Below are 72,089 nucleotides of genomic sequence, written 5' to 3'. Positions count from 1 at the left end.
GATGGCTTTCGTTTCCTCCTCGAGCTTCAGCATGAGCGGCTGGTTGTGGCAGAGGGAGCTGCAGTTGTCACAGGTGGGCATGTTGTCCCTGCAGAATCCTTCCAAGCATGAGTCGCTGCAAAACTTGTGGACAGCTTCTTGCAGGGTCAACTCACATGTGGTCTGTGGTAGATAATGATAAAGGAGCAGTGAGTACAACAAAGACTTTAACTTTTTTTTTGTTTTGAGGCTGAAGAAATTGAGATTTGTTTTTACTTACAGTGCAGGATTTGTTGCACATGCTGCAGAGTGACTGTGGTGTTTGGGTGGGCACACTGTTTGTCTTGAAGGAGGACACGCAGGTCAGACTGCAGAAGTCCTTCATAGTTCCTTTAATGTCCACCACAGCCATGATGAGGTCCAGAGGCTGCGTTATCGCCCTAACCCAGAGGAGGGGAGACGATAAAGAGTTTGATACATCAACCTTTAATACGTTGACTAAACGTTTTACACAGAACAATATGATGAGATAATCAGGGCGTTTTTTCAACAGTATATTCATCTTTGTTATCTATTTGAACCTGCACTAATGACTATGGTTCAAATGGCTGTGTAATGTGATAGGAGGTCACATGTAGCAATGAACTCACAGAGAATTATCAGCTGACTCAGAGCTTTATAGCTTATTTCAGCTCACTGTCTTTCCATTGCTTTTCATGCAGCCACTGGTTTCAACTCATTCAGAATGTTATGAAAATCAACTTTTAGAAACTTGAAATGTAAGTAACGATAAGTTATTTGTGCAAGTGAATATAATGCTTGCATTTACTGTTGATGTGGGAACCACTGGGAGTTCTAATCAGCAACTTAAAGCTCCATATAGTCTAAAGGTAGATGTCCATGTGTTGTTTGATTATAAAGCAGGTCTAGGTTCTATATTAATACTGTGAAAGTATCAAAGCGCTCAGTCCAGAGAAATGGACGGATTCAGTAACAATGAAGTTTTAAGTCTCCACCAGTTAATTTTCCTACCATAATGAAATAACTGGGAACCAGCAGCTGACTGAAAGCTAGGAAAAACACACTAAAACCTTTTATACTACAAAGGCTACAAGGTCTACTTCATGCAAGAATACTGGTCTGGCTGTTTGAGAGGTGATGTTTTTCTCAGACTGACTTGTGACAGTAATGGCAGGTCTTGGTGTTTGGTTTGTTGATGGGGAACATTTCAAACAGGCAGTTTTTGGAGCAGAAGACATCAGTGAATCCCTTCTTCTGGTACGCAGTCTGTCCCATCATCATGCTCTTGTTGCAGTGGGAGCATGTCATGTGAACGGCCTGACAGGGAGGAGAATAGATACAGATTTCAATATTGTATATGCATACAAACAATGTTTAGTATATGACATTTGAAATACAACTGCATTAAGTTACTACAAAATACTAAAAGGGAGAACCTTTTTTTAAAGATTTGACCCTTACTGTAAAGATTCTATGCTTTTTATTTTTGTTTTTATTCCTCACACTTTATTAATAAAGGTGCACACTTTCCCTTAAATTACTTTACAGTGACAAATGACATTTTTCTTTTCAATTTATATAAATTTTATGAAGCCAAATACTTTATCCACTTGTCAGGAGAAGTACATTTCCCCACCTTGTTTTTGGCATCTGTGGATCTAGAAGATGTTTCGCTCTGGTTGCTGCCGTCTTGGTTGGGTTGATCTCTCACCGGCCACTTATTACACACAGGTGATAACTGGGAAATATGAACTGGAGTATGCAAATTCTAGTAGGAGAAAAGAAAAAAAAAAAAAACACAAGAAAAAAATAAACAAAATAAAAAAAGTCACCTGAGAAAACTGTAATGCTGTGATTTGATTTCACTGACTACATTTTAGGTTAAACTAGTAAGTCTGTTTTGTGTCCATCGTCATTTCTATCTATAACTAGAAATAAACACGGTAATAATTGTGTCAACTGTTGGACAGTAGAAAATAGATTTACAGTCATTGGAAGAACCATGAATATAATGAAAACTTTAATTCATACTTTGACCCAGTTTTTTAATTATTATATGAGATAAAACATCAAGTAACTGGATACTTACCATGTTGAGTTTTGGGATTACTATCTTCACTTCTTTCATTCCAGTCACTGCAGCTAATAATCTGTTCTTCTTTTCTATAAATCACGTGAAAACATGTTTTTGTTATAATTTGTTAAAATACTAGCACTGACATTGGATGGGCTGCACTGAAATTTTGCACAGACATTTGTGGTCCACAGAGGATGAACCATACCAACTCTTCCTCTAGTGCCTCCGTGAAAATGATGTTTTTGGTTTTGTCATGAATTCTACTTCAGATTTTCAAGGTCCCATGAGAATAAATTATGGTGACTCTGCTGAACTTTTTCTCCAGCGTTATAAACAGGTTAAGTTTAGACTTGTTTATTGAATAGCCTGACATCTACTAGACGGATTGGCACAAAATTAGACATTCATTTTTCATTATAATATGTCCTAATGACTTTTGTGATGCCCTGACTTTTCCTCTAGCGCCACCGGATTTAAGGTGGCAGAGAAGCTTCTGCTATCCACATCCATCCAGTCAGTTTGTTACTCACCTTTCTCTTTATCTTTTTTCTCCACATGCTTCTCTGCATCAATGTCCATGGTGTCTTCACGGTCAGTGTCAGTGGTGTGCTTCTTATGATCCTGCTTCGTGGTTTTATTGACGTCTGTCCTAACAGACATCACCGCTGATGCATTTGAGTCACCATCTCCATCATTTTCCACATTTCTGACATCCTCATCAGAGTCTATGTCCATATCAAAGTCCACATTCATGTCCTGATCATCATCATTATCACTAAAACCACGAGATGGTGTTTCCTCAGGTGTTTTGATATCGTTCTCTGTGTTGTCCTCATAATTTTTCTCTTTATTCAGCTCAGACTCCTCACTTTCACTCTTCTTCCTCCTGCCTCTGCCTCGTTTTCTCGACGAAGAAACTCGTTTTTTAGTTGATGAAAAGGAGCCTTCTGAGGACAAAAGACCAAAAAGAGACAGAGACAAGTATGTGAGAAGAGTATCAACACTTTTCTTGGTCAATATTCCCAGATAAACGCAGCTAGAAACCTAAACAATGAGCTGAAACTCTCTACAAAGCTCAGTAAAGCAGATGATTCAGGTGATAACTCTCTGTAGGTTCGTCACTATGAATGATGCCTGTCACACTGTCTCATTGTTTTCACTTTGCTATTTGATCCATTATTATGATAAAAATATAAATTATAGCCGCTTTTAAGTTTAACTGATCTCGACTCATTTAAAGATACATCAATGGGCATTTGTTATATTCGTCAATAGCAGCAAAACAAAACACAAGACAAGTTGCCAGACACCCACGTCACAGCCACCGATAATTAGGGAAGGTAAGTAACTTAATGTGGCTCCACATAATTTGCATATAATTATGATTATCTATGTCGTTCCTTGTTCAAACACGCGTTATCAATTTCTCTTTTGCAAAATAATCAACTAAACATCTGAAGCATTTCTGTCACCTTTCAATTTCTTGACAAATGCAATTCTTTGTGTTAATTTTGTAGAGCAGGCCTGGATTGGGCATAGATGAGCAAATCTATTCCTTGTTTGTCCATTAACATACCTCTAAATACAATCTATGTAAATATATAATTATTTTGTTTTTGATTCCGATTTATTGGTGGTTAATCTTGTTTCAGTTAAAGAAAATGCAGTGACGTGTATTACAAGCCTCAATGCCTAAAAACGAATATAACACAGATCAAAGGCTAGTAAGAGTTTATATGTTTATTACATACTGCTCGGCTGAAGAGAACCGCCTGCATCTTCATCGTCCTCTTCAGGATCATCAGCGTCATCACAATTGTTCGGCTCCACGTATGGCTGCACTTCATCTTCAAAGGAAAGTAAGACAAGTACATGTGTGTTGTAACAAGAGGAATGGGTCATATGAATCAATATAAAGACATTAATGCAGTAATCTTGATATCACAAAAGCATCCATTTCATCAGAACAAAAACTTTATTAATGCTGGTCTTTTTTTTTTTAAGAATCCAGTAAAAACTATGAATCAACTTTCTCTAGCTCTAAGTACAGGCCTTTATCTACAAAACACACACTTATATCAAAAGGTTTGACATCCTTTAAAAAGATATCCCGTAGAGTTTTTGACTCATGCATGCACATATGAACGTGAATAAACATTCTTACCAATGGTCTAAAGCTCCATATTTTACCCTTTCAGAGTGTTTCAGTTGAAATGTCAATCCATAAGAAGATATATTTGTGGTTTTAAGAACCAAAAACTGTCTCATTATATTTTCACATCTCCTCTCTTATGCCTCTCTCTGGAGCTCTAGTAGCAACAGGGCATTTTGTGTTTGTCTCTGAACCTTTATTCTGATTGGCTGATTTTTCTGAGATTGTAGCCTACTATTGTAGCTTGGTAAATGCAAATGGCGATGGTCAGTGAATGTGGAAATGGACCGGACAGACGGTGAAATGCATTTCAGAAAGAAATTATTTTAGCCACTGGTCACTAATGTTACTGTCCTTAGGAAGGCTGTGCAATGATGTAATGGCTTCCTGACATCCGAAGATTTTTAACATTAATCCACTGACTGACAGGTGGCAGTAATGTACCAAGAAACTCACTGGTCTGCCTGCAAGTGGAACAGAAGAAGAAGACTACTCGCACGTATACAAGGATGTAATCAACACTGGTTTCAAAAGTTGGGCCCAATCCTAATGTCCCCCCTCACTGACTTGGAGGTGCGTTCCCAGTAAGTTTGTGAGGACTTAGGGCTGTCCCACTGTCAAACCATGGAGGGCATTAGGGCTCTCCGGCAGACACTTTGAGCCCTTTATGGACACTTTGTGTTAGTCCGCATTTCTGTAGGCTTTGCCTGAGGGAATTACCCAAAGTTCAGAGCTTTGTGATGTAAAACACGGGGTTGCCATGGTTATCAGGGGGATGCCCAGAAGCGTAAAAAAAGGGCAAACAATGGCCATAAAACTCAAGAAATAATAAGATAGAAGAAGAACGGTTAACAAACAAGCATGAAAGGAATGAATCCCAATGTTAGCATTACAGGAAAAAAGACAGTACAGGACCGTATAAACACAGAGCTCACTGTGATTCAGAGCCACTTATTTGTCCTATGATGACGTGATGATGAATTCCATACATCCAAATTGGAACAGATCTGATCCAACATTTTTTTTTTTTTTTTTACAAACAGGGAGAGAATAAAAATGTACAATCAAAAGTCCCAAACCCACAATTGAATGCAAATGTTTTGGCATCATCAAGGTAACGTGATATAAGTGTTGTCCCATTCCTCTTTATACCATTTTGAGCCCTTGCAGCCTCTTGCACTCAATCACTCACCAGGTGACGTTGTCTGTGAGGGTTCAGGGCCTAGGGTTTAGGGGCGACATTGGTACTGGACCTTTATGTTTTGAGTGACGCAAATGTTTCGAGGGAGGAAATGCAGTGAACATGTTTGCTAGGCCTTAAGGATACACAGTGAACTTTGTGAGTAAAGCTGACTGTAAACATAACTTTTGTTTGTTTACAAGAAAACTCCCACAGGGCACCTTTAAGTTTTGAACTAGTCACATACCTGAAATCTCAATTTCCTCAAACGATTTTCCTTCAAATCTTTCAAGAGTTCCACTCTCCATTGCCAAGAGCAGCTCTGAGATTTTTGCGATGTCGAGCGCTGCCTCTGGCATCTGGTAATGCTCCCTGTCGGTGCAAATGTCCCAGCCCAGCACTCTGGCTAACTGATCCAGCTCGTCATTTGTGAAGCTGAGAATCTGGAAAATTCTTGCGATGTGCTTTCGAAAAAAAATAGACCTGAGGTTCTCTGGTTTCTTTGCTCCACACCGAGCTGCAAAGGTGCTGATGCACGTTTGTCCCTGGTAGAAGCTTGTACATATGGCCACAGGTCTTGCAAATAAAAAGGGATTACGTTCATGCACGCCACATGCCTCTCTCTTGGTCACAAGCAGCGTTATTGCGCTGAGCAGCTCGGGTGTCAACATAACAGCAACTTTTTTCTCAACATTTTTTCTGCCACTCTTAGTCATAACATTGATCTTCACATTGCGCTTGGACAGAATTTGCTCAAACTGTGACTGACAAACAGCAGCGTCTCCATGAAGCTCAGTCTCCTCCCTGTCCTGGAATGACTGGAGGGTGACTTTTGAAACTTCAAACACATTTCTGTTTAAGATTAATACCTGTGCAACTGTCACTCTGAGAAGTGCATTATAGACTGGAGCGCTCTCATACATGGTCAGGCTTTTGACTGCAGATGTTGCTGTCTTCTCCATGCACTGGTAGAAGAGCTGCACGTCCTGTGTGAACGGTACGGTCGGCGGGCTGTTTATTTTTGATAATGTTGAGGGGGTGTGGCTCCATTCTTCTGCACACAACTTCATAAAAGTCTCTGCATCTTGTATCGTCTCTTTATCGGCTTCCTCCTTCAAAGCCCTGGCGTATCTAATGTCACTCATTTTCTTGAGCGAATTTCCCAATCTCACCACAACACTCGGCCTGTCACATGACTTCGTCTCCTCATTGAAACCAGCGAGCTCTCGGACAGCTTCAACAACTTTGCTGAAGTTTTCAGTTTTGATAGCATCTTCAAAGCTCCTTATCGACTTTTTTCTTAATGTTATTAGGAGTCTTCCCATTAGCCTCAGCCTCTGTTTGATGTCTTCGGCTCTTTCTTTCTTTTCATTCATGAGGCACAAACACTGTGCCAGCTGCAGAATATAAGAATCACTCCAAACTACAGATGAAACCTCATCTTTCTTCAGGGTTTTTAACAGCTTCCTCACCTCTGATGGGATTTCTTGAGGGTCTGCAGACACTGAAGCAGCAACCATAGTTAAGATTTTAGTCTTGCGGCCTGTTGGAGGAGAGAACTTCTTTGAAGGACACCTCCGCATATGTCGCCACATTTCCTTACGACCATACATGCCTTTACAATATATACAGGGTGCAAATGTTTTAGCAGTGGGGGGCATGTTTGACTTTCTTCTGTTCACTTTCAGTTCCCCACATTGAGTCTTCAAAACCTCCTGATTATGTTTGTAGTTTCCTCTGTTTCGTAACTTCTGCAGGAGCTTTTTTCGCGCCTTGGATTTTCGACGTAGCGCCAACGCCTCAGCGATCTCGGCCTCTTCCTTCCTGTGGGTGAAAAGGTGACGAGAAATTTTAGACTGAGCTTTCCCGCAGACGTAGCAATAATTCTTCGTGGTACAGGAAGGGTCTTTGGGCTCCACATCAGAGGCAGAGTCATCTGAGCTGGAGTCAGCCTCGTCCTCCTGCTGGTTGGATGAATCATCATCATCTTCATCACCATCGTTGATGGGTTCAGGCACAGATCTCTGCCGTTTTTTAGAGGAACCTGACTCTTGATTGGTTTTCACATTCTGACACTGCCGGTTGTTGATCCCGGTAAAACTGTTACTTGGTCCATCATCGGGGACAACCTGGAATTAAGAAAAACAACAAATCAATCAACAAAACAATGCTTATCTAGTACTTCCCCCTGTTTGCCATTCAAATTCTAACTGTATCTTTTAAATTTCTTGACACCAATATACAATATCAAGATTCATTCAGTGTGTGGGCACCCCAGTGGCTCACTCAGTAAGCGCGTACCATGAAAGCTTAGTCCCTACTGCAGCAGGGTTTGAATCCAACCCGTGGCTCTTTGCTGCATGTCATCCCCTCTCTCTCTCCCTGACTTTGCTGTCTCGCTCTCACTGCAACGTTTAACAGCAATAAATGCCCCAAAAAAATAGCTTAAAAAAAAAAAAAAAAAAAAAGGTTCATTCAGTGCTCACTTTTTTCAGACTTGTTTTTTCTCCAACTCTCTCTAACTTTAAGCTTGTTTTCTCACTGGGTTCTGAGGTAGTCTGGAGCAGTGTTCATATCACTGTATGATAGAGAGCAACAGTGGGGCACAACATATTTACAGAAGTAGAGTTACATCCAGGTAACTTTTCCTTTGCCGTGTCTCATTAGTGAATAGGAGACTACTGCTTTGCAGTCACTGTGTTTACATTCATTCACAGAGAGCGGCAGTGGTTGTGAGAAAGAGCTTTGCAGAAGAGATGGCTTTGCTCGATGTGAATCTGAAAAGGAGAGTCTTTTTTCAAACCGCTTAATGTTGTCTTCACTGACATCAATCTCCATCGACATCACAAATTTGCAGGAGAAAACACAAGGGCCTAATCACAGTTCTTGCCGTCCACAAATGCAGATCGAGGAGGTAAACATCAGCTACAGCGTAGTCTTAACTCACATCCATATATAAATCTCCAGTGCTGGTTTATTTTAACACATCATCATCATTAACACTTTAGTGAATGCATTAAACCTGCACTAAGCAATTTCTGACCGCCAAGGGGGCTGACAGACAAAGCATACAGAAGTCTCTTTGTTTTGCTAAATCTTCAACCAGCTTCACCAATCAGTTGTTTAATTAGGCTTTTTGTGACTTCTTTGTTTGTCTGCTGTTGTGCAAAAATGAACATTTGTTTAATTGAGAAAATAATCAACAGATTAATCAAAAATGATCGTTACTTTGTTGACACTATGTTAAAGATAGTAAATAAAGATAGAGTATTTCCTAATATATTTGTCATAAACAGAAAGAGGAAGAGTAGTAAAATATTAGTAGGCATGTCTGAAATAGATGTCATCGGATGTACTTGAATTATTTGCGACATGATGGGACAAAAACTATAAAAAATATTTACACACAAAATCAAAACCAAGACATACTGCAGAAAAAAAACCTACTGTTGAGCGCCAGGGGTATGAGGAGTCCCCGTAGTTGTATGTTATCTCCTCGCCTCGAGATATTTTCTTCACTGCAAACAGGCACAGGTGTGGCTTCCCCTCACAAACAACAGTCCTCATTTCACAGTTGGGACTTTTGTAATCATCATTCACAAGTCTTCCAAGGCTCCCGTCCTCTGACGAAGCATCAATGCTGCAAGAAAGATACTCTTCATGAAACTTAAACAACTATTCTCATGGTGTTGTCCTGGAAAAACAGACCTGTTGTAGTCAAACTACTTAATTTTGTTGGTAAATAAACATTTTGAGATTTTTTTACATCCTTTTACATTCTGTTTAATTTTTCCAAGTTTACAAAAGTTAACTAATACTAAAGTTGAATTTTGGGTAATTTTGAACATTTTGAGAAATAAAATGTAAAAATCATGAAGGTGGTGAAAAACAATCTGACATGATCTGGGATTCTGAAGGTTTTTCTCTTCAACATGAGCCAATACAGATGATTTAAAATAAGAACCATCCTTTAATGACCAAACTGAAAAACTAGCAGTAAACTCACCGCCAGTTTGTTCCATTCCACGAGAAGTCAAACAAATAATTGTTCAAAGTATCACCACTTTTCTTTGTCCAGGTCTCTTTGTGAGTAAAAATGTTCCCCCGATATTCAACAACGAAGGTGGATGGTTCAATGGATTCATGGGTGAACACACCTCTCCCTAGAAAAACAAGAATAAAAGAGAAAACAAAAAGTTACATCCAGTTGTTCTAAAACAAAAATATATAAAACCTAAACATCCTAAAACAAAAATAAACAACATGCTCTGTAGGAAACAGATTATTTGTTATAAATAGAAACTAAACAATAACAATAAAAATGGCTGATTATCCTCAGCCAAGTGCTGATCAAAGTTTTGACTCACTCTTAATTTCAAAATAACAGTCTGTTGTTATCCAAGATTTATTCATTAAAAATTAACAAATCAATTTTTCTTCTCCTGAGAAAACAACAACAAAAATTTTGCTGTTTGGAAAAAACAATTGTAACTCAAGGTCCAGGTTCTAGATTTCTCCAGAGCTTTCGACAGAATTTCATGGTTTTTGTCAATTGAGCAAACACACACTTACAGTTTATCTATTTACAGTCTTCCTTCACTGCTGAAGGCTGTTCGATGTGGTTGAAAGCTCTGGAAAAAGCTGGTAGGAGTTAGAATCAAAATATTGTTGAAAGGCCTCAATACTTATAACTTACTTGCTTACTTACTTACTCCTTTTTTAAACATATTTTTTGGGCATTTTGTCTTTATTTGACAATAGATAGTGTTGTGAGACAAGAATTAAGAGGAGTGTAAAAGGGGTATGGCACATCATCAAAAGTCCAGAACCAAACCTTTGACTTGTTGCGTTTATTTGGCATGTTCATTAGAAGATCATGGCGCCCCCTCATGACCAGCACAAACTGACAGACTGTTTGGAAAAACACTGAAGTGATCGTGATCTATTATTGCACTAACTTAATAGTGGGTAAAATATTTGCCAAATGAACATTTCCATTATTGACCTTTTGCCAATACACAAGTTTTGTTTTCTGATGTGAAGAAGCAGAAAATAAGGCAAAGGTGTCTTGCAACTGCAAGCTAGACCTGGAGTAACATCTTCAAAAGAAAACAGCATTATTAAATCATTCACTGCTCAAACATCAGTGTCTCTAATCGCTTCATGTATTAGAAAAATGGTTTAACTGGGGCTGACTCTCCCTGCTAGTTATCAAAAACCTCCAGAAACGCTGGAACTTGAATGGAAAGACAGTCGTGTCAGCACCAACCTTTTAAGGAGTCAATAAACATTTCCTGCAGGAAGGGTTTGTCTCTGCAAGACTTTATGTGCTCCAGGGCCTCTTGCTCAGGACTCAGCTGTCTTCCTCGTTGCTTCACATCATCTGGAAGGTTATAAAAAATATTTAATATTAAAGCTTCAAAAAGGTCTCACACACCTGTGTTTGTCTTGTCATGTTCATCTTGTTCCATTTTCATCATACAGTTTGATTAATACTGTCTTTACACTGTACTTCTAACATTGCGGTTGAACTGGTGTCTTTTTATGTGAATGTACTTCCCGTCAGCTCAACTTATGAATCATTAATTCACTAACTCAGGCTTTAAAATTACACTTAAGTAGAATGACCACAAAAATAAGAACACGTGTACAATTTAATGCAATGTTATAGGTCCAAAAGCCATGACTAGAACTTGAACCGTGAAGTGTTTTCAACTGAAGCTGTGCTGTGATGGTGTTAATTTAACTCTCTGGTGTTGTGTTGGATTCATTATATTTTAAGTGACGTATATGCCGGGAAAAAATATTTGTGACAAAACTGCATTAAACATTGTTCTGAATAGCACTAACTAGAAGATTACGTTTCATGAGCCACTAAAACAACCTGCGGTCAAACTAAAAATTTGTATAATATGAAATATATTACATTTTACTTATTTTTATTCACCTGAGTCACTTGACAATAAATTATTTTTACTTACTACTTGAATGTATAGAATTTATTTAGGAATTTTTTTTGACAGGTAAGACAATGTAGTAATGTGCATTACCAACTTAAATGTCACTAGCCAACTCTGGCAAGAAAAGTATTCTAAAAACAATAATATTGAATATGAATATTACAGATAAATGGGTATGGGACGGGTTCTCTTCACAACGTACCATTCTGCTGAAGTAAAACAGCTGATTCTTTATTGTCCTCTTCAGCATCACTGTTTTTAGGGTTTCCCTGCTCCACATCTGGCTCCAATTCATCTTGAATAAAAACCAAAACAGAGTATGTATTCATTTGTAGATTATTAAATGATTTATTCGGTCAGATATGTCTATTACAGTGGACACATACCTTCAATCTCAATTTCATCCAAAGAGTTCCCTTTGAATCTTTCGAGAGAACCCTTTTCCATTGCCAGAAGTAGTTTCGCAATCTTTGCCAGTTCCACAGCTGCCTCTGGCAAACGGTAGTAATCCCTGTCAGCCCGAATGTTGTGCCCCAGCAGTTTGGCCAGGTGATCGAGCTCATCATTCTCCAGGTTGAGAATCTGGAAAACTCTTGCTATGTGCTTCTGAAGATGCACCGACCTGAGGTGCTCTGGGTTTTTTGCACGACACAGACTTGAAAAGGCCCTGATGCAGTTCCCTCCATGGTAAAGGCTCGAAGCCGAAAAGTCCGGCTTTGCAAACAAGAAAGGATTGTCTTCATGTACGCCACACGTCATCCTCTTGCTTATGAGCAGCGTTAATGCACTGACAAGATCAGATGTCAACAGAACAGCAACATACTGGCTTGTCTTGCTCAGGATGTTTATTCTGATGAAGTGTTTGGACAGCACTTGGGCGGCATCATCCCTCTCCTGGAATGACTTCAGTGTCATTTTTGAAACCTCAGGTGCACCTTTGTTTAAAACTGACACCTGTGCAAGCGTCACTCTGCAGAGTGCGCTGTACACCTGTGGGCTTTCATGCATCTTCAGGCTGTCAGTGGCAGAAGCCGATGCTGCTTCTAAGTACCTGTAGAAAGTCTGCATGTCACGTGTGAACGGTATGGTGGACGGGCTGTTTACTCTTCGTCCACTCAGTGAAGCGACGGCTGTTTGGGAGACTAGTTCACTCCATTCTTTTGTGCACAGTGTCATGAATGTCTTTGTGTCTCTCATCTGCTCGTTGTCATCAGTCACACTGAGAGCAATCCTGCACAGTTTTTTGAGTGAATGTCCTATTTTCAAAGCCAGACTTGGTTTGTCATAACCCTGGTTTTTTTCATCAAAACCTGCAATGCCTTTGACCGTCTCCACAACTTTGTAGAAGTTTTGGGGTTTGATGACATCTTCAAAGTTGAAAATTGACTTTTCATGCAGTGCTAACAAGAGTCTCCCCATTTCTCTCAGCTTCTGTCTGATGTATTCATGTTTATTTAGATTATTTCCATACTTCTCTGTCAAGTACTGAGCCAGCTGTATCAGAAGGTAGTCGTTTTGAACTACGAAAGAAATCTGGTCGTGTTTCATAGTTGAAAACATATTCCACACACCAGAAGGAAGTTGTTGGGAGAATCGTGACTCAGCAAGAGCAATCTCACTTAAGACCCTTGTCTTGCCAGGTGTTTCAGGGTTTAACATTTTCCTCGAAGTGCATCTGGACACATGCTTCCACATGTTCTTACGATTAAACATGCCTTTACAATATAGACAGTGTACACATGTTTTAGCACTCGTTGCCACGGTTGTCTGTCGTCTTCTCACTTTTAACTCTCCGCTGTTATTCCTCAACACCTCCTGATTATGATTGTAGTTTCCTTTGTTTCGTAACCTGTCCAGTAATCTTTTTCGTTCCTTGGAGAATTTGGGTAACGCAAAGGCTTCAGCGATATCAGGCTCTTCGTCAGCATGCTTTAAAAGATGACGAGCAAATTTAGAAATACCTTTCCCACAAACATAACAATAATTTTTACTGGTGAAAGATGTTTTTTTGGGCTCACTGGGTGTATACTCTTCATCTGCGCCATGTTCATCAGAGTCCAACGCAGCTTCATCCTCCTGCTGACTGCATGAAGCATCGTCTGGCTGCAGCATGAAGGAACCTGAAGGCTCTTGAGAGGAATCAAACTCAGTAAAAGATGGACTGTCTCTGAAATCCAGCTGACTGTTGATGTTGGTGAAGCTGTCACTGTCATGGCTTGGTCCACTGTTCGTTACTTCTTCGTCTTCATCATCATCATCATCATCGTCGTCAGAGCAGGACTGCTCACTGCTGGAAACTGCTAAGTCCTCAAGCTGGAAATACAAGCAAGGAATTTTACAAAAACAGTACATAACTTTACATGTACAAACAGAAAAAAAAGTCTGCTACTTTGCTAGTGTACCATAAAAAGAATTATTAAAAGGTTTTGGTAAATCTGCTTATTTACTCTCTTGCCAAGAATTAATCAAGAGGATGGATACCACTCTCATGTCTGTATGAAAGAGTTATCTCAGCTCTGTCCAAGAGAAAGAAAGAAAAGAAGAATCATTAGAATTTAAACATCTAAAGTGTCTAAAACTTTTGAACAAGACTGTATATAACCTTTATTTATTGGGCTAATCCCATTGAGATCAAGATCTCTTTTATAATCACATACAGCATCAGAGTCACAACTAAATAAATTCTAAGTTTAAAATCAGCCAGTGAAATAAAATACTCAAGTTTTGCAATCTTCTGTAATTTAGTTAATTGATCTTCCGCTGAAATTCAGTATTTACCCAAGGGGTAACTAGAGTTAAACAGTCCCGAGATCTTGTTTGGTGAGCAGTGGTGATAGATATGAGATAACTTTTGCAGGACATATTGAAGACATATATATATCAGTATATACACAATATAATAAAATATAGTTCTCTTCTTGCTGCTTGTGAGGACCAGCTGTCTATTTCATGTACAGAATTATGAGCATGATACTTTTCTCCTGTGATTAAGCACAAAGCAAAATGAGAAACTGCATCATCCAATCATCACCTCTAAAGCTCACTAATCAACACGTTGCACAGACACAGTCCAGCACAAAACCCAGAGTAAAACCACAACCTGTCATTTTTATTTATTAGTCAGCTTTGTGTCTGTGAGAGCAGTGTGCATGCGTTGTTAATATGACAGTACTGTCCAATTTTTTTACTTAGTTGAAGTGGCTAAAAAAAACCTCTGTATGTAGACAGTTAGTGAAAGCAACAAATGTAGTTGTTTATATACCATTTCATTCCATGGTGTTGATGAAGTGGCATAAAAGTCTGTGTTTGAAGAACTTGATCCACCAAAGGACTCCTGAACATGTCAAACACAATAAGAAACAGTAACTGCATAGCAAAGCACCAATCTGAATCACATTGTGGTCTGGTTAGAATAAAATATACCGTGTTGGTAAAATGTATGGAGACCCTACACGTTCAATATGAAATAAGTCTATATCAAATAATAATAATAATCTTTATTTTTAGAGCACTTTTCTAAACCCACGTTACAAAGGCCTTTACACAAAGATGTTGGGTTTGTATTATACTGGCAGGCGTTTCTATTATTTTGTATATCCCATTTATATCAGTGAGGGTAAGCATTATACAGAGAGATAGGTTTCTGTATAATGCAATACAATTCAACAGCACCACAAACTCCATCCACCACAGTAGAATCAACACCTCTCTAAAACAATTTCAACCAAAACATTTTAACCTTCATGAAGGAGGATTTATTGCAAGACTGTTATATTAGAGTTTGCTTTAGCCAGGTGTACCTAATAAATTGCCACCTGAGTGTAACTCTAATGAAAAACTATAAGGATACAAAAAGGCTTGTGTTACAGTATAAACTTACCCTTGAGCGCCACAAGTAAGAGGAATCACCATAGTTGTACGTTATCTCCTCGCCTGGAGATATTTCTTTCACCGCAAAAATGCACAAGTGTGGCTTCCCCTCACAAACAACTTTCCTCATTTCACAGTTGGGACTTATGTGGTCATCATTTACGAGTCTTCCAAGGCTCCTGTCCTCTTCAGAAGCATCGATACTGCAAGCAAATTAAAAATGATAGCACTTCACCATATGTTTTTCTTATAAAACATAACCTAACAAAAAGGTCAGTTAATGTCAAAGCTGTAAAACACACAGATAACTTACCACCAGTTTGCTCCTTTCCATGAAAACTCATACAAATAATTGTTCAGAGTATCACCACATTCCTCCCTGGGCCTTGTGTCTTTGTGACAAAAGATGTTCCCACGATATTCAACGACAAATGTGGAGGGTTCAATGGTTTTGTGGGTGAACAGTCCTCTCCCTAGAAAAGCAAAGATTAACATGAAAACTTCCACTATCAACCATTATACAGCAGCGGCAATCAACATGACCTGGTAAATCTATAGATCATTTTAGTAACTTGATAATAAGTTACTTGTTTAGTTTCATATATCACATCTGGAGGGCATTTTATTTACTCCATATTCCTCTCTGACAAAATGACATAACAGAAAATAGGTTGCAAAGGACAGATTACCCCAGCCTCTTGTCAAGTAATACCAGAAATCCTTTCAATATAAACATAGCGATTGATATCAGAAATGTAGCACATACCTTTAAATGAGTCTATAAACCTTTCTTCCAGGAAAGGTTTGTCTCTACGGGCAACAATGTGCTCAAGAGCATCTTCCTCAGGAGTCAGAGGTCTTTTCTGCATTTCCATGACAACTGGAAAGTTTTACAAAGATACTAAATTAGGTATATTAGGTACATAATATGACACATTGTTCTTTGGAAATATGATGATCCCCACAGACAACAGCAGGTAAATTAGCCAACAAAGACATCTTAGGGCTACAAGATGTGTTGTCAGTGTGAAAAACTTAATTTCCCTGTGTAAAAGGGGAGAAAAGTCTGTCAAATAATAAAGAACATATATCAAAACATTATGCTTATAATGTATGTCAGGTCTGAACAATCCATCTTGTTTTTGTAGGATTCACCAAGTTAAACTTAAGACATTTTAAGATCTCTTCAATACCATATCACATTTTTGTCTTCTTCACAACTGTATATACCAATAATCCCTAATGATATAATTAATTAAACACTAAAACTATGAGCTGAACCTGGATAAACAGCAGAGAATGGATGGATTAACAGATGGATGGATTAACCTATTTATATAAAGTTCTGATATGAATTTAACATCAGAAATCTGAAACAATGGTAGAGATTTTCCAGGCAGTTTTTGCTAAAATCACAAACAAAAACATTTTATAAATGACATTACTACCTAGTTCAGCCTAGAAAAAATGTTTAACTCATTGTAAATTAAATTTAAGACTCTGAAGACCTTTTTGGAGACGCCCAGATTCATTTAACTACAAAATAAATTTAAAAGCCATCAATCAAGCCTGTGCAAGAGTTCACAACACATTTCTGTAATTTCCTTCCCCGACCCCAACATGCCCAACACATGTGCTGCCACCCCAAGCCTGTATGCAATACTCATGTTTCGAGAATCAGATGCCAGCTTTGTCTGTAGAGGTACAGATGTTTGGTTAAGGACTGGTAAAAATTTAAATTTAATATTCTGCAGCATGACAATAAGCCCAAACCTACACCCAGAGTCATAGGAAACTAAGTCCTGCAACAGAGCCCTTATCTCAACATCATAGAGTCAGTTTGGGATTACATGAAGACACAGAGACAGCCCAAATTAACAGAAAAACTATGGCAAGTTCTCCAAGATGCTTGGAACAACCTAGAAAATACCTAGATAACTGTACACAGGTGTACCAAGGAGAACTGATACTGTGTATAAGTCAATTGTGGTAACAGCAAAAAGTACTTTGATTTAGTGTTTCCATTTACTGCACTTGATATGAAGCTAACTGATAAATAAGACATTAGTTTTAAAGTATGTTCACTTTACTTTTAGAGCTTTAAACTTTTTCACACATGAATAGAAATAAGTTTTGAAACTAAAACCAAACCATAAAGACAACAGTAATGCTAGTTACCTGGCATTTATCACTTCTATAAGGCATGTTCATAATGTGTTTATATGAAACCAGTTTGTTTTTATCTGACTGTTGTTTACTTTGCATTGCACCCATGCTTTGCTATCATGCTACCATTAACTAGCCAGTGGTGAGAAAGCTAGTAGTATTTTACAAAGAGGTTATCCACTGCTTCTGACTTAAATAAATGTGTTTCAACATATATATCGTTTTCTCACAGAGCAACGTTTACCTTCACATTAATATTCCACAGTAGAAGCAAGAAGGGTAGCAATAGTAGCTAGCACTCTGGCAGCCATCTTCCTTTCCTTTCGCCTTTCCCAGAGACCCCGTGACGATGACGTTACATTATCATAGCGAGCAGCGGCAACTCCAGCCAATCACCGACCTGCAACGTCACTGACTGACTTTAGACGCAGCGAATCTGCTTTCGAGATAGTCTCGGCCGCGGGGAGCAGCGGTGGACAGTGAAACACGAAATTACTGGCATGGGTGGTTTATGAGGACATACAGAGATATTTTCAATACACCGTCCCCATATACAAGTAAAAAGCAGTGGTGGAATGTGACTTAGTACATTTACTATGGTTCTGTACTGTCGTTTCCTTTCATGCCAGCAGATACCTCTGGTCTACAACAATTCAGTGAAATATTATAGTTTTTGCTGCACTACATTCATTTGACAATTGTTTCACTAGTTAGTTCACTAACTTGCATACAAAACATATGGAGCATAAAAAAGAACTCAACAGTAAACACAAATACAGCTAAACTATTGTTGATTAATGGATTATTCAACTGATTGATTATCAGACAAACATTCTGATAATCAATCAAGTTCTTTTTCATGAAAAATGCCAAAGATTGCATGGAATTTGAGAAGGCTTATGATAATTTTGTGGTTTGGAATATTGAGCAAAATGAGCATTATAGTCCACAATTTTCCTGATTATATTTATACTTGAGAAATATTTCAATGCAGCTTTTACTTGTAATGGAGTACTTTTCCTTCAGTAAAGAATCTGAATACTTCCTCCACCACTTCCTCTGCTAAAACATGCATACTGTGAACACTAAGAAATACGCGCCGTCATTCAAATACCTTAAACCTCTTCAACTGTAGAGTCTCAGTGGGCAACGTTTTGAAATGTTTTTTTATTTATTTATTTATTTAAAAAGAACATACAATAGAAAATACCCAGAGAACCTTGGTTGCCATACTCTTCAGACTAGGGGTTAATGTAACCAAGATATACATGAAGGGACAGTATTTCTTTATTTCTATATAACACCGGGGTCATGATTATGCAAGAAGTCAATGTCTCAAGAGGACACCTTGGTTGAAACAGCATGCCCAAAATGAACTCAAAACTCTCTTCTGTTCATTTTTAGTGTTCAGTCAAGAAAAAGGGTAAAATTGTGCATTGTTTCCAAATGGCATGAGTCTTCAGCCTTCTAGATGTGCGCTACATTCATAGACAAGATGTTCTTAAATGTATTCAAATGAATTTCAAACATATTTTTAATCCCATCACTTGGACACTGGTGATCAAAATGTGTCCACTGCTATAAATGAGGTAAAAGGAAATATAGAAAACAGTTTCATTCTTTCATTTCTTCGTTCATTCTTTAACATAAAAAAAAAAAATCACAGGTCACTCTGTAATCTCACAATCAAGTGAGACTTGATTAGACTAGACTTTTCAAAGTAAGATTACCTGAAGAACACAGACATGAATTAGCAGTTTCAGTATTTGTATTTGTATTTGACTGAGAGACTGACAACAAATCACTGCTTTGATGAATTGCTGAAAATAAAACTATGCTGCAGGTTTGTCACACTAAATGACGCTTGGTGATCCACATCTACATCAGGGAGATGTTTTCAGTTTATCTTCTGGCATGGATGTTTACAACTCACACCGACAAAAATGAAAATTGTTTTCATTGTAGCTTGAGTTCTTCACTGAAGTTCAATTTGCACAAGAATTTAAGCAATCGTGATACATGGAAGGAAACAAAAGCAGCATCATCCATGAGAAACAACCAATTAGCAGACACACAGAAGTTAAGCTGTGTTCTGCTGAGCAGTAGTAAACAGTCTGAATGCTGAGCTGAGTCTTGCATCTCAGTTTCCAAGTCCCGGATACACAAACAGTGTGTTTGAAGATCTAAAAATCCCAACCAACATGGTGTTTAGGAAGTATGACAGTTCAGCACATTGTACTTATGTATGTGAGAGATGTATGCTGTCCATTTATATTTATGGGAGCGTGTTTAAATGAACATTTCAGGTAAACTACAACCATTTACAGCACAAGTTGTTACACCAATAAAAGGTCACTTCTGTTCTCCTGTTCTCATTGCTCTTCATCACTCTGACTCCTCATCGTCCTCCTCATCAGGTATAAATGGCGGGTCACTGCCTGTCTTCTGCTCAGTCCCTCCCTCTTTCCTCGTCCTGAGATGCAGCTCTCTGACAGTGAGAATGCGGATGAGCATGGCCTCCATGGTGCTGTCATCCAGAGCAGTGGAGGAGAACCACAGGGGGCTGTTGGGGACGCAGCAGCGCTCAGGGTGAAGGTAGAACAGGTTGGTGCGCTGCTTTACTGACTCCGAGCTGGATGGAAGACAGATGTTAATGTCAACATGATGACCGGGAGATTAAAGGAGACAAATGTGCAGCACTTAGTTTCGTTTTAGTCTCTGGTCTATCATGGGAACATAAATTGAATAGGCAAGACTGATTTCAATTATTAACAAAGAAACAGCCAGTGAGTGTCATATTAGGCTCGGGCAAACACATTAAAGGATGGGTTCACATTTTGGTCGCTTTAATCATTTACAATCACTTGGACGCATGTTATGAAGGGATCTGTTCATGGCCAGTATGAACAGGAGGACAACAAAAAGCAAGGAAAAACTATTTCAATGTACATATTTACAGATCATGATAGATGTATGATATGCAGATTAAGTTTTATGTGGGTGAGGGGTAGGAGAAGGAGTGAGAGCATTTCAGACAGTTCAAGAGATGAGATGATTTAGACAGCCAGAGATACAGTAGCTGATGAGAGTGTTGGTGGGGTACTTTACTCACCACTTGGAGAGGTAGAACTCATAGAGTCTGACTGGACAGCGGAGAGGGTTCTCTGTGTTCTCCACCATCTCCAGGATGTCCTCTTTACTCTCCTCCTCCTTACGCTTCTTGGCTGGAACCTCTGGATCTGAAGACGACACAGTAAACCAACACATTAACATCTGATATGAATCCATTTAGAAAAAATAAACAGAACTGCTGGTAAAACATACTATAATTTAATTCTGCATTTGGAATAACACTATGGTGTTTTCCTGTTATGTGAATGTGCAGAGAAATAACATAGAAGCTAATACTTTTGTGACTTCTATCCTGTTGCCTGGTGTTCAATAAACTTTCCCTTGATCACAGATGTTAACACACCAAGTAACAGAAACAGATAAAGTGATAAAATAATTATGCATGGTGAGACTTTACTATAGAAGGTAATACTGTCTGATGTAGGAGCATTTGCTGCTTTTTTATCTTTTATTATAGTAAATAAAATATTTTTTGACTTTGGGCTGTAAGTCAAATAAAACAAGACATTTGATAGACCTTGTGCTCTAGTATATTGAAATGGGCATTTTTAATGCTTTCTAATGCTCTATGACCAAACAAGTAGTCAAGAAAATAACTTGCAGATTAATGGATCATGAAAATAACTTGGGCTCTAAAATCATATATATACATTTATGACACATATATACAAATAAAATTCAGGTTGTAGCTGCTACATATTTATTCTATAGTTTGTCATTGTTTTTGAAGCCAATTTGTTTTAGGGAAAATATAATGGTTCAAATAATGTACATTTGACACAGATCTGACTCATATATTCTGTTCTGCAATGTCTCCAACAAAATGTTTCATGATCATTTGTGTAGCATTTCAACACAGTCAGATGCTTTTAATGATCTTTAGCAAATTATTTCTGCATGTCAATTACATGACTTCCTAAAAAACATTTCTATAAAAACACAAAACTTGTGATTGTTAACATGAAGAATGAAGATGTGTTTTAATATCATAAAAATCAATGCTGTTTATTACAGGTTTAATTACTGGTGTTGGTATGGAATTAATAGGTATTTAATTTTGACCTCAGCCACACTGGTACCTGGCTCTGCTTCATGTATGGATATGGGCGGGTAGAAGCGCAGGAAGGTGGTCTTGGTGTTATTCGGGTTGGTTTTGGTGCAGCGCATGACGTGGGCGAAGGACAGCTGGCGGTGCTGCTCCACCGTGGTGAAGCCGAAGTACTTGCAGCAGAAGAAGAGCAGAGTGTTGAGGAGGACGATGGGGGAGTACGCCCCCAGCTGTTTACAGTCCCAGAGAAACTCCTCCTCCACACGGGAGTGGATGTAACCTGGCGAAGAGAACAGAGAGCGGAGATACCGCTGGTCAAATGAGGGTACAGTTTGTTTTCATGAGACAGAGACCGAGAAACAAACTGATATACTGAGAGAATGACAATGTCAGCGATAGCTCACCACCGGCTGTGACGGAGGGTTTGAAACCTCTCAGCATACTTGTGAACTCAGTGGAGAACTTGTTGTAGAAGCGATCCATGAATATGTTCTCCACGCGACCGTTCTCAAACAGGTACTACACATGGACAAAATGGTACAGATTTGGAATGAGAACAATGAGCATGGCGTTTTTTTATTTCACTGCAGTGGGTCTGCTGTTTCTTTTAGTTGTAATCTGGTAGTGTTTCAAAGTACTGTTGAAATCACTGTTTACATTTTATCAAATGCTGGGGACTGAAGATAAAGCTAAGAGTTACAGGTGGTGTCTTTAGTAAGGGTTTGTTAAGGGATGGGATTGTAAGGGGATGAATGTCTTTATTGTGTTAGTGTGTGTATGTTTATTCCGTGTGTGCAAAACGTTGCTTATCTTGCCTGTTGGATGCCGAGGCAGAGGTAGAACAAGCTGTCGGGGGAGTACGGCTCTCCATTTGGTCGTTTCACCTCTGTGATGAAGCAGCAGAGGCCGTAGCTCAGCTCAGCTGTAGTGCATCGAAGAATGTCCTCCTTTAACTCCATGGGACGTGCTAATATCAAGATATATGGAATTGAAAGTGATGACAAGTTGAAAAATCTTAAAAAGAAAAAGGGTTTTTTTTTAAGTATATTTTTTTGGGCTTTTGTGCCTTTATTGGACAGGATAGTATAGAGAGACAGGAAATGGGGAGGCAGAGAGAGGGGGAATGACATGCAGCAAAGGGCCGTCCGATGCGGGATTCAAACTGAGGCCAACTGCAGCCTCTACATATGGGGCACCTACTTAGACCACTGCGCCACTCAACACCCCAACAAGTTTGTTCTTGATGCACAAAGTCAAACTTTTAAATAATGTCTACACTGATAAAGTTTATCATAAACTGATAAACCTCAGTCTGAAAACCTATTTGGAAAGGATTAACATTACAGGGGGAGGTGGGGGATAAAATTGCCTCTGGTCCCTGGTAATTTCATTTGTTCTCCTTCTCACAGTCATAACTCAGTCAAATCTGAATGTACAGACATGTATTCCCTTTGTTTCCAGACTTACAGAAGCGTGGTTTCTCCAGGTTGGGCTGAGTTTGCCTCCACTGTATCCACCGCTTCCAGGCATCGACTCCGTACTGACTCTTCAGTTTAGGGACTTCTATAGCCATGGCCTTGTGGGCGGACCCTCTTTGAGATGTCGTTTCAGCTGCCTTTGACGACCGCTGCGATTTACGACCCTTGAATAAAGCAGAGAAGGAGAGAGGGGGCTGCAAAACCAGTATCATAACTATAAACTACAAATAAAACCAAATCTAGTTTAGCTACCTTCTTTTCTCTGGCTTTCCTGTGTGCTTGGCGTCGTCGTGTAGAGGTGGGTGGGGGGCTCGGAGGTTGCCGGGACTGCTCTCTGAGCCGGGCCATCTTCTCCAGAGTTTCTAACAATTATAGCACATGAAACTTTAGACCAAGAACTACATAGCCAAACCGGTGTCTTCAAATAATTAGTGTAATTTAGGATAACAGCTTGATACCTTTTCTTTTGGCTGACCACGCACGAAACAAAATAGCAAACTCTTTCAATACTACTCAAGGTGGAGATAAAACTCAAATGACCCTCTGAGTTTATATATTTATACATCTCATCTCCTCACCAACAGTAAAGTCAGCTTCAATGTCCATGGGAGGCGGAGCGGGAGGCGGGGGCTCGGAGTAAGGCTCACTGGGCATGCCCACAGGAACGTCTATGATCGGGTTGAGCTTCTCGTGGGCGTACGATCGACTCGGCGACCTGAGACCTGCGTCAGATGAGGCATCCTCCCAATTGTTGAGGAAACTGGCCAACTCGTCTGTATCCAAGTCGTCGCTGTAGTTACTGGTGTGGTCTGTAAAAGAAACATGAGTGTAATACATTTCTCATATTAAAAACATACGACATAAAAATATCTGAGGGGGATAATTTGAGGTAATATTGATTGTATGAAAGGCCATGGTTAAGTTTTTGTTAATTAAATTCTCCAAAAGATGCCAGTTGAGATTTTCTGTTTATAAAAGATATTTGAGAAAATAATGACTAAAGCACAGACTGTAATTCTTAAAACAATTGATTAAGACATTTTAAAAATGGTCTTTGCTTTTGTCAAATTGACCAAAAATAATCAGAAACATGTGATAAGCATTAGAGTCCTGGCTCTTCAGTCTTCAGCAGCTTATATGACCATCAATCAGCACCATCATACTCTACATACATACATGTTTTTTGGCTTCAGGTCAGTTTTACTCTCTTTTTCAACATAGGAATAAATGTTGACGAATTACGTAATGTCATCATTTTTAGTCTGCAATATTTTGGGTTGCTGTACTGCCATCCAACTGCAGTATTCCATTTTCCTTAAAACCATTCAATCATTCTCCTTTCCATTGCTTCCGTTTATAAAAAAAAACAAAAAACTTTAAACCATTTCTCTCACCATCTGGGGCAGCTGCTTCATGTCTCTCTGTCTGTTTCTCCACCACTTTCTCCTTTGGCCTCTCCGGTTTGTCGTTCTTCTCGTCTTGTTCTGCCACCATCTCAGCCATGAGGATGAGCTCGGCCTCAAAAGGATCAGACGGGATCTTTTCCTTGATCTCCTGGATGGTCTCCACGATGCGCTCAGCGCTGTCCATCGTCACAGGAAGGAACATGGGCACAGGCAGCTGTGGAAGACAGGTCGAGAAAATAACTGCCTGTGACCAGGGTCTGTGATATGGCCTTTCTTTCTGTTGGTGTTTTCAGATTAAAGAAAACAGAGGAAAAAAGAACAAGGGAACCAGGTATGCCTTGGGCCACACATTGGTACAGAACAGGATTTTTCAATTACAAAGACAGTAAATTACATCCCACACAGTATAAAGTAAATTTTTTCAGTACAATACTGGATTTTTGAGGCCGATACTGACAGTAAAACAGCAGTTTTCACAAACATAAACAACATTAACTGCACCAGAGAACACTTGTTACTTGTCTCGTTATTTTTTAAGATTTGCTCTCTGCTATTTATTTATTTATTGAATCATCTGCTACCTACCTATTTGCAATACTGTATGTTGTACATGTTGCATGTTTTTTCATGTGTTGTTATGTGCATTGTATGTATTTTTATTGTACAACTTTCCATTGAGGTGGACAATAAAGTCAATCAATCGATGAATCAATCCATCAATAAACCAACAGTCTTGATACAAATCCATTAGTTTTGTTCGTTAAAAGATTGTGACCAGATAATTACTGAACTGAACTGAACTGAAAAATAAACTTGTCATTTCTCTCTGGTGGACAAATGATCTAATGGAGACACTGTTTCTAAATGATTTCTTTCCTGAAATCTATTGTTAATGGCTGAATCTGACATATCTGCAAACGGCTGATGTATAAGCTGGACCTTTCATTTCATTGGTTAGCATTAGCATTAACATTAGCAATGCTGAATATGAATCGTCCCAGGGCTCTGTCTAAAAAAACAGGATCTTTTGTGTTGAAATCCTGATCATGAGATGATCTGTAATTTATGTGATTTCACTTGAAGAACGTACTACACTTCAGAGACTTTGACAACAGCAGGATAGTTAGTAAGTGTCTCTTGGAGAGAAGCATTTTCTGCTGCAAATTAAAGGTATGTAAAGCTCTAAAAGCTAATACATTTTTAACATAAAGGTCATAATGAAGAAAAAAGTCAAAATTAAAAAGAATGATCAAAATTATTCAGACTCAGATGTGGTTGTATTGCTGACGTACCGGTAGTGGCAGGCCCACAGGTCTGGGGGTACACTGGCTGTACATGTTCATGGGGACAGGCACAAACACCGGCACTGGGACAGGCAGGACCATGATTTTAGGGAAGATGTCGTCTATAGAGAGAAAAGAAAAGAGAAACAACGTCACTGCCACTGTTGCTACAAGAAAAAAAAAAACTCACTTCAGAGCTGTGTCATGGAAATGATTAAAGTTAAAAGGAGAAAAACACAGTTTCTTGTTTGTCCTGGAGCAGAGATGTTGTTAATATACAGGCCTGGTGTCTGGGTGTTGCTCTTACCTGTCTGTGATTCGACATCAGCTGTCTGTGTTTTACAGGAGACCCCTTTGTTCTGCACCAATGGTCGACACAGCAGAGCCTTGTTCTTCAGGATCTTTGGGCCAGGAGGAGGAGGATGAGGTTTCACTGTTTCCGTCTGAATACTGATCTGAACAAGGAAGAGGCAAAAATCAATAACAACTCCAGAATTAATGATTTTCAAAACAAAAGGAATAATCATGAGGTAAAAGCAGCAGAGGTAACAGAGGTTTGCGAAAGGTGTGACCTGACTGTCTCAACAGTTAAATCTTCATGTTTTTATATCTGTGCAAATTTGACTGGGGAGAATGTTAGTGAAGGCCATGATTCACTTCATTCTTATACTCATCAAACCATTCAGTCACATTTCCTGTAGATGTCCTATTAACACTCTCTCAAAGTCATTTCTATGTCTTCCTCTTGTCATCTTGAGCCTAAGATTGAGGTTAACTGGGTCTGCTCAGGTTTTTATACATGTATATGCCCTCCAGCAGCAGCATCAGCAGCACTGTTGAGTTTCTATGTACAAAATATCTGGATCTAACTCCCAGAAGACTTGAGTCTGCTCAAACTCTTAGTTCTTTTAAATCTTTTCAGGCTTTTCTGCCCTTAATTAAATTACATTTTGGACATAATATCTTGCACTGCACTGTTATTTTAGCTCTCCTGTTTATTTCAGATCTATTACATTTAGCCATTTTTCTTTCAAATCACTTCTTAAAACTCATTTTTATTAACTTGATTTTATGTTGTCTTTTTATCGTCTGCAGAGCGCCCTTTTATTGCTTTTCTTGTGTTTGCGAGCATGCATGTGTTAGTGTGGGTGTATTTCTATATGACCGCTCCCTCTTATTGTCCTTATTTGGTTTGTCCTCCCTCTGTAACTTATTGTAGATCATCATTGCTTTTGATTTGTTTGTCAAAGCAACTTGTAAACAGTTTTTAAAAGGTGCTATATAAATAAAGTTATTATTATTATAATATTATTTTATTTTTTATCTTTTTATTTTTATTTTTTTTTAATTGCCTTTTGTATCTTTTATATCTTGTCTTAACGCTTTTTTCTCTTATGTAAAACACTTTGAATTACCTTGTTGTGGAAAGGTACTATACAAATAAACTTGCCTTGATTGCTGTATGAAAGCGAACACCTACTTTATATGAAAACATCTAAATTTTTTTCTTTCACCTCTTATTCATTCTTAGTCATTTTCCTTTCATTTGTCACGTGTCTGTGTATTTAGTATTGATTTCACTGCATATAATATACATATAACAATCACCAACTTACATGTCCAGAGTTCTTTGACTGAAAGTTGGAGACTGTGCCTGTGAAGATAAAGGGAGAGAATGAAATCTTCACAATCAAAACTGGCAACTGACTGAAATTGAATATAGCCTCAGAATGTCTTTCTCTCTTACATTTTTACATACAGTACATAAATAACTGTGGGTGTGTTTTTGTTTCGTACTTTGCTGGGCAGTTCTGTCGGGTGCATTGGATTTTCCCGTCGGAGTGCCTGCAAGTGAGATGACGTTGGCGATGACAGGTGTGGCCTCAACTGTATCTGCTGATCCAAGAAAACACAACAACAGGAAACACAGAGGGGTCAGCTGAGGCTCAGCTGAGGGTCTGCCAGAGTCTGAATTTATCGAGTGTCATAGAAGAAAATCTCTAAACTGGAATAAAATTCTAACACTGAAATATTTCTGTTTTTTTTTAGAGACTTTGTGCAGATTCAGGAGGAGAACAACTGATCTGTCCTCAGAAACCACCGTGCAACAGTCAATGCATTTAAATACACTTATAAAAGCAGATTACTCAGAGAAACCAGGTTATGTGGGTAATTGGAGAACACGTTGACACTGCAGTCATCTGGTTATTGTAAATCTGCGTATACATGCAGCAGGTCACCATGTGACCAATGTTCTGTGCTGAGACCAACGTTCACAGACTTCTAGAGGCCACTTTGACTCGAGTGTCAGTTTCAGTCAGACTGTGGGTGGAATTATTTTAACCTTTTAAAAAACACACTTTGGCCTTGGGAGAACTACTTAAGGCGTGTTTTGATTTGTACCGGACTCAATTCTTACCAAATCTTCACAAGATATGTTCCCCTACTTTTACACCTTCACTTTGCATGATGGATTATAAAGTCGCTCAACCTTGTTGCTGTTGCTAGTCATGTCAAACTACAAACTACAAACTTATTAAGCATAATGAAAAAGTTTCAACCATAAAATTCGATGGGTTTTTCTACCTTCTCCCCTTTTTATCTCGGTCATGGCAGCAGAGTGTTTTTCCACCTTTTGCCATCACTAGATGGCACAAAAAAGTGTCTACTAATGAGGACAACAGGTCTTTAAACAGAATGAAGTATAAGGAACATCAAAGACTAAATGTAATGTCCCCCTCTGCGTACACAGGGTCTCATTCACTAGACACGAACTCCTTATATTTCAATAAAAACTGGAAAATTGGTGGTGTTTTTGACCGGACCTGTACATGGCAGAGAACTTAAGTGTTCTCTAGGAGAAACCTACCTGTAATCAGGTTTCTCTAATCCCCTAAGCGAATCATGGAAACCAGGTTTCTCATTTACATGACAATTAAGAAATCTGGAATCAGCTCTCTGGAAAAAGCCGAAAGTAACCTGGTTATAGATTCTGTCGAAACCAAAAATTTCACAAGTCATAGAAACTTTGATTACATGACGAAGGCGTTGGTAAATCTCAAGTCCTTCTCTGAGGTAGGCGGTTTCTCCCCTAGAAAAACACTGGCTCTGTCTGATTTCATATCATTTTAAAGAAAAAGTCAGACATGAATTCAAACAGGGATAAAACCACAACAAAAGGTAACAACACGCACCTTTGAAGACCTCGCCCTGCGTGGCCACCTTATCACTGCAGAACTGTAGCAGACAACTCAGATCACAGAAGTGTTTGACCTCCCCCAGCATGGGAAGACTCTGCTTCAGTTTCCCTTTGCGCCCGCAGGTGTCGCACTTGGCGACCTAAGAGAAAACAGTGTGTAAATGTTAATTCTGGGGCAAAACAAGATCATCATCACTTTTTTAAGTGTAACTATGACTTTAATAACAGCATTCAGCCTTACGTGGCAGAAGAGCATGGTGTATCTGGACCTGCACTCCTCAGAGCAGAACTCCTCTGTCGAGCCTCCATACTGAGCCGTCACCAGCTTCTTCGACACACAGTGGCAGTAGACACAGGAGTGACAGTGTTTGCCCCAGTTTTTAGTCAGGTCGTGCCTGAAGAGGAGCTTACAGCCTGGGAGGAGGGAGAGGAGAGGCACAAGGTCACGATCATGTGTGAATTACAGACTCCCCTGTGGTTCCTGGTGTTTTTAAGACATCAATACTTTGACCTCTCAAAGGTAAAAATAACAGTTTGCGTGCGGTCGAAAACATTTACACATTCTTCAGATCTTCAATCATAAATATTAATATATATATATATATTTTCACATTCATGGCCTGAAGACACGTCTAATATGATTTTAACACACACCTGAAGTGGATCACACCATTTCCACAACCTAACCGGCGATCAAATTACAGGGGAGCAAGAGGAGCTCACCCAGAAGCAACAAAAGCAACTGCTTTCATGTGTTGTTTCCTGCACCTATGTGTCATTATTGTGAGTGGATCTGGCCTCAGATCAACAATTCTCAACGACTGACTAATGAAGCTCATTTAGTTCTGCACCCTCCCATAGAAATGTTTCCATGCAATGACGAGTAAAAAAAAACAAACAGTTATGAAACTAAACTTTCAGTATAGTGACTTTTTTATTTCAAGGTTTAATAATAGAGGCAACAATAGCTTGATAAAGTCTCACTCCTCTCCTGAAGCTGTCTGTGGCTCTGACACGTTTTTATTATTAAAATAAAACTGCTTGGAAATGCAGAACTTATAAAAGATTAAATGCATTTTATTCAGGTTGTTCCGGGTGTTTTTGTAGGAAGCTCAGGTCAGAGTATGTCAAAAACACTCGAGACAAGACGAGACGACAATCCCTTTATTACTCCTGACATCACACATTTGTATCAGTCTCTTACCATCGCTGCAGAAGTAGCAGTCTTTGTTGTTAATCCTCTTGGCGTCTCTGGTGATCTTTTCGATCTTACAGTATTCACACAGGCTCGTCACATAGTTGGCTTTCTTGAACTCGTGAGAACAGTCCACGCTACACACAAAAACCATCTTGTCCTGCACACACAGAGTTGATATAAAAAACATTAGAACTTTCAGTGTATATGTCACATTTTAAAAACTCTTAAAGCTAAAACTGCTCATCTTTAAGATACAGGATAAAGAACGGCTGCTAGTTTGTATTCCTTGGTAGAAGGTGGATATCTTGATATGTTTTTATTTTTGTGTGTTGCACTTTAATTCACTTATATTTGCATCTTGAAGTGATATCTTCCTTTTCTGATGGGATTTATTTTCTACTTTCTGAATACAATAAATGATCATTATTAAATAATTTTTCATGGAACTCAATTCTCCAGTTTTTTTAGTTCTTAATTTCTAATATTCTGAATGTCTGTCTCTGACTACTAGTCTACTAGTTTAGTAGATTGTGAAAACACTAGGCGGAAATGTCCTCAGCTGGCAGTTTATTAGGTACACTCAGCAATGTAATCTAATACATCAGCCCTGCAATAAAAGTAATATAGTTTGTGCTGAAACTGTTTTAGAGGTGTCAACTCTGATTTATTTTCCATGTAATTTATATCAATGAGGCTAAATGACGCTAAGTAACAGACACACCTTTCTGTGTAACACAATATAGTTAAACAGTATCACAAACTACATCCTCAAAAATCATCACAAAGTTGAACCAATTCCTCTTTGAAACAGTTTCAACACAAACTGAACATTAAAACCTTCATGAAAGAGGATTTATTGCAGGACTGTTGTATTAGTTTTAGCTGGGTGTTCCTGATAAACTGACAACTGAGTGTAGGTCCATGACTTTATCATTGTACTCCTTATAAGGTCTTGTAAGGTTCGGGTCGGTATTTTAAAATGTTGGAAATTAATAAAAGATCAATCAGTGTGATCCAGAAAAGGAAAGGAGGCTGACGACTAACTCTTTTCTCACACTTGAAAACAGCTGCTGCGCGCTGTCGTTCAAGTTTCAAGTTAAACTCCTCGTCTAAGTCCCCTCTCTGCCTCTGGAGCCACACAGGTGTTTCTACTGAGCAGCAGGTGCATGAAAAAGTCCATGTCAGATATTATTTGGGACGCCAACAACACATTTATATTGTTAACAGACTTTTCCACAGTTACTTTCCCAAGTGAAATGAAAAGAAAAAACAAAACATAAAGAGACTGATTAGTTTCACAGCAGGTTTTATTCTTCTACTACAATGGATGATGAACATATTCAGGTCGATCCATAATGCTGGTCAACTTGTTTCACTTTCACTGCCACTGCTCTCAGTTTGTGTCCCATGGTGTTTTTAATTAAGACTGGCTCCGTCCCCGTGAAGTGGCTTTGGACAAAGGCTACAAAACATCAAAGAATTAACAGTCATTTTTTTCAGCAACAATAAATTGTTTTTCAACCGCATTATTTAAGTTAGTTAGTAAGTTTAAGTGAAGTTAGTGTCTATACACAAAGACTTCTCACCAATAATGGCAGAGACTTTGCTTTTGGACAAGACTGGCTTTGGAAGTGAACTTGGGAACGATAACTTTTTCCCAACTACCGATGACACAGCCATCTCTTCGTTCGTGAACAAAATATCCATCAGGTCCCTGGTCATCTGCCGAAAGTTTTCCTTGTTGACAAAACGCAGCTTTTCCTTTTGAATTTGGACACCAAAGCCCAAATCAACCTGAAAAAAGGAAAAGTTTAATTTCATTTCATAATTCTTACTAATTCATTCTGACCATCCTATTTGTGTTCTTTACATAAATAAATGAAAATAAATGACTCTGTTGACACAGGTCAAGTTCGGTTAAGTAGTTGTACTGGTAGTCAAATGATGGCCTGCAAACTAAATCTGGCTCTTTCCTCCTTGTTTACTTTAAAACTTAAAACATGATTCTTCAAAAATCTACTGTAGATAACAATGTAAATACAAGGTTCAGGCAATCAGGTATCAGGTATCAGGCAAGATAAAGAAGTAGCTTGCTTTTTTTGTCATTACAGTTAACATTTTTTTTTTTTTTTAGCAAAGATTAGAACTTGGGACATTAATTAAACTACATTGGGTCACTCCACTAATCAAACAAGAGGCACTTTGATTGTTTCCCACAATGATCTCTGAGACAAAAGTTAAAAAAAAAAAAAAAAAAAGCAAGGCACACGGAAATCTAACTGGATCATCTGGACCATGATGGCAGGACATAAAAATGTATAGTAGAGGTCACTCACCACATTATTATCAGATGGGCTGTGGGGTGGCAAATGTGCAGTAGTAGCTGCAACACCAATCCATGTTGGCTTTGCCTGGTCTGAAATTAACATAAAAAGATATGCAAACCAAATGACATCAAAACCACTACAATAATAAAACCATGCCTTAAATAGTTTTCTGAAGTCTAATTTTTTTGTCAGCTGTGTCACAGTTGTGTTGGTGTAGAATATTTCTGAGTTCAGTGTGTGTGGAGCTGTTGTAAAACATTATATAATGAGCTTTATAGAGACAGAGAAGAGAAGAACATAAAGAGAAGAGCAGAAACACACCTTTCTTCATCAGAGCCACTTTCAGCCTGATGTTTTCCGCCTGCAGCTTCTCATTCATATTCTCCATACTGTTTACTTTGTCCTCCAGATGATGCACTCGTCTCAGGAGGTCACCAACGACCTGAATCATCTGTAGAAAAAAAAAGAAATCTTTAATTTTTCCTACAACATTATTGAACTTGATAATTATGCTCAACAAAACAAATCCTAATCATGATAAAGCTAAAATACTGACTTTAAAACATGAACTTTCACAGTAAAGACAATAAGAAACCTATCTGTGATGTTTTAAGATGTTTTATAGTAACAGGAATACTACTAAAAGTTTTTTAAATACTGTGACAAGCTGTAGGAACAACTTCACCTCACTGATTTAAGTCTTGATTTCTTTTTTTTTTTTGTACATGTATGATTAAAAGCTTTTAGGTCATCTGTGTTGTGTCAATAATAAACAAAAATCACTTAAGCTTACTCTGGTACTATATATCAAATGGTAACATTTGTGTTTAATATTGTACATGGACCCTTGGAGATAAGATAAACAAGTAAATTAATTACATTTACACTTATATATATATATATACATATACATATATATATGTATGGGTATATTATGTCAGTAATTTGGATGTCATTGTGCCTCACACTGATGCTGTTATTCTGTGCAACTGTTTTTGACATTAAAATGCATATCTCCTAAAATCTAAATATCACAAAAAATAAAAAAAACTCTTACATTTTCATTTGTGATGCATGGACTGTGGGTCATCTGAAAAAATAAGGATATATTCTAAGTTTGAGATTCATAACACAGATAATTTATAAAAAAAAAATAAAAAAAAATTATAATAATGTTACTAAGAAATACAAATTAATACCCAAGCAGTTATATTAGTTAAAACAAAAATCTGTCAACCCTACATCTAATATTTAACAGTCCAGTTTGAAAATGTAACAAAACCTAGAAACTTTACTGTTTACAGAAGCTTTTTAAGATGATCAATTCAAAGGGTAACTATAAGATCAATCTGCTTTAAAATATATCGTCTACCTTAAATACAAAGTCATTCACCTGTCTCTTTGGTGCCACGGGCTCCTCCACATTTGAAGCAGAGGTCTCCGGACGCTTCCGTTTGCCCTGCTCTGTATGTTTGGGAATCTCATCCGACTTCCAGAGACAGAAATAAGGTATAATAAAATAAGAAAACAGCTGAAGAGGACCGCGAGATGCGGTTGAAAGCTCAGAAATCTAGCGATGGACCTTTGAGTTTTTATCAAACACGAACACTTTCTATTTTGGGCAACGTGGATGAAAGTATATGATCATGTACAGTAGTTATAGAGAAAGATCCAGGTTAAATAAAAACTGTTCCATTATCAAATGACCTGATGTGCATTTATCTACATGAATCTTCTGTATTTATAAGCTTCTACTTCTACTCTACAGTTTTATACTTTAAGAAATACTTGTTTATTTGTTCTCTGGCTGATAATTACATGAAAACATGAATATCACTGTCACGTTTATCTACCAAATAAGAAACTACAGCCAGCATCCATTAGCTTAGCTTAGCATGATGACTGGACACAGGGGAAACAGCTAGCCTGGCTCTGTCCAAAGCCAAAATAATCAAATGTACAACAATAAACAACACCTCTAAAGTTCACTAATTATCTTGTTTTTACTTGTTTTTAAAAAAATCTTGTTTGAATAGTGGTTATGTGCTGGACTGCAGTTTCATATTTAACAGACAGATACTGTATGTGAGTGGTATCAGTCTTCTATCTAGAGTAACTCAAAGCCAAGAAGTGAATAAGCTAATTCCCAAAATTATCTTTAATATTTCAAAATAAAGACCATGTTGTTTTACATTGTTTAACAACACGTTAAGGTTCACACCAGTCATCTGGAACTATTTGTTATTCCTGATATCAAAATTTTAAAGAAAACTAAGAGCAACTTATTTTGACATTTGGGTGGAGGCAAATAATCGTGGCAATTTATTGGACTCACATGTTTTTGTTTCATATCTTTTATACTTTGGGTTTTAGTACGTCTAACACATGAATATTCTGTATGATTTAAGTAAGTCAGGAGACCTTCTGTATCTTGTGTTCAAGTCTGTGTGTTTTGTACATTTCAAGACAAATTTCATGCTCCTGTTAATCACACAGCAGGGATGGGCCCAGTATTTCAAAACTTTTAATCCAGATCAGAATCCTCCGGATAGGATTAAATCTCAAAATTGGCTATTGTAAAACGTTACATTTGATCCTGATCCTAGAAAATTTGGATCCAGATTTGGTGGTCCAATTCTACACAGAATCCAGATCAAATGTCAATGTTGGGTATTTCAAAGCTCCAAGGTTGAGATTAGGATAGGTTTGATACTAAATAACAGGATTTCCCTGATGCCACTGTAAGGGTGGATTCAGCACGGATTCAAAGTGGATGTAGAGACATGCAGGACACATTGCAAATATTCAATTCAATTCAAATACTTATTACTTGATGTTTGCATATGAAATTGACACAGACTACGACAAAACAATATCCAGCCTTTAATAAACAATCAATCAAGTCAAAATAACATTATCAATCAAGAACACACACACACACACACACACACACACACACACACACACACACACACACACACACACACACACACACACACACACACACAAAACTCAAAGCTTTCAGAAAAATGACTGTGGATTGTTTTTTTTTTTTTTCAATAAACTCCTAAATAATCGATGTATGTGTGTATGTTCTTTGATGTCAACATAAAATAAAATAAAAACGATCACAAAAAGAAAAATCTCTGAAAAACAAAAATTCACATTCCCTCAAGTGGAAGTGGCAGTGGAATATCAGCCATCTTGATCCTTTGGGCCCTTTGCAAGACGTTTCCTCTTATGGGGCGGTTCCACCACTGAAGAGTGGGGGTCCTCTTGCTGATGTTGGGGGCCACCTGAAGAGTGCGGGTACTCCTGTGGACGTTGGGGGCCACTTGAAGAGTGGGGGTCCTCTTGCTGGTGTTGGGGGCCACCTGAAGAGTGCGGGTCCTCCTGTGGATGTTGGGGGCCACCTGAAGAGTGGGGGTCCTCCTGTGGATGTTGGGGGCCACCTGAAGAGTGGGGGTCCTCTTGCTGATGTTGGGGGCCACCTGAAGAGTGGGGGTCCTCTTGCTGGTGTTGGGGGCCATCTGAAGAGTGGGGGTCCTCCTGTGGATGTTGGGGGCCACCTGAAGAGTGGGGGTCCTCCTATGGATGTTGGGGGCCACCTGAAGAGTGGGGGTCCTCCTGTGGATGTTGGGGGCCACCTGAAGAGTGGGGGTTCTCCTGTGGATTTTGGGGGTCTCCTGAAGAGTGGGGGTCCTCTTGCTGGTGTTGGGGGCCCTCTTGCGTGTGGGGGTCCTCTTGCTGGTCTTGGGTGTCATCTGAACTGTGAGGGTCCCCTTGCTGTGCCTCAAGATTCAGGATAAAAAGCTGCCCCCCCCCCGACTCATCAACCTTCTCTGAGTTTGCTGTCTCAGCCTCAGTCCCACACAGTCCAGATTCACCACCTTGTGAGACTGACTGAAGAGCCTCAGACCTTTTTCCACCAATGACGTCTAGAACAACATCAGTAAAGTCATCCCGCTTATATGGCTTGTTACCTGTTTTAGGGTTGTGAGACTCACTATTGTCCTTTGTGGCCTTCTGTTTTAGTTTCACCTGTTCCAGAGTTCTTAATTCACCACTCCCTGTGGCATTGACACTGTTGGTGATGTTCTTCCCAGTGTTGGTTTTCATCTTGGATGTCACTGTTTTGTCAAGTTTAGCAATCAGAGTGACATAATGTGCCCTCACACCATCCAGCATCTCCCAGCAACGATGCAGAGGACAGATTTAACAGTGCTCATAGAGGATCGAGGAGCATAACTGAACGGCTAAATGGAGTGCTGAAGAGGCGTTTTGCGTGCCTGAACTACCCACGTGTAGCCACACGGCGATCACGCAACATCATTCTCGCCTGCATCCTGCTTCATAACGTCGCTGAAAAACGCAAGGTTCCTCACTGTGATGGATGGCCCCAGGCAGATGGCCCTGACCTACTGGCACCACTGCAACCAGATGGGACAGCTGGACGCGCACTGAGAGAAGCTTTTGTGAACCATTATTTCTAGTAGGGACCCGTGATCTATAGGTCACTTTATCAATACAAACATTAGTATGCTGATGGAAAAGTTTTATGTTTGACTTTTTTTGATCCAGTGGGACATTTGATTTACATATTGTGTTGTCTAATTCTTTTCCTTTTGTACCTGCTTTACTTTTTGTTATGCATCAAAACAACAACAAAGCAGATTCCTTGTATGTGTGAACTTACAATGGTAATAAAATGATTCAGTTTCTCATTCTGATTAAGTGTATTACATACATTTGACCAACAGATGGCGGCTTATCCTTGTCCTTCTTATCTTGTGGTATAAGGATTATGATTATCCTATCTTGGAAGTCTTTGAAAAACCAGGACAAAATCTACAGGATCAATTTTATCTGGGATAAAGAGGGATTATAAAATCTGAATAATTCTGATCTGGATTAGAAATTTTGAAATACTGGGCCGAGGTGCCATGGAAATCTTAATGTGACTTTATTTACTTTTGTGAACTTTAATAAAATCCCATAGGTCTTGTTTTATTATTGGAACTCTCTTTCCTGTATTTATTTCAGTTTGGGAATACAAGAAGTCGAGTGAACCCAACTCTCATTTTACACACACACCCACACACACCCACCCACACACACGTTACCTTAATCTGGATGACCTCAGGTTTGAAAGTTATGTTGCAAGTACACTGGGAGCAGTTCAGTTTCGGCTCTTTGGAGACATCTTGCGGAGGTTGGACAGGAGTAACTGCCTGGATTTGTGTGGATCCGATCGGCAACTTGGTGAAAACATTGACCTGTTTCTGTGACTTCTTGAACTTTTCCTGCAAACCAGAAAAACAACAACAGAGTCATGTTTGAGAACAACAACTGTTGTTGATGTTTTATTGTGCAAAATAACTCAAATACACTGCCTTTTACGTCTTTGTTTGCAAAAACCCTATTACCTGAAAAGCCATGACGCACGGTAGTGTGCAGAAGTTCCTGATGGAGGTATCTGACATGGCGAGGTGGTAGGCCGGTACAGTGTTTTTCCCACAAGTATCACAACTTAACCGAGCACCTGGCGAAAAGAAACTAATTTTACTAGAGAAACTTGGCCAAGAGTGAAGTATTAAACGCCAACATAGAAGGTAAGTCATGAGACTTTGCTGTCCAATACCTGATGCACTGACAGTTTGAACCTTGAAGGCCATCACACAGCTGCTGCTACAGAAGAGGTTCACAGAGTCATCACTGTTTTTGTTGTCAACCATCTCTGCGAGCAAACGGTTGGTTCGACACATCGTACAAGACAGGGTTATCTTGGTTTTCTGTACAGAGAGAAAATGAGAATTTAAGTTACATATAAGAGCAAGTCTCCATTTTTCCTTTTATAGTCTTAGCTGAGAATCTCTGAAGGAGTACTGGGGGGAATTATTCTACTTTAGTTGACACCCTCTTATCTTATCCCTTCATCTTCCTGTCTTTTTAACTATGGATCTTCATACCTCTTTGTATTTGTTCAGACACTCTGCGTTGCACAGAGTTTTGTTGCTGTCGTCCATCTTCAACATGAGCGGTTTGTTGTGGCAGTAGGAGCCGCAGTTTGCACATCCGGCCATGGACAGGTTGTTCACTGTACGGAAGCGGTTGAAGCAGGCGTCACTGCACATCTTGTGGACAGCGCCGCTCAGGATCACCTCATGCTTGCTCTGAAGGAGCGATGACAAAACAAGTTTAAATTATTTCAGAGATTAAACTCTTTGGGCAATAAAAGTGACCCAATAAACTGGAAAAAAAGAAATTCTGACTGATATAAATTAAAGAATAAAAATCTGACATAAATTTACGTTTTATAATATACACACGCGCATAAGATTGTTTTTAATAGTTCTCCAAATAAACTTTATTATTGGGTTGATTATTGTTGTGTGGATACACTAAGGGAAGAAGGAAAATATATAATAACTTAAGATGGATTGTAGATTGTAGTTGATTCATGAATTAGTTAAACAGAAAATGATTTGGCAACCATTTTGATAATTAAAATAATTAATTTTCAAACAAAAAAGCAAAACATTCTCTGGTTCCAGGTTTTCTAAGCAGCAGTTTCCTGTTTTTCTCTTTTTTTATATCAGCTTCAGATTTCATTTTTGCTCTGAAGACATTCCCTTGAATTCTGGGACATTATAACATGTATTTTCTGACCTTTTATAAACAAAGCAACTGAACGATTAATCAAGAAAATAATGAATAATAAATTTACTTAGTTGGAGCTCTGTTCTGTTTGACTTACAATGCAGTATCTGGTGCACATGCTGCAAAGTGACTGTGGTGCTGTTGGTTGTTGTGGGTTTTTGGAGACAGCAGCTTTCCTGTAGCTGGAGTTTTTCTTGTAATTGAATGAGGTCAAACAGTTCTGGCTGCAGAATTCCTTCATGACTCCTTTAGCATCAGGAGCCAGGATGACATCCTGAGGCCGAAATATCAACCTGAGAGAATACAAAGAGATGCGATTAACTCGAGATCCAAAATTTAGTAATATTTGTAAAAGATCTACAGGTTGTATCCAGTCTTTCTGGATGGATGTAGTAACAATAATCTCAAAACCCCTGGGTTTTAATATCAATATAACATTCACATCCCTCTATCTCAGACATATTCCTGATGGACTAAGCAAAGATGATACATATCTCCTAAAGATTATGTTGGCAGGAAGTATAAAAGCCATTACAAAATACTGGCTTCAGAAAAACTCCTCCTGCTGAACTCTTGATCAATATTGTCAAACATTTGCATCTTCTAGAATAGATGACTGACTCCATATGACTCCAAAAAGAACTGGGTGAACGATAGGAATAATGCTGTGTTTCTAGCCAATGAGACAGACTGTTTATTAGTATTGTATGTAACGTAAAATTTCTTTATAACTGTGTCTTATCTTAACTAGCTAAATAAATATGGAAAGAGGAAAGACAGAAGGCTTTATTGGAGCTGAAACACTGCTTCCTGCTGAACTAACTTCTGGCAGTTGTGGCAGATCTTGGTGACTCCTTTGACAGTGGGGAGAGATGTGGTGAGGCAGGCGGTGGAGCAGAAGAGGGCCGGGGAGCCCTTCCTCTGGAAAGCAGTCTGTCCCTTCATCAGGCTCTTCTTGCAGTGGGAACAGGACATGTGTGAGGACGACGGGTTGACTTCGGGCAGCGTCTGTGTTTCGGAAGCTGGAGTGACAGAGAAGACCGATCCAATCCTCAAGTCCTCCTGTCACCAAGAGAGCAGTGAGACAGAGGTCAGAGATGGTCCAATGATTCTGGATCCACTCTGTGAGAAAACCTGCTGAACTCTAATCCTGACTGAAGATCTGCATATTATTTTGGGGGTCATATAATATTCAAGAACCAGACATTCACATATTCACAACAGCAGATGTTCCCTTTGAATGAAGGGACTAACTTGATGCCTAAGTTACATTATGAGCTGTTTCTAGTGTTCAAGTATTTGGGTTAGAAAAGTCATGTTGCTCTTGTAGGAAACGGAGGATGTTTTTGGATACTGTGGAGCACGGACTGACAAACATATTAAGAAATTATTGATTAATAATGACTAATTACTGTTATCCATACCTAACGTGTATCATCATCTTCAGTCAAACCATTGCTGTGATTTTTGCTGTTCACGCCTCACAATTTTTTAGCATCACCCAGCTTTATATTCATGAATGAATTTTCAGAATAAAAGATCACGACAATTGATTGTAGAGCTGAAAAAATTAGTTGATTAATCAATTAGTGGAATCACAGAAAATTAATCAGCAACTATTTTGATAATTGATGTATAATTTGAGTAATTTCTCATACAAAAATGTGCAACTTCCCTTTCCTCCAATGTGAGGATTTTCTCTCCTTTTTCTCAGTTTTATATCACTGTAAACTGAAACTGAAAACTGAACTGGCTCCATTTAACCTTTTAAAACGCATCAGCGTTTAGGTGTATGTGACAGATCATACACTGTTCGAAAGCACTACGTTTCCTGATTGTCTGTCATACTGTTGCAAGAATGTTGACACAAAATTGATTCAGACTTATCACTATGGCTCCACAAAATGTACTACTGCAGAGCTTATATTCCCTTTTATTTGCCAAAAATAGGTGTGGGATTTAATTCAAATTCATGGTTGTGTCTCTGGTTCAGTATCTCTTATATTCATTATGACTTTTTGGTTATAAAATTCAAAGTGTTACCTTTCAAAACAGAAGATTTCTGATTTCTATAATCAAAAGGGTTAAGAACAGGGACCTTTTTATTTTGGGTAAATAATTTTTCAGGCTTGTGCAGAAACATAGGAGACTCCTAGTGGTCCACTAGGATTATTTTTCATACAGCCAATTTTTATCAAAATGTGTACAGTCAGTTATTTATATGTACATTTATTTATTTGCACTAGTAATGTATTAGAATATTACAGGTTTTGTTTAACACCGTTGTTGACTGTTTTTCTTTGCACTGATGTTTCTTCGTGTCATTTTTTTTCTTAATGTTTATAGTTTGTCTTGCACTGGTTGTGTGTTCTTTGTTGTGTATTTGTGTGCATTTAACGTCTACTCTATGTACCCCTGGGAACAAATAAAGTTTATTGAATTGTGGCTTGTGTAACATGTTTGTTTGACAAGTGACGTTTCTTTTTTGCTCTACTCTCTCACCTTGATAACAACCCTCAAAATAATCTTTGTACAACAGTAAAACGTTCATAAATCCATGTGAACAGAGGTGTGACTCACCTTCGCAGTATTGGGCTCATCCTTCACGCTTGCTGTAGTGGTGGAAGATACTAGAGCCTGTTCGTACTCCTCATCTATAGGCTCATCCTTCACCTTGACCAAAGGCGGTGAAGGAGACGACTTGATTGACCGAGTTACTGCCTGTAATCTCTCCTACGACAAGGGACAAAGACAAAAACTGCCTGTTTGAACATTCTTCTATGTATGATATAGATTTTTATAACTGATTTGTGTCAACTTCAATGGTGGAAGCTGAAATCAGACATTTGATCTTATACTTATACTTACAGTGTCCAATCTTGGTATTGATAGCTTAACTACTTTCATCCCATTCATCATGGCCGCCGGTGATGAGCTGTCTCTTCCTACATGAACATTAGCAACATGTAAATAGGTTAATTGTGAATAAGGGTGAAGAGTAGGTAAACACATGCAAAAGAACTGGCACACACGTCCACCAAACATGTTCTTCCACCAGATCCAGATTATTATCTGGATCTGCACCAAACTGTATAAACTCATAGATCTCAACAGCATAGATATGTCTTATTTTTTACATCAAGTTCCAAACATTTTTTCTTGATAAATAAATTAATAAATTGGTTTTGCAATGTTAAGAAAAAAATTCCAGGAATCTGTACCAAAATGTAATGGGTTCTTTGTTTGGTGAAAATAGGTTCAAAACTTTTTCGTTCAAAACAGACATGGTGAAAACACAACCTCCTTGGTGGATATAATAATCATTCATTGCAACAGTGACTCACAAAAAACCTGATGAAATTTGAAATTTTACCATAACCAGACTGTTTTAGTCTTTAATTACTCTTTAAAAATGAAATGTTACACCACAGACTAGAGTAGTACATGATCACATCACTGAATGTATTACTAACCAACAGCCAAAAGCTTCAAAAATCATAAGTTTATCTCTTTTGATTCATTTCAGCAGGTACACACAGCCTTAAAGTGATAGTTCATTTTATTAGATGTGGAGTTGTGTGAGGTGCTTATCTATAGTCAGTGTATTACCTGCAGTAGATTCAGATCAGCGTGCTCCCTGCTGGAGAGGCAGCAGGGACAGAAGCTGAGTGATGAGCTGGTGTGCACGGGGTCAGCAGAAAAAAGTTTTTTAGTCATTTTAAAAAATGTCCACAAAAAAGCTAATATCAGTTCAAGTGTACTATTTATGTTGACAGTTTTCACCACTTTATCTGCCGTCCAACAGCCCTTTCCTTTAAAACTACAGTTTGAGAACTGTATTCCTACACACAAGCTACAGCACATACTGTATTACTCCACAGATCAGCTGTTTGAGTCAGACGGAACTAAGCGTAGGTGAGCTTGCGCGTAGGTGAGCTTGCGCGTAGGTGAGCTTGCGCGTAGGAATACGGTAGTTCAATGGTTGAAAAATGTAGTTCCAAAGAAAAGGGCTGTTTGATGGCAAATTAAGTGGTGAAAATATTCCAAATAAAACATACACTTAAACTGATATTAGGTTTTAAGTGGCTAAAACATGTTTTTTTCTGCTGACCCCGTCCACCGCAGCTCATCACTCAGCTCCTGCACCAGTGCTCTGTGCAACTGAAAACTCATCTGTTCAAACAGGCTTTCAGGTAACATGTAGTATTTTATGCTTTTAACCAATGTCCTACATCTGGTTTTCCTCTTGTATATTTTATCTGGTGTTTTTTCTTTTGTGTTTATTTGATTTATTGATTTAATTCTTTCATTTGATTTTCTTGTGTGTCTCATGGCCTCGTGCACAGTAACACATTGCTTTGCCACACTGCTGTGTGCTCCCGGTTGGCCTTCCTAACTGCGAGCGTGCTGAAAAGAATCTACTGCACACTGACTATAGATAAGTACCTCACACAAAACCACGTCAAAAAATCTGATCTATCCCTTTAAAGGAGCCTGCCATTCTAAAAAACCTCAGTTTCATTTTTATTCTATTTGTTCCTCAACCATGTGATGCACTTGTCATGTCAACAAGAACGTCTCTCTGGAGGAACTGTCTGAAAACGTGAGCTTCTGTCCCTGTTTTTAAACATCATCACCTGGAGGATCTTAAGGCACCTCTCTCTTGCAGTGCCTCACCTGTACTGGCTGTGGCTTCAGACAGTGGAGACGCGCTGGACTGCATCAGATCTAAAGCCACTTTTACATCCTCCACTTGGTCCTCCTCTGTTAGTGGTGGCAACACAGTGGGTTTCACATCAGTTTCTTCCTCAATAGAGTTACCGTCCTCTGCCACTGAGACTGTGAGGAAAGATTAAAATACAGACATTAATGTGACGTTGTAGACCAGATCATTGGAGCAGCAACTTCCAAATATAAAAAAATGTCTTCAGGGGAAGCAGAACTTAAAGGGAGATTCTTCTGAACGGTCATTAAAATAGACATGAAGTCATCCGAGCTCTGTGGCTTAGTTGCTCAAACTGTGCTCTGACAGGTCAGGCAAACTCAGCACAGTGAAGTCAGGTCAGTGGGTTATAGGTTTTATTACATACACTTTCAAAAGTTACATAAAGTGTTTTGCCCCTCTCCAGCCATGGGTGCACAATAATAAAGCTGGATTTTAAAATAAACTAACAAAAAAGTCAAGTTTTTTTATTTGAATGATCCTATATGGATTCTTTAAATCTAAAGATCAATCTTTGAATTTGCATATTTTCTCAGTAAACATTTAAATCTGCACTGTCTTGTGTATGTAGTGGTTACTTGTTGTAAGTGGTTCAGTTTTAGCAGCCTTGAGTCACAACAGTCCTGTTTTTTGCTATATTTAAATATCTAATTGTACATATTATATTATTCATCTTTAAGTATTTGATATTGTCATTCTGCAGTTTTTCTTTCTTTGTTCTGTCACTTTGCTGATGTAACACTGTAAATTTCCCCTATGTGGGACTTATAACTGAACATCTTATCTCTTACACCCTATGTGGACCCACCACAGTTTACAGGACTGTCATGACTCAGGATGATCAGCTGACTGTAGCTGTATCATAATGAATCTAGAAATCTAGACTCTACAAGGAGGGACAGACAGAAAAAAACTGCACACTGATCTGAGCTCAACAACAGCTGTCTGCAGATATCAGGCTGATGTGTTGTCAACACAAACAGTGCAGATGAATTAGTGAGCAGACTCTCAGTTTCTGTTCTGTCTGTGCTCAAAGTTAAAGTGGTTGTCTGTACTTGTCTGAAGCATCCACAGTGTCAGTTCATCTGCAGTTGTATGGGACACCATTTATTATTTTGTTTAATATGCATAATGATGTGCTGCAAAACTGAAAAGTTAAAAATGTCAAAGACATGCACCATGTTATGTAAACATGACGGTAACTTTATATGAATGTTTCTTTCACTTAAAAATCACAAAAGTCTGGATTAAGGGCTGTCAGATTGAAATAAGTAGGAAATAAGTACAGCAGCACCTAAAACACCCAAGAAAGAGAAATTTAATGGACGGCTTGTTCCTCCACTGTAATAACATAATATGACATAACATAACATAATGATCAATTATCACCACTCATGCACATAGAAAATAAAATTAAAGCAGAACTTTGGTTAAGCCATTTTTACATGGCTGGGGAGATCAGTCTGTAAAAATGTTTCTTTCCCGCTCATATCACAGTGATCAGAGCCTTTACCTTAACAGATGAAGCCATAATTCAGTATGCTTTCAATACGATTCATGAGAAAAGCAGCTTTGTAAACAGTGTAATGTGTAGCAATGCTTTTCAACCGTTCACTACGTTCACCTCGAGCTGCAACTGATTGTTTTCATTATCACCTGCTGTTTGGTCTATAAAATTTGAATTCTTTTTATCTCCAAATGTTTTTTTGTTTTGTCAATAAGCCGTCTAAAAACCAAACATTCAGTTTATCAAAGCAGTTGAGTCATTTTCTTCCAATCAACTCACAAATTAATCAACTAATTGTTTTAGCACTATCAATTATCATGATCTTTTATTCTGAAAAATTCTGAATCTAAAGCTGGGTGATGCTGAAAATGTGATGCATACACAACAAAAATCACAACAAAGCTTTGTCAGATGATGATACATGTGGAGGATAGATAATAATGATGCATTAGTAATTAATAATTACAGTCGTCTTTGTCAACTTGAGCTCCACAATTTCCACAACAGGACTTTTTTTAAACACAAGCACTTTGTGATAAACTCACTGAGAAGCAGAACTTGTTTCATGTTACCTGTGTTTGAACTGGCAGGTGAACGGCTGTTTTCCACATCCATCAAACTGTTCTGCTCCTCCTCCTCTTTCATCTGAGCTTCTTGTTCCATCTGATCCACCGTACCAATGTCCATCATCTCATCGAGGTCATCAGCTGCAGAAACCCTCAGTTTACAGCCATGAGACTCCTTTTCCTGCTGCGCACCAACGTCCTCCCTAGAGTCACTGTCTTTGTCTGTGTTTGTCTCCTTCTTGCCATCAGAAGTCGTGTCCATATCTGTGTCCTCACTCACATCTGGTTCTGCAGGACTTTCCTTTAAGCTTTTGTCATTTACTGCAAAATTCTCTTCATTTAACTCAGACTCTTCCTCAGTTTTCACCACAGTACCCTCTTTCCCAGCCTCTGAGGTGCTACCTGGTTCACCATCGTGCGAAGTCAAAGCTGTGCTTAACGTCTTGTCTGAGGAGACAGATGACTGTGAAGATGATGGATTTTGAGGAGATACAGATGTAGGAGAAGGGACAACAGCTTTCTCAGTTTCTTTATGTTCTGTTTCTTTACTCTCCCTTTCTTTTTCATCAGCAACAACATTGTCCTCCTCTCCATATTCAGACAGTCTGGGAGGAGATCCACAAACAATATCTGGGTCTCCAACGTCCACATTTGCTTCTGCCTCTGAAACAGCTTCCATGGACTCTCCACCTGTCCCCTCTGTTACCTGTGTTGGACAATAAACATAATAAATATACACTGCTAGACTACTGATTTTTATCTTGTGCTATTGAAATGTTAGTTTGTATTTTTCTTAATCTAATCATTTTATTTTTTAAGAGCAACATAACAAAACCTGTCCCATTGTTAACAGGGCGATTGCAATGAACACACACAGAAACTCCAAATATCAATATGGATCAATATATATATATCAATATACAGCTCAGATTTGACATAAGCAGTGATAAGTTCACTTGTGTGTCGTGTATTATTAAAATGTTTTGTTTACTTGCTCCAATGTCAAAAAAAGTTCTGTCTTCCTGTTACCTTTTCAGAGCAGATAGGAAAAAATATAAGAAACAACTTTTAAAATATATTTATAAATTATGTTCTTGCTGCTAATGAAGCTGAACCTCTGTCTTATTTATCCTCAATCACATCGCAGAGCTGCATTTGACAAAAATGAATATAATTAAATCAAACTTGTAGTTCATCTTCAAAGAAGGCAAGTATGGGCAAATTCAGGATTTATTGACTTAATAATTAGTTTTGCAAAACAAAGGTGACATATTTTGTTAACACTTCCCACCCCATCAACTGTAGACTAACATTAGTAAAGTGAAAGATCACACAAACACACAAACTCTGATCAACATCTGTTTTAACAAAAAGCATTTCATCAGCAATGTTGGTCAGTACATTTCACTTTCATGTCATTATTTTCATACAGTAAGGAGACCATCTAATGCTTCCAAGTTAATGCATTTAACCTAGTTCAATAAATCTGCAGACTCTCACAGAACTACCTCTGCTTTTTTTATTAGTCAGACCCTCATCAGGACCAGTTAACTGTCAGTTAAGTTTCATTTGACAACCTGAATGATAGGTCCAATTCTTTTCAGTGAATCACAAACTGGATTTTGAACTGAATCATGCCACCAAGAACCAGAATTAAATCAAATCAATTCCCACACATAATACACATTATGGGGTTGAAATAATAAATTGTTTACAGAAGCTGCTATTGAGTTTCTAATTCTCCTGTTTTTATACTGATGTTATCATATTTCAAATGAGCAGAATTGCTGATACCATAGTTACACAATACTGAGGAAGCAGTCACTTACACTGGTTTTGTTTCCGTAAATGTTCACAACAAAACAACCATAATCTGATGAAAATCCCAAACAGTTCATGCTCCTCCACCTACTGCCAAGTTGCTGTACAGCTAGAAAAACCTCACTTCTAAACCCGCTGAATTAAACAGTAGAAAACAACAAATAATTACCTGATCAAATAATCACCTGACTTAAAAAGGTGAGTGCAGCTATAAAGTCCCTGACAGTGAGATAGAGTTGAATTTGAGGCATTGAAGTTTTAGTTTTTGTTGAAATAACAGCTTTAGGGCTTGTGTTGCATGAACATGTGAATTCCTGCAGAATGCCACTGAAGAAAATGGGCTAAACTTTACAAAGAAGCAGTCTCACATGTGATCATAGTGGACATGCATGCATAATAAAACATCTAAAACAACAAACGGGTTGAGAAAATATATACTGCAATGACTTGAGTGTCATTTTAGCGTGTTTTAACCGCCAAACAAACACGACATTAAGTTAGCTTGTTGCTGATACCGAACACTGTTCCTGCAGTGTAAACACGACTAAGCTAACTGCTCGGCTATTTATTGAAAATGAGGGGTTTTACTACCTCTGTCTGAGTATCGTCCTTTGCTGCATCCATTTTTTGATAATATGTTTAAATATTAAATGACCCGTAAATAAAAAAAAACTGGCTCTCCGTTTGCTAAGCTAACGCTAGCTTTCTGCTCTCTGTTCGTTAGCCCGCTGAGGTTAACTTGCGTTTACTGTGTAAATGTGTTCACACAGCAGAGTAACTGAGCACTGTGACGGTTAAATGACAGTGTTAACTGGAGTTTATTTTATAAAAACATTGTAATGGATGTATACAGCTGTAACAACGTGCAGAAAATTACCGCGCCAGAGACTTGGACAGACGGGACTTGATTGGTGGCCAGACGTTCGTGTCCATCGCCACTTTCCGTAGTCGCCATGTTTGCTCCAAAATCCAGACCCGTCGGTTTTGCAAACAAAATAAGAAACGCCTCAGCGTCTTAAAAACAGACTCTACAACTGAAAAACAACGAACGTAAGCTCATCACTACATCATCTGCATCCACTGTAGCTTTTTGCAGAGCGCGTATCTTCTTCTTTTGTTTACTTTATGGCAGTTATCAAACTTCGGGAGCTCGCTACCGCCTCTACCGACGTGACGTGTCTAGTGGCCAAATGTATATGGACAGCACTTTACGTCACAGAGGAAAACCATCCATAACCACCCTTGTTCTGAAGGTATTTTTAGAATCCTCAGACTTCTTTAACTATCTGCATGAAAAAAATGTTCCCTCCGCTGAATGACATGAAAAGATACTTAATTTGCAAACATAAAACAACCACAAAGAGATTCAAAAAGATGTGAGACACAAGAGGAGACATAAGTCAACTAAAAGGGGATGCAAAAAAAGAAAAATCGCAAAGAGATTCAAAAGAGGTGAGATGAGGACACAAAACAACTACAAAAAACTCAAAAGAGCACAAAAAGATGCTAAACAACAACAAAGAGGCAATATGGCCATGAATAGATGCAAAAGAGCATAAAGAGAAAACATCTGCAAAGAACAAAAACAACCATAATATTTAATATTTCTTGGCTTTTATTTCTACTTAAGGAAAGGGAAGGGCAAAAGTGTTGTAATATGTTTTCATTATTATTATTATCTATTTATTTATTTTTTCTTCACTGTCATTAGTATTAATGCTGATTGTGCAGACCAGTGCTGTACAGCTCTTTGTTGTTGTTGTTTTTTGTTAAAATAGAAAAAGAACAAAACTCAATAAATATTGTTTGGAAAAAAACAACCACAAAGACACGTGAGATGACCAGTGATGAAAAATGATATCAGATGCAAAATGACCACAAAGAGACTCAAAAGAGCAAAACTAATACTGATAACAATGTAAATTATGTGTACATTTTACTGTGTATAAAAATAACTTGACATGTAGATTTGATCTTGTTAATAATAACCACAGTAACAGCAAATGTACAGCTACACAGTCAACCTATAACAATCTAAGTGACTGTGTGTGGAAACATTATCTCTGAATATCAGAGTTGACTGGTGGCTCCACACCAACTGTGCTTCTGTTTCAATTATTATTATTATTCAATTGTGAGCTGATGGTATAGTGAAAGGGGAAGTAAATGTACACTGCATACTCAGAAACTGCTTTATAAAGGCAGATTTATTAATCTTACAAGGTCTAAATAGAAGTACTCAGAAGTCCTCATTTTTAAAATCACAACTTGATGCCCAGGACATCAACATTAACAAACACTTCAGAGTGCTTGTTAACATCTGGTCTTTGATATAATTTGATTGTTTAGCAACAATAGTCTAAATTAAATCTTCACAACAAACCGTATTTACACTAACACGATTTAATACACAAACATTGTTTACGATTTGCAGAGCTGTCTGCTAAGCTCTGACATCAGCAGAAATAGGACAGCAGATTGGTTTTCCACCAGATGTTGGAACCTGGCTGCAGGTATTTGTTCTCATTCAAAAAGGAGAACATTGACGAGGTATGACACTGATGTTGGTTGATGAGGCCTTGGTCTAAGTCGGCTTCTAGTTCCTCCCAAAGGTGTTAGATAGTCCAAGTTCTTTCACACGAAAGTGGAAGGTTTGGACCTTTTTTTGGACCTTGTTTGTGCTCCTATCATTGTCATGATGAAACAGGAAACTGTTGCTACGAAGCTGGAAGCACTATTTTCTAAGACATCATTGTTTGATGCAGCGTAAAGATTTCTCTTCATTTGAATAAAGGAATGTAAAAACAGCCCCAGACCCAACATACACAAAAACATATGAACGGGGCTACCCATCTACTTTCTGCCGATTAGTGTAAGAATATGTGATCCATGTGGTGTTGCCTGTCAGTGGTATGTGACTGTCTGCTGGAGCTTCAGAGAGGTCATCTTGCTGTCCAGCTCATCCATGAAGCCTTCATCCACAGACTCGCTGTCCACCTCCTCTCCCTCCGCCTCTGTGGGCAGAAACACATGAAGCTGAGTGCGAGCCGGACCGGCGGCAGCAGCGGGGCCGGGGCGTTGACTGCAGCTCAGAAGACACGGCTTCCCAGTGACAGACAGTGGCTCTCCGTGAGATGAGCAGCTACGATACTGCATCGCTAAAGGTCGGAGGTCGCCTGTGTCTGCGCTCAGGGCCAGGTTGTGTGAATGACGTCTCACTGGTCTTGGCCTGGAGCCGGGCCGGATGGCCTGGGAGAAGTGGATGTAGGCTGGTCTGCTGCAGCTCCGGACCTGCTGCTGGTGAGGCGGGCTGGTCCTGCAAGAGAGCAGGGCTGATGAGGAAAATGGAGGCGGAGGAGGGGGTCGCCTTTGTAAAACACTGGGGCGACGGTTGGTGGAGGATCCCTCGAAGTGGACGTGCTCACTTGGGGTCAGAAGAGATGGTTCACTGAAGCTGTGAAGGAAAACAAGAGGGACGCAGAGGGATGGTTTACTAATGAAAACATCATCAGGATAGCAGCTCAGTGAGGCGGAGTCAGTCACCAAAGTCCTAAAGATTCATCCTCTTAGGACCATGAATGCATAATGCGTATAAATTGTGGTCTGAACGAAAGAGTCTTAGTACAAGACAAAGGCTCTACAACTGTGTTGGACATTTGCTAATTAGTATTAAGCGCAGCTGAGGCTGATGGGAATGCATGCAGGTGCAGGTGGTAAAAAATTAAGGGATCACCAAAGTTACAATTACAATCATCAATTCACCATGAATGTCTGTACCAAGTCTCATAGCTCTTTTTTTTATCTACACTTAAAAAGAGCAGGTTAACTTTAGTTGCCATTTTAAGTAATTAAGTCATTTTTCTTAAAAATGAAGTGATCAGAACTACTATTTTAAATAAACTTAACAAGTGGATATAAAGTCAACACAACTTCAAACTAATAGTTATATTTACCTAGTTTTTCAGGGCAATTGCTTTCCTAGATGTTTTAAAGTAAGATCAACTTGTCACATTTTACAGTGTACAGGGACGTTAACAGTCTGTAACCTGGAGCTTCTCATAACCTGAACCTTTGAGAACCTGTGGGGCAAACACAGGAGGTCAGTTCTGCCTCACTTTTCCAATGTATGTTATTAAAAAGATGGATGTTATAAAGAGTTTATAAAAGTCTACGGTTTAGTTTTTTGTTTGTTTGTTTATTTATTTATTTGATAAGGACGATGCAATTTAACATAGTTTCAAAAGAGGGCACGAAACTAATGTGTTGCACAGAGAGTTTATAGCCGTTGCTAATTCTCAACTCTTGTTGTAACTTAAACAGTTATTAGCAAAAACAACACAAAACAGACAACACAATTGATAATATCCTACAATTAGCTGATGCACAGTCTAAAGAGTGACAACAACAGCACAACAAACAATTAGTCAAACAAAAACAATTAACTATAGATACAGTTAGCTAGAAATGAGTACAGCTCTGGTTTGTTTTAAGCAGCACTGAACTTTTACTGTAAAGAAATCTATGTCTGGAGTTCATTTGATTTCAGTTGGTAATGTGATCAAGAGTTGACAGCCCTTTATGGAGAAAGCTGATTGTCTAAATTTAGATCTACGAAGTGATATTTTACAGTTGCAATTCACCATGTTCACCTAGTTACTGTTACTGTCTTGTCTTTGGACATATCTGCAGAGAGAGTCAGGGGCTAAACTGTTGATACATTTATAAACTAATCTGAGAAAGCAAAGATGAATAAAGCTCACCAAACTAAGTAGACTATATCTTTTCAATTTGTGACAGCGATGCCATCGGACAGGCTTTTTGTAATTGTGTTGAGACGTGACGACACATTGGCTTGATCCATCCCCAGACCTTCAGGACCTGGAACTTGATTTCATATCACCTCCTAAAGGGTGCTGAGATTTAGCTCCAAGAACTTGTTTCCAAAGCAGTAACAAGTTCAGTTACAGGTCAGTAAGTGTAAAATGTGAACATGCTAGTTTCACCAGACGAAACGTGAGCCCTCATGATTCATCCTCTGTCTGTGTAAATCTCACGACTCCTCATTTATTTGATGGTTATTCAAAACCTGCTCTGCTTGGGTGAGCGGAGGTCATCAAATACTCTGCTGGACAGGGAGGGAGGTGTGTTAGTCTCTGTGTTTAAGAGCCTGAAGTGTGTGTGTGTGTGTGTCTGTGTGTGTGTGTGTGTGCGTGTGCGCGCGCCTCACTCAGGTTTCTCCCTCCTCTGAGTAAAGCCTGCATGGCACCACTGGGTGCTGCATCAAGCGACGGATCAGCTTCCACACCTAAGATTTATGACACACCAGTCCCTGGCCTTTCTGTACTCAAATAAAGCCGCAGGGGGGTGGAGGGGGTGAAGGGGGGTGCAGAAGTGGCCTACATCATGCTATCGAATTGGGACAGACCGAGAGGAAGCGATTACAGTGTAATTCCAGTCAAGCGTTCAAGCTGCACTTTGACAGGCACTTTTGCTGAAATGAATAGCAGAGACAGTGAGTGGAGGTGGGAGGGGGAGATGACATACAGCTGATTAATCACATTCAGAGCCGCAGGGACGCAGCTGCATGATGGGTACTGTAGTCCACTGAGTCACCAGGACTTTATCTGAACACAGCAGCGTCAGAGCGGACATGAAAAAGATGTTTTTAAGATACTTATCAGACAACAGTCGATTCCAACTGCGCTTCACAGTTTCTACACAACAACCTCTATGTTTTGACCCCGGGTTAGGATGAAAATCAAACCAAAACAAACAAACAAACAATTCACACTAACAACAACAAACTTCAGTTCAAATGAAATGTTAAAAAACCAACAGCTTGAGCAACCACACCGACGTTTGACCTTTGCACTACGACTTTGGCTTAAACTTTATTTCGTTTCATGAATAAATGATCCTAAAGACTTAAGCTCTTAATCTGCAGTGACTGCAGACTGGTGTCTTAAATAATTTATGGCACACAAAGACAAAATCAAATAATGCTTCTAAATAAATCTCAGTGTATTTTTGAGATGAAAGTTGTTTCTCTTTTTCCTGATCCAAACACAGACACAGAGAAAAGTGAAACATATCCGTGCTGAATTTGTACAACATGAAGCAACATTAAAAAAAAGTGTTATATCTAATAAATTTGTAAATGTTGATGCTGTCCTGGATTATTTTACATTTTTACACAAAATAAAATCTTTATATTTTTTGTTATGTCATACAAAATGAGTAGGATCTGTTCTCTCTGACTCCATGAAGAGGAAATACAATTGCAACTTGAAAAACTTCTTCAAAAATCAATTTTTTTATGTGCAGAAAAAAGAAAATTTTTAGCCAGATGTTTAGAAGAGTCTGAGGATTATGGAAATATTTTTTAACATCTGCTGTTAAGTATTTTTGAATAACTGGAGAAAAAATGTATTGAAACAAATGGATCCTTATCTGAGTGACACATGAGAAGTTTCAGAAGAAGCAGCAAATTAAACCTGGTTCGACAGCAAAAAGAAAATTCTGCAAAATATACAATAGTCTGTTTTTATTTTACATCTTACCTAAACTTTAAGTGTTTACATTTAAGTTATAGGTTAATATAATAATAATAATAATAATAATAATAATAATAATAATAATAATAATAATAATAATAAAACATTTATTGAAAGAGCACTTATCAAAATCAGAGATTACAAAGTGCTTCACAAGGATAAAATAACAAAACAAATAAACGCATGCAGAAGATGCAAAATAAAACATTAAAAACACAATAAAAAATAGAAACACAATTAAGCAATGTAAAAACATATTTCAAATACATTATTCAAAAGCTTTGTGAAAGACACGGGATTTTAGAAGCGATTTAAAAGATGATTTTGGGGCAAGTTGTTCCAGAGTTGTTGTGTCCTGACAGCAAAAGCTCCGCCCCCTTTAGTCTTATGTCTTGATGTAGGAGCTACATACAAGTTCCTGTGTGAGGACCAGGTGTAGGTGTAGGTGCAGGTTGATATGGGGCAAATAATTCAGAGCTATAGTTATAGTTAAGATATTCCAGCATAAAGCAATTATACAACTAAAGTCTGACGTGCAGCTCACCTGAGTCGAGCCATGCTGCTCCTCCTGCGAGGCGCTTTGGCTGCAGCTACTAGAGAAGGCAGCCTCAGAGGAGCTTTGGTGCTCCCGCTCCCTCCTCCTCCTCCTCCTCCTCCTCCTCCCCTTCCTCCTCCTGCTCCTGCTGCAGGTGGAGGGTGCACAGAGCTGGTGAGCAGGAAGGTCTGGACCAGCGCTCTGCTCTTGTGGACGGCTCTCTGGTGCCAGGGTCCACTGATGTCCAAACCCAAGCCGAACACGGCCGTCGGGGGTGCAGCGCCAGCCGTGCCACTCATGGTGGTGTCTCACCTGAGGGGAGAATTTACCTGAAGAAGTCCTGCGATAGTCAAAGTTGATTGATCCTCCTGTAACTGCACAGCCTCATAATAACATGAGGGACGGTAGTCATCAAGTGGGGACTACAGCAGAGACTTGGATCTGTTGTCTGCCCATCCACAGCCCTGGTGGTGGTGGTGGTGGTGGTGGTGGGGGGGTGGATGGATAAGGGATTGTAGCGCTCCACCTGTGGGCAGCGGACGCTATCAATGATGCATGTCCATTAATGATGCATGGCTGGAGCTGGTCAGGTGGACACCACCTACTCTGCCTCCTCTCCCTTTCTCTCTTCCCCAGGTCAGTTTACAGACGGAGGGAGCAGGTGGTAAACGGATGGGGTAAGTGAGGGCGGCTGGAGATGTGATGGAGAGAGATTCAAATAGGAAGAAGCATCACACAGTGGTGATGTGTTTGTCACTGCTATTGAGGAACACTTTTAGTTATTCAATGCTCTAAATAGAAAATATCTAAAACCATTCTACCTGAAATGTTCTCTGAAAATTCAAAGCTTAAAACTAACTTAATAAGATAATGGACTAACTAATAGGAGAAGGAAAAGCAGCTAAAAGGAAATGGAAATTGAAGAGGCAATCCAGGTTTGTGTTCCGATTCTCAGTTCAGTCAAGTCTCTATTTTACATATATACAGTGGCTCTTTCTTTTCTCTTGTTATATAGCATGGCAGCACATGAAGACTGCTTTCATTGGTGATTAATTAACTGATTAGTGTATAGAATGTCAGAAAATAGTGAAAACCACCTTTTTTTTTAACAAATTCAAATGTCTTTTTGTCCAACCAATAGTTTAAATTTTAAATAATCATATATATAGACATTTGAGAGAACCAAAATATTCATATTTCAGTAGGTAAGGTCAGATAATATTTGGGATTTTGGCAAAAAAAAAAAAAAAAAAAAGACTTAAAAAGATGAATTGATTGATGTTACCTGGATCCTTGTCTTCACTGAGAGTTTGCACCAGTCAGGTGTTTGTATTTGCAACTTGCTACCTGTGTTTTGTACTGAATTAGATTAACACAGACTTGTCCTCATTAAAGTTGTTTTAAGACGTGATAACAATACAATACAGACGTGTATTCATAAAACGCCCTGTAACCGAAGGACTAAGACACTTTACATTTACAGTAACTGCAGTGTCCGCTGTTTGATTCTGGCCGGGGACTTTTGATGTGTTTGTAAGTCATATCCCTCTCTCTCCCTTTCCTTTCATGTCTGACTCCATCCTATTAGCAAAAATAACAATTCATTAAAAAAACAACAGTAGTTCTAATGTAGAATGGCCTCTATGAAAGTGTTACATTCAGAGGTGGAAAGCACTATTTTATATTTCTATACTCCACTGTATGATGCACTGCTATAGAGTAGCATACATTAATATTTAAGATAATATAAATTATCTTAAATATAATGATTATAAAAGTAATGATATTCCAATGACAAATATAACACTCTGAATGTGGCCATTTGACATGACATTTTTGACTTAGATACTTCATGTACATTTTGTTGTCTGTACTTTTTTTTAAAACTTCCCATACCCAAATGTAATATATGTACATGTATTGGATTTCCATATATGAAATATATGTCCATAGAAGTAAAATCATGTGTACATATATGTATATATAGCCTGTGTATGTCAATAACTTCATATGGAACATATTGACATATATGAACGTCTAGCTTATACAAACATGTATGTCCATGTATGTATGCTTATATTGAAGACGTTACATAAATATATATCCATCACAAAGCCTGTCACTATGTTGATATTATATATGTAAGAATAAAAGATAATGTTTGTTTAAAATTTGTGAGAAATTATTATGGAAAACATATATAAACATTATATGTTGTTTTGATAAACTTGCATTTTACCATGGCTATTTCATGTTATAAACTTATATCTTGTTATATCCAGAGGATGAACACATGTGATAATAACATATCTCCTTACAGGTGACATATGTGGCAACATCACTTTAGATATAGAGACATCTGTCATATAATACATTTCTGTATGGGTTCAACTGCTCAACTCTCCCCTTTTTGTAATGGAGTATTTCCATAGTAAGATAATACAGCACCTCTTCCACCACTGGTTAAATCACTACTATTACTACCATTATTTCTGCTTTGTATGGGGGAGTTTTTTCCTTTGACTTGTCACCTGTTTGTGTATTTGGCTGCTAACAGCCTGTTCACAGCTTCAGTGTTGTGCCAGGGAGCAGTGCAGGTCAGACAACACACACCTGACCCACATTCTTCCTCCCTTGTTCTCCTGCAGATCATCTTGCTGCCTCCGGGCTGGACTTCCTCCAGGGTTGACAGCCAACTCTCAGGATACAAGTGTGATCCAGCGGCGGAAACACTGCACCTTCACCCTTAATTGTAACTGGTCTGAGGGAGCTTCAGAGCAGAGGCACTGAGGCAAGGCAGAGGCAAGGCAGAGGCAAGGCAGGCTGGAGAGAACCTGGAGCAGTTCTCATGTTTTTGATACACTACATGTTCTTTCTTAGTCTCTATATTTCACTTGGTGCAACTTAAATGTGGGTAAATATGCAAACATTATACATTCTTACAAAACTGGTCTTTCAAGCACAATACCATGTTAACTCTCAAATAAATGACTGGGTGAACATCCGCACTGTAAGAAAAACAAACAAAGAAAATTCAGGTTTATCTAAATTTATTTATTATCAAAACCTTAAAGCAAAAGTCAACATTGCATCCCCCTTCTGGCCGGCAGACTGTGCGCCCTCTGCTGGATTCCTCTGGTACTGCATCTGCATCACCACCTGCAGCTCTGCAAGGGAGTGGAGATTATGTATTTCTATGTTAAATGCGCCAGTGCAGTCTTACATACAATGTTAATGTAACAACTAATGACATTTCACATCCATGTGTGACTGATTTAGTGTAGGAAACTCACGTTGAAGTCATCCTGACATCACCACAGTGCAGTTTCTGAGTCTTGTGCAGCTCTGATATTTTATCAGTCTTCATTTTACCTACCAACAAGAACAAAAACAAGAAGTTAATCAACTGTTACACTGACACAACAAAGGCCAGGAGCTATAACAAAAACAATGAGACATCAATAAAATTTCAATCGGCAAACGATTAAATTAAATTACATGTCCAGTTACTTCATTAATAATTATTACCCAATTATAATTTTTTTAAAATTATTTTATAGTGTGCATTGCATTTATGATGAAAGTACTCCCTCCCTTTAAGTCATTCACATCCCCTGTTCAGACACATTTACATTCACAATGCTAAAATAATATGTCCACATGTGGCCTAGACCACCTAATAATAAGTAACACCAGGTCCGAACAGGGCCCGACTTTCCCAACCTCTGCTGGAGCCTTGTCAGGCCAACATTAAGTTAATGCTAAGGTGATGGTGTCAGGGATCAAATGCATGTTTTTGAATTTATGAAGGAGGTGTGTCTGAGCTAAAACATGGTGTTAAGTTGCTCTTTGAGGAACAGCTGTTACTTGTAAAAGACTAGGCACTTACAGACACACCATAGGGATTTTGTAAAAATAAATAGCATTTACAAGGTATGTTATTTAAAATTAATTTTAATCTTAGTAAGAGTTGGCCTATGTCCTAACTACTGTGGATCTTACCGTGTGTAATCGATGTGGATTCTCAGCCTCCTTCGACTGGTCGAGGCTCCTGTGGTGAGAGACAAACAATGAGAGTCTGGTAGTGAACGGCTCAGCGGGTTTCAACTGTTACTTTTCTTGTTTGTTATTAACACCATGACTGTTTTGAGGTTTTGACCTTTAAAAAGACAAAATGAGTCTGTGCATCTAGGTGTTTGTGTGTGTTTAGCATGTGCATGTTTGTGTGGGTAGTGACTGGAGATTTGAATTGTAAACACAGGTTATGATGTTATGATGTGAACATGCATTACACGTAAATAAGTTAATATGTATGTCAGTGTGAGGTGAGGTACGAATATGTAGTCTGACAAAGTTCATATACAGGAGAGTGACAGAGGCATCTCCGCACACTGAAGTAGAGTCATTTGTTGTGACACTGCAGAGGAGACGAGACAAATTCAGGACGACAACATTCAAATCTGTTGCAATCCTTTCATATCTGTTACCAAACCATGTGAAGCTGGACTTCATACTGACACATCAGGGGTGTTACTGCAAAACCCCAAAGAGCTGGGAACTGCACATAACTGGTGAGTAACCTTGTACAGAAGTGGGTTATTTTCAGTACAGACTTTGGGCTGTGCCCTTTTAGACGAGGCCGTTAGAGGCAGAAAGGGTCGTTCTGGCATCACACTCTGATGTAGGAGAAAAAAAAAGATTTTTGGCCAATCAAGATTGAGGACTGAGTTAGAAAATGGATCACAGTGCAGACAGATTCATCTCGAGAGCCTCCAGGGCTGGACTCATGGCAGTGACAACACAGTGAAGTTTCCTCATCAGAGCTCGTGAGAACCATAAAGTCCAGGTAGCACCACGGTCCTTTGCAGCTACAAGACAACTCCTACGTACAAGCAACAAAAGGAAATGGCCACAGTCATCATGTACTGTAGTTTTTCAACATGGCTGGCTGGTCACTGGCATGAAAGAGCAGGTGTAACAGACAAAGTGACAAAATATGAGTAGTACTGTACTGAGAAGAGAGAAGAAAGGAAAGCAACAGACTCCAGCGCTACTGCAAAATTTTATTCCAAGAGGGAAAACTATGTATCTTGCGTTTCCTCTGACAAACCCCTGACTGCCAGCAGCACAAGAAATAATCAGCAAGTAAAGATTAATACAGTTCTGCTGTGTGTGGTACGACTGCCTTAAAACCAACAACCATTGTTTAGATCAGGGGTTTAAGTTTAGTAACTACAGTTCCCAAAATTATTTGGGCAAGTAAACAGGAAGTATGACATTGCCATAGATTCAGAGTTACAACGCAGGCTAGAACTTGAGCTCTTGTTTACATGATGGTAAATTGGCACCATTAACGTTTGCCAAATACACTATTGGCATTTCCTGCTTACAATTCACCCATAGACCTATACTCAACTATCACAGAATTACTTTGACACTGAGGAAAACTTAAAAACATGATGATTCTCCAGCAAGTTCTGCAGTTACAATCAGTATAATTTTTTCTGTTTTCCAAGCAGCTTTATGGACATTTTATCACAATGGACGTTGAAGATGTGAAATCCTCTGGAAGCACAACTCACACTGAAGCTAAAAATGTGTATCATGCCAGTTTGTTCAGATTTGACTAAGCTAGGACTCCAAGGAGGAGTGCAGGTTTTAAACAAACAGAGACCATTGGGCACCAAGGGGTTTTGGACGCACCTTAATCGCCTCCATGAGCTGTCTGCTCAAGATGCTTACCTTAATGATAAATACAGTAACTAACTAAACTTTAAAATCACCTCTGATTTAGATATTTGCTCCATTTTAAAAGTCTGGCTTACTGTTGAACGGTGCAGTTCAGTAACTGTTAGTGGGCTGATGGTTAAAGCCATGCAACCAACTCTGTGCTTCCTCTCATTACAACACTTATCTATTGTAAACAGTGCACTGGTGTAATAGTTAGACCATAGTTAGGAAAAAAAAAGCTGGCAGTGTAGATACTTCAGGTGATAGTTATTCACAGGTTGTTAACTCGTTATTCAAATCGACAGAAGTTGTGCAAAAAAGCAAAGAACTGAGAGTGAAAAAACACATGAACTTAAGAAACCAATCATTATCAGTTTGAATTTAAATATTTCCATCCTTCAACAGAAAGATAAAGTCCACACCAAACTCCATCTACACAAACACACAGAGACAGACGTTGTGGTGTAACAATCAAAGTACAACAAACTGCACTGAATATTGGATTAAAACATGTCTGACATCCCACCCACAACAACCCAAACAGTATGTGACTTGTTTCACTTCAAAACTGCAGACGTCCCAGCCCAGTACCACAAAAATTAATGTTGATAGTTTGAGACATTTTACAGGCAGACAAAAGGAGGAGTGATAACAGTGCTGATACATTGTCTACACAACTCAGTGACAAACAAATTTTGCAAAGTTTGTATGATCTTACCATCTCTTGTTATAAATGAGCAAGGTGCAGAGTGGGACAGACAACTTTTCAAGATCTCACAGAACCAGTGCGGTTTGAAAGCATTTTGATCTAGAAAATGAACATTAGTAAACTGGAATACAAGAGCTGACCAGAACAATACATTAACACTCAGCCCAGGCATGTGGGCATTAACCTGCAGGGTAAGAAGGCCCCTGGTGCTAGCACTCACTGCTTGAGTTGGCCACACTTAAACCAATGACTGTTACCCACACATTAATTTTAACCATTTTCTGATTGTTTTCTCACTTTAAGACTGGTCTAAATTTGAATTTAGGTTTAATTAGAAGGGAAATTAGTTGGAATATCCCCAACTGAAAAAACAGCACATTATAATATTTATGAGAAACCAAGACTGGCTTTTGGCACATACGCTATTGTTTCTCAAATGTAGTTACTGAAGGAGCCTAATCAGAATCATCTCTGTACAGTGTCTTGATCTGACAAACACAAACACAGAACCACCCAAAGAGCTTTCTAACAGAATTGCAGTAGGAAAATGGACTTTGTGTCTGACTCAAACCCTTTTCTGTTTGCTGTAGTACACAACCGGTCTGTTTCCTCTGCTGATCACCAAGTTCATTGTTCAGTTGGTTTTAACACTTGCAATGCCAAAAAATAAAAACAGGATACCGTTTCTCTGGACCTCCAGAGTTTGCAAAATATGCCAAGTGTCAGGTTTCAGGACTGTGTTGCACACATCTGCGTTGTGAAACTGTGTTGAACCAGTGACTCAGCCATCCAGTCAGTTGTTTTCATGCATACATACAGAGAAGCCAAAGTACTACAACCACACACACACACACACACACACACACACACACTGCACAGGCTATAATACTTTGCTACACCCACACACAGAGAGGTTGAAGAACAGAGATCTGCACTGTGATGCCATTCTTATTAAGTGTGATGCCAGAAGCCCTGTAGATGTCACTCTGAGCAGTGACGTGGGAAACAAGAGTTACGTTATAGGAGAACTATGCATCTTGTATTATAAACATGGATGAAACACTTACCTTACTTGTTCAGCTGATCTGTGTAAGCATACCTCTGGCTGCAGTGCAAACAAGTCCAGGCTTTACTGTCCACTGACTTCTGCAGAACTATTCATCGTCATTGTAACCCAACTGCAGAGAAGAGCCTCTACTGTGGACTGGGGCAGCCTGTCTCTGACAAGCTGGCTGACAGCAGCTAACGCACCTCACATTTACCCAAAGACACGAAACACACACATACACACACACACACACACACACGCACGCACTCACACACACTCACACAACATGCCATCCTCTCTTTAACCGTAAGGTGCATGGGACTTCCTACCTCACGTAGGTCGGTGGCGCTTGTTCAGATGTTGTGGTTTTTGCCAACAGCTTTAAGGACAAGAATCTCTCAAGAGGACTAATATGAGTGAGGTGTGGCCTGGAGGCCTTTGAAGAATCTTGACTGAGAACTTGTTTTTAAATGTCAGTGTCAAAGCTTTGGGTTCAATTTTTTCTCTAATGATGCCAAGTCAAAATGCGATGGTTACAAGGAACATCCTTGTTTCAGACATCTGTAACTTAGTTACTGAGGAGTCTGGTACATGTATTGTTAAAGAATGTCAGTGTAAAAGCGTTGGTTTCAATGTTTACTCCAGTGATGCAAAATGTCAAGTCAAAATGTGTTGTGCTGGCAACAGGAGACATCATTCTGAATCTCTCTGATTTACTTTAGTCTGTTAAGTGTGCTTGGCGTTGCCTTTAAACAAATCTTGACTCAGAACTTCTATCAAAAAGTGTCAAAGCTTAGATTTCTATTTTTACTTCCATAATGCCATCACAATGTGCTCAAAAAGGGGACAGAAATCCCATTCCAGACCTCTGTAATGGTTACTGTGAGTCTGTTAAAAAGGTAGAGGCGGCGATTCCAATCTATTACACTTTGTCAGATTCGGTTAATATCTCCTCATGGTTAACTAGCGGTCCGTTCAGTGTGTGCTCTGTCCCTTCACAGCCCTGGCTCTCTAAATGGGATTTAAAGTGGTTTGGACCTGCAATCCCAGGCAATCAGCAACAGGGGGCGTTCATGCACGTGCACAGGACAAGGGAAAGAAGAGAAGAGCGGAGACGGGGGAAAGGGGGCAGTGGGAGCGAGAGATGATATTTGTGCATGCTAACAGATAGTGCTAATTTAAGGATTAACAGGGGATTGATAAAGAGCAGTCTACATTCTGTCGCTGCCAGACTGTGGAGTTTTGAATGGGACTAATTGGGACTGTAAATGAGAGACTGGTGGTGATGTTAAGGCAGGTGCATGCATGAACCTTTGCTGGAGGCGTATACTTATCACATTGGCAATATGGAGAGATGGTCAAGGAACAACTTAAGAGAAGGTCAGAAGAACCAAAATTGAAAAAGTAGTGCTATGATCAAGCAAGGGTGTTAACATTGGGGAGGCTTTCCAATGGTGGACTGCATGTCGCAGCGGGAAAGAAACCTTGGATTTATCCACTGGGACCAGCCTGCACCCTGAGTGACAGGCACACATATGGTTTTTGCCAACTGAGATCTGTCCCAGTAGTGCCGATGGCAAGTTCTACTATGGTGGAGAGACCTCCAAGAGTTAAATGATATGAAGATGGATGCAGGGTTGCTCCGTTTCTGGTTAACGAGTAAGCAACATTAGTTTTGCCATGTTTCACAGAGCCAATAGGTCAATACTCTTTGTCCCGTTGACTAATGTTTATGATAGCTCGCCCCAACTGCTTTATTGGCCAGCAGGTAACCAGACACACATAAGTGTGTTTGGTATTGTTAATTAATTGTCCACAGACATTTGGTTTACTTTTTAGTTTGCCGAGATATGCTGTTGGTGTGATGGCTATGGGAAACCGTCTCGTCCTCTGACAGTTAGCTTTGCAGCAACAACTGTAGCAACAGATTGCTATCTCCTTGTTTGCTCTGTGTCATGTTATTTTTTATTTATTTAAATTTATTTTTTCGGGTTTTTTGTGCCTTTATTGATAGTGCAGTAGAGAGAGACAGGAAATGGGGAGGCAGAGAGAGGGGTAATGACATGCAGCTAAGGGCTTGTCCGATGCAGGACTCGAACTGGGGCCAACTGCAGCGAGGACTGTAGCCTCTACACATGGGGCAGATGCTCATCCAACTGAGCTACTCGATGCCCCTGTGTCATGTTATCTGACCCTACAACGTGCAAGTAGTTTTATAGCCACAAAGCCTAAAACAAAATTAATTTGGCAGTGGGTTTATCTGGTTGGATGTATAACTTGATATGCTACTTTAAGTAGCGCAACTGTTTTAGTTACAAAGCTAAGTTCCTGTGTTTTGTTGGTATAGCTTATTAAAAACAACCTAAAAAAAAAAAAAAAAAAAAAAAAAAAAAAAAAAAAAAACTTACTCTCGCTAGTTTTTACTCCATTGTGTTTTGGATGTTTATATGCATGTCCTTTATTTGATCCATTTTATATTTTAAGGTTTGTTTTGCCTCAGCTATTAGAGAGTATCCACTGGATTGCACCATTGTTTTGCTGCTTTGGCAATGCGTGTCCATGAATTTAGGGGACGGAGTTTCTGAAGGAGCACTGAAGGGAGGGGGGTATTTGTTTTGCTGTTGAGTTCAATTATCAACAGTCTTTCTCCAGCATCGCATACTCCACGCAAGTGCGCTTGGTGCTGCATTTACATAAATTGTGGCTAAGAACTTTGCTTACAAATCGCCAGTGTCTGAGTTTTCCATATTTAGTTAAATCTAGTCAAAAAATGTCCAGACATCACTTTCCCAAACCTTTGCAATACATTATTGTGCAGTCTGAAGTGTGCTTGCTGGCACCTTTAAACAAATCCTGACTATGACCTTCTCATAAAAACTGTCAGTGTCAGAGCTTTGGATACTAAAGCCCCTTTCAGACATGGTCTACAGAACATTACTGGCTTTGTCATGTCGTTAAAGTGACAACTTTGTGTCATTCAGACACCGGTGAATTTTTTGCTAATGTTCACTATGGTTTTATTTAGTCATGACCGTTACTGAAAGAGCCATGATCAATCTGCAATATTTGGCATCCAACACATGAGATTAGACAGTACAGACTGGTTGTATGTACTGCTTATCTTGCCCTTGGTACAAAAGGAGAATGGCTCTTTGATCTTGGCGTCGCAATTTTTGCAAAATGTTTTTGTTTGTGTTGTTATCTAAAAAGACATCAATGACAATCCTTCTTTGCAGTCAAACCTGCTGCTTCCAAGTTATGTTTTGGATTAGGTTATGGCTTTTTAGGCATCACTTCCTTGGCTGTTGTGACTGGTACACACAATGCGCAAGCTTATCCTTCAATGTGACTGCATTCATTCAGATTAGTTCTAGGTTGAAAGGAAAACAGAAATGTTACGGTGTCCAAACTGGTAAAATTGCCATCATTACTGTTATAGAACAGTGACCATGGTGCTTCTTCAGAAATGAGACCAACATGGTAAATTGCCATTAGATTCTGTCTGAAAGGGGCTTATTTTTACACCAATATTGCAAAGTCAAAATGTGCTGGCAGTAAGGGACATCCCTGTTCTGAACTTCAGTTCGATCTTCTTCACTTGTGCAGGAAGAATGACCAAATGTTAAAAATCTTACAACTTCCCAAGTTGCAGTCCAAGCCATAGAGCCACTGCCTATCACGAATTGTTAATTTCTCAAAAACAGATCCTATATGGTCCTTGAGAGTAATAGTTGTTCATTCTTATATCTGCTATGAAAGAAGCGACAAATCTTCAGCTGCTAATTCTTTGGTTACCACTGACTTTGAATTTCTTGGTATGGAAACTTCCTTCTCATAGTCCAACACCTTTAAAGATGGTCAAACCTGTTAAAGAAAAACAAATGGTACACAACACCAACATACAGACATAACATTACACGTTTTAAAATTTACACTTCAGTCCAATTGTATTACCAAATCCGCCTGAGTATTTGTCGTCCTGTTTTGTTGGATGTTCAAATGCTGTGTGGAGAAGGAAAACTGATTAAATTGTTTTTTACACTAGCAAAACCCTAAATTAACCTGATATCAATTAGAAATAAAAAACCTAATTTAAAATGTTTATTTAACATTTTACTATACACAAAATTATATTACAGAAGTCATATGACGTCTACATTTTTCAGACTTATGGTACTAGAAAAAAGGGTTATTATCTTAAGTTCAAAGTAATGAGTATCATTTACTTTTTCCCTCTAATTTTCCCTTTGTGATCAAGAGGATCGCTTCAAGGGAATATATTTTAATTAAATAGAAAAGTAAAAAATCCAAATGCTGTCCATAAAGTTGGCCACCAGACAGTTCCTTAAAAAAAAAATCTATTCAGAAGAGTCATAAAGCTTATGCAGTGATTGGGCTAAAAAATTTCCTTGTCCATCTCGATTATGTGAGAAAATACTCCTAAAGGAATTAAGCATCAACACTCATGGCTCCTCATCCAACACTTTCTCATTAATTCTCGATTACATTATTTTAAGAACAAAATTGGTCACCTAGAAAATAAACATATCTTACTAGAGGCCATCTACAGAATATCAAGTCTGGAATAACCCTCATGATCATGGGTAATAAAAATCCCCAGTAGGCAGTTATAGTGTTGCACAAATAGTTTTAGGAGGAGATCTGAAAAATAACAAATACACTGGCACTTGTCTACAAACAGCTGCTGTAAACAGGAGCCAGAAGAAGATTTGCACCTGTAACTACAGAAACTGAGTCTATTCCCAGAGGGTTTATGAAAGTAATGACTCAAGTCTGCAAAGAAATAATATTAACAGAAATACAAAGTGTTAGAATTTACTTATCCATATCATTTGATAAAAGATGTAAATACTCACGTTTTAGACACAAGAGCAGAATATAATTCTCTACAAACCAGGTTCAAACATTTGGGAATCTGATATCACCAAAATCTATTAAGTTGCAACTTTAAGTCAACTGTGTTCCAAACAATCGAAGGTTTACCGGAGCAATTGTTCTATCTATAGGTTTCACAGGAATTTGTTGTGCAGTGTGAATGCCACATGGCAGAATCTGCATTGTAATCCGAGTTTCGAACTGTACTACACTGATCCAAGAGTCCAAATGTGTTGATGACAAATGGCTTCCTTGCTCCAAACTTCTGTGCATAGTTCCTTTGTAATGTTTGCACAGTGCCAGCTGAATCTTGCTAAATCACACAAGTCCAGTGTTTAGGTTGTTTTGCTCAAGTATTCATGAGTCCACGCTACACAGCCACAAATTCCTCCACAGTCCACAATCTTTAAAGCTGGTCAAACCTGTTAAAGAAAAAATGTACATAACACAAACACACGTAACATTTCAGGTGTACACTCCATGATATCCAACAGTATTACGGAATCCTCCCAAATATCTGTAGTCTTCTGTTTAGAAGCTATTACAGATGTGTTTTGCAGGGTTCTCAGCTGCTACCTGAGATACTTTTTATAAGCAAGTAAAAATTCTTAAATATCTTTTATAGTTATTGTGCAGGGTGCATTATCATTCTTTACACAACAAGAACACCTCAAATAAATCTAGAGGCTCTTGATGTCTTGGCAGTGTTGAGCTATTTGACAAACTGCTATAAGATGCACTGTCGTCCTGCTACAGGTCCAAATGTCAGCCATTGGACAGTTAACAAAAGAGGTGTGACGCAAGTGACTCCAAACTTAGGGTGGAAAGCCACTTACAGTTCATCTTGAGAATGAGTTAAAGAATGGCATGAGGAAAAGTATGGCAAAGGTTTAAGGATTGAAAACAAATGTCAGTAGCCAACAACAGAAGCCATAATGAAGTAATGTAACTGTCCACAAAACCGTAGTCAAGTTCTGCAGACTATGACTGGCTCACGAAGTGCATTTAAATGTAATAAATAAAAGGTACATGAAATGTGCTTCGTCTCATACTTACACCGACTGTTTCAGTCCAACCCCACCTACTTTGTAACTATGAAAAATGCTTGCTAAGACAAGTCAGTGAACGGAGGCGGGTGTCCATCTGATGCCAAAGTGATGTTGTAATCCCTCTAAATAGGTACTGACATTGTTACTTAGGGAGGGACCAGAGTGGGCTGCAAAGTGAATTTCAAACGCAAAGTGACATTATCAAGGAGCGTTAAAACTTCAATCTGCTGTGGATGTACAGAGTTTGACACTAGAAGACCATTTCCACGTTCATCTGCTGAAGAGGGAAGTTTCTGAGTATTTTGTGACATCACAGCCAGTGTGGAAACAAATGGTAGTCCAAAATACGAGTCCAGAGTACATACGATAAACAGACTTTTCAGTGAAATAGGAGACATCTTGTGTCTTCGTAATTAAATCATGTTAATGATGATCATCATGATGCCTGGTTAGAAGGCAGACAGTGCTGGTAAGCAATTATTGTGTTACCCAGACTCTGAAAACTATTAAATCATTTTCTTTTGATACAGTTTGTTGGCTCCTGCTACTTGTTATATTTCCGAAGATGACATTAATGCTACTATTTAGACACATTCAAATGTAAACCAGTTCATGATTAGAGGCAAATGTATCCATTGTCCAAGGTCCAAAAATGAGTCAAAAGCAGAACTAGAGGAAAAAATGAATGAAAGCACTGTCCTCAGCTGTGCCAAGTTACATACTGGGGATTGTCTATTACCAACAGTAACTACATAATGCTGGTTTATGCCATTATCTTTTAAGAATGAATCTCTGTAACATAATATACATGAAAAAATAATTCAGTTTAAAAGCTTATTAGACTATTTATCCATTAAAAAACTGATCAGACATCTTTCTGTGAACTGTCGGGATGTAAAAGGAAATCCACAAACTTGAGAAAGTGAAGCATCAGCAGGTCTCGACAGTGACAAGTGGAAAAGGGGCAACCGAGACAGGCTGTAAATTCCAGTATGAGCTTCATCCATGCAATTCAGCTTGCATCTAACTCCTGTACTCCACAGGGGTGTGGGGCATAAATATACCTAATAAATCTGAAAGCTAGTGCGTTGAGACTCTGGAAGAAGGACCTGGACCTTAAGAACTCTTCTTGTCAGAGAAGTACTGCTTATGCAGGTTTAGGATTTTTATTCTTTGTTTTAAAAAAAAATAAAAAAAAATAAAACATTGCCCACTGACTTTTGTATGTTACACAATAGTCTACAAGACAAGAAGTAAAAATTATTTGTCACTTTGACCCCTGTCTGAGGGGGTGAGCTCTTTCTTACAAGTAAGAACTGACATTTTCATCCACAGACAGAACTGTAATACATATTTGTTTTAGTTTGTGGTGGTTGTCATGATCTCACACCTGAGCACTACATATGATTACACACATCTAACTTAGATCCTTGCCAGTCCTGCAAAGGTAAATAGCGTGACTATGGACTTAGATCCAGAAACAAGTTTAAGCCAGTTCCTTCAGCAAAGACTGTGTTCAACTCTGTAGAGCTGTGTAGTCCCCAGAAGTCCACAACTAAAAAGACTACGTTTACATGCAGGTCTGTGAAGGAGAATCTGCCAATCTCACTGGACAAACTGCTTTCTAATTAACATCTACACAGCTGTTGTTTATACTGTAGCCAACTGAAGGAATGACATTATGGTCATCTTATTTACTTAACAACACCTGCCACCACACAAGTAATGTAAATAACAAAAGTGAGTTGAAACACTTGTGTTCAACAACACATGATTAAAAGAAATACAAAAAAACCCAACCAGGCCACTGATAAAGTAGCCCAGTGGCAAGAGGGTTGTCAATTTAAAAACAAAATCCAGCCTCTGAGAAGGGGGCAACACTAACTGTAGGTGCAGTTTCTTTCAATATACTGGACTGCATGTAAACGTAGTCAATAATCCCAGGCTCAAAAACATGCACACAAGACACACTAATTGTGTGTCAGTGACAGGCTGAGAATGTGATACGAGCAGAATGTGTTCGTAAGGACCACTTGATAAACCTACAACCACACACTTCACCACAGGCTGTCTTAAAGGTTCTATGTGTAGTATTTCTGCTTTCCTGAAGCACGGCTGCAAAAACAGAGTTACTTCATGAAACATGGTCAACAACTTTTCTCTCTCACACCGAGTGCAGTGTTTGAATGGAAGCACAAAGTTGCATTTTAATAATAAAAAATAAACTGAGCCTCCTGTACAATACAGTCGTTAAGTGCTGGGTGCTGTCTGATCTATAGACATCTGCGCAGATGCTAAATGTCTTACCAGTGCCATTCTGCACTGTTTATGTCTCTGCTTAATTACCTCTTTGGAATATAATAAACTTATAAAGTTTTTTAATTGAGGGTACTGGTTGTAACTAGTGTCGGCTAGTTGACTTAATTTGATTGGAAGAAAATAAAAGGAAGAGATGGAGCATTTAAAGTGAGCATCCACTTCAGGCAAAAATTGCATTATATGCATCACTGAAGAAAAAAGGTCAGGATTGTGGCAGAGATAACACATAGACCCTTTAAGACCTGATGTGGCGGATGTATCCACATCATTTCATTTGAGCAAACAACCACCTGGTTTGCTTTTAGAACCTAAGGTTTGTTTTCGACTTTTAGGAATAAATGTTAAAGGTTTGTCCTGATGGAACCAATTTATCTTTATTATAGTACATGCTTTGACTGCAAATGTATGGCACAAAACACAGCCATAGAAAGTTGAGAAAAATGTTACAATCATCACTTCACGACGACTCACAGAGCATAATACATCTAGAAAAGAAAATCGTACATGGGTCAGAAAGAACTAACCGGTCAGTTGATGACCTACCTTTCCATACTACTGACAATACAAAATAAAAAATGAAAATATTGACTTTGTCATAAAATGAGCAAATTGTCAGGCTAAAATGTAGCAACAATTTAAACTTAAATACAGGAAATACGACTCAACATGTTCGTTTTGGAGAATCTATACAAATGTTGCTGCTGGGAGCATCAAAGAGCAGCATTTAAAAACGGGGTTTCTTAGTAGGACCATCAAACTCCTCACGGACCCTGCCATAACCAGGGTTACCAGGACCCATCCCCCTAGGACCACCCTGGGCAAAGCGCTCATTGCGCTGTGGGGGTCAATTTGCCACGGAGGTGGATAGAAAGGTGGGGGAATAAGGTATGGGAGTGGGTCAGTGCGCAAGCACACAGTTCATGTCCATATGGAGGTGTACAAAAAGGTATGGAAATAGAGGTGATTTTTTTTTTTATATCATGAGCAGATTTACAAAACAACCAGCAGGAGACACATCCGAAGAAACCGTTCGTTCCAATATGAAGGTCCACAGGTGCCACAGGTTACATACGGAAAAGGAAGAGAGGGTAATGCTTTCGTTAGTCAGTGCCTACCTAGTATGGTCTCTCCAGTGCATGCCAACACTACAGTCCTTACTGGTCATCAGGTGGAGCATTTCATAAATGCTGACCATGTTCAACACTTCATCTTCATGGTCATTAAATACGGCAACAGATAAATGTCCAAACCTCGATAGAGGTATTTGCTAAATATATATTATTTATATATGTAGAAATATATAGATTATAGATAAATGATGAAGACAAATAGAAGCATTTTTTCATTACGTTTTTTTAGCGTAATTCATGTTTCCTTTGAATTTTAGGGGAAACAAAACTATGAAGTTAGGTGCCACCATAACAAACTCTGAAATAAATGAGTTCATAAGTTTCCAGAACAGACCTGGCACCACAGGGATAAAAGGTAAATGCTTA

General features: G+C 38.8%; 3 protein-coding genes across 5 annotated transcripts in view; all 3 read right to left on the bottom strand.

Annotated features, from left to right (window-relative positions):
- LOC111220826 overlaps window positions 1-7,408 on the bottom strand; it is a 34,003-nt gene extending 26,595 nt beyond the window's left edge. Inside the window, exons 1-10 of the mRNA XM_022744064.1 lie at window positions 7,329-7,408; window positions 7,106-7,233; window positions 5,657-6,952; window positions 3,829-3,924; window positions 2,608-3,024; window positions 2,090-2,163; window positions 1,637-1,768; window positions 1,157-1,317; window positions 260-419; window positions 1-162 (exon numbers count right to left, since the gene is read on the bottom strand). The exon at window positions 1-162 is cut by the window's left edge and continues 33 nt beyond it. Coding sequence (XP_022599785.1) covers window positions 1-162; window positions 260-419; window positions 1,157-1,317; window positions 1,637-1,768; window positions 2,090-2,163; window positions 2,608-3,024; window positions 3,829-3,924; window positions 5,657-6,952; window positions 7,106-7,233; window positions 7,329-7,408 — 2,706 coding nt within the window. The remainder of the gene's footprint in view (window positions 163-259; window positions 420-1,156; window positions 1,318-1,636; window positions 1,769-2,089; window positions 2,164-2,607; window positions 3,025-3,828; window positions 3,925-5,656; window positions 6,953-7,105; window positions 7,234-7,328) is intronic.
- An 11,212-nt stretch (window positions 7,409-18,620) lies between these two features.
- On the bottom strand, window positions 18,621-48,829 carry LOC111220878 (zinc finger MYM-type protein 4-like). Of its 2 annotated transcripts, none has more exons than XM_022744141.1 (27): window positions 48,631-48,829; window positions 45,939-46,638; window positions 43,814-43,975; window positions 42,005-42,081; window positions 41,717-41,869; window positions 39,960-40,198; window positions 39,234-39,429; window positions 38,446-38,649; window positions 38,118-38,268; window positions 37,903-38,018; window positions 37,600-37,779; window positions 30,156-30,306; window positions 29,193-29,365; window positions 28,947-29,091; window positions 27,550-27,648; window positions 27,369-27,406; window positions 26,060-26,207; window positions 25,762-25,874; window positions 24,458-24,683; window positions 23,642-23,872; window positions 23,316-23,425; window positions 23,053-23,227; window positions 22,401-22,552; window positions 21,990-22,104; window positions 21,617-21,865; window positions 20,518-20,644; window positions 18,621-20,037 (listed from the first exon to the last, which is right to left on the bottom strand). In XM_022744141.1, exons 1-27 carry the CDS (start codon window positions 48,706-48,708, stop codon window positions 19,791-19,793), a joined length of 4,755 nt encoding a protein of 1,584 aa, XP_022599862.1. In that variant the 5' UTR covers window positions 48,709-48,829; the 3' UTR covers window positions 18,621-19,790. The 2 variants fall into 2 exon arrangements, with proteins under 2 accessions (XP_022599862.1, XP_022599863.1); XM_022744142.1 differs by having other exon boundaries at window positions 27,550-27,645.
- A 9,081-nt stretch (window positions 48,830-57,910) lies between these two features.
- Window positions 57,911-72,089, bottom strand: part of sfpq (splicing factor proline and glutamine rich) — a 20,393-nt gene continuing 6,214 nt past the window's right edge. The window contains exons 10-12 of one of the 2 annotated variants that reach the window (XR_002665069.1): window positions 58,845-58,893; window positions 58,136-58,214; window positions 57,911-58,009 (exon numbers count right to left, since the gene is read on the bottom strand). Coding sequence is in view for 1 of the 2 variants with exons in the window: in XM_022744145.1 (XP_022599866.1) it covers window positions 71,318-71,428 (111 nt within the window). In the remaining variant the exon portion in view is untranslated. Of the gene's footprint in view, window positions 58,010-58,135; window positions 58,215-58,844; window positions 58,894-70,945; window positions 71,429-72,089 lie in introns of those variants that run through there. The other variant, XM_022744145.1, reaches the window with a different exon arrangement.

This window comes from Seriola dumerili, unplaced genomic scaffold (genome assembly GCF_002260705.1).
Source record: "Seriola dumerili isolate Sdu_G_001 unplaced genomic scaffold, Sdu_1.0 BDQW01000078.1, whole genome shotgun sequence".
Lineage (NCBI taxonomy): Eukaryota > Metazoa > Chordata > Actinopteri > Carangiformes > Carangidae > Seriola > Seriola dumerili.
This window is presented reverse-complemented; position numbering and strand designations above follow the sequence as displayed.

Bases quoted from the DNA above. Each gene is read 5' to 3' on its own strand.
- LOC111220878 (XM_022744141.1), bottom strand. From the start codon at position 48,708: ATGGCGACTACGGAAAGTGGCGATGGACACGAACGTCTGGCCACCAAT. The intron at 43,976-45,938 runs GTAACATGAAAC...CTTTCCTCACAG, and splicing joins ACCTGCCAGTTCAAACACAG to TCTCAGTGGCAGAGGACGGT. The intron at 26,208-27,368 runs GTAAGTTGGTGA...TTCCTTGTTCAG, and splicing joins AGTCAAAGAACTCTGGACAT to ATCAGTATTCAGACGGAAAC.